The sequence below is a fragment of the Tasmannia lanceolata genome, unplaced genomic scaffold, assembly GCF_043159265.1.
Source record: "Tasmannia lanceolata isolate RefF3 unplaced genomic scaffold, GAP_Taslan_0.1 ptg000019l, whole genome shotgun sequence".
Classification (NCBI taxonomy): Eukaryota; Viridiplantae; Streptophyta; class Magnoliopsida; order Canellales; family Winteraceae; genus Tasmannia; species Tasmannia lanceolata.
This window is the reverse complement of record NW_027518696.1, coordinates 3,055,776-3,114,990: the sequence shown is the minus strand read 5'-3', so window position 1 is coordinate 3,114,990 and position 59,215 is coordinate 3,055,776. Positions and strand designations below refer to the sequence as shown.

Here is a 59,215-nt window from a genome sequence, read left to right as displayed (position 1 = left end):
ATGGATCTTTTCTGTTATACTCCACAATTGCACACTTGACGTGTTGACAGGAGTCTTGATCTAGTTCGAAATTCTGACGTCGATAATACAGCTGATGAGGACTGATCTCTACCATTTATCATTCTAGTACTTCAGATGTAACTTGATCTCTACCATTAATCATTTCTAGTACTACAGAGGTACCATTTCCAATCATTTTACGCTCTCTCAAAAAAAAAAAAAATCAATTGAAATTTGATTTTTGGACAGAAGTGAAATTAAAGTATCACCTTTTGGGTTTGAGACAGATCGGCCCCCCATAGCCCCCACGCGAGGTTTGTGAATAAGTGATTGTCTGATAATGAGCAAGGACAATCCATCTTTCCACTAAACAGGATTGCTTTGACGGAGAGTCAGAGACCCATTTAATGCTCTTCTACATCCAATGGTGACACTTTATTTTCTTTATTCTTTCTCTGGTTTTTGGATTTGGCGTATCCAGCAAATGCTAAAAAATCACATGCTGACTATTGGGCCCATAAAAAATCAATGGATGGAGTAAAATATTGATCCAACATTTCAAAATGGATTGAATTCACCTCTTTTGTTTTAGACAAATTGAGCTATGTATGTATAGCCATCCAATGAGGTAATGCCATGTGGGATTCAGGCTTCCAAGAAACACTAATGGCATTTATTTCACACAGGCATAGGTGTACTGGGCGGCTACCCATTTTCTATGCAAAAGTTGAAAACCCATTTTTCTAAGAAAAAGTTAGCTGCAATTAAACTTTTAAGGTTGGATAATCCAAACCGTTGGATGATCCCTTATTATATCTATTTTACCTAGTTTGATCATCCAAGCCGTCCATTTGATAGGAGACACCGTCAGTAGGTTTTGCTCAAAAATTCATTTCAATACTTATAACTTTATGTGGTGTAAAACTTTTGGATGATCCCTTTTCGATGCAACTATGTTTATAATTTTATATGGTGTATTTTTTTCATGGATTATGCCATAGGATGAATCAAACCGTCCATTTGGTGGGCCACAATGTAAATAGGTTGTGCCAAAAAATCATTATCGTAAGATGATCCTAATCCTCTGATACATTGACAACTGCATATTTGTCAAATGTAATGTATTAATTTTGGAAAATGATATTTGTGCCAAAGTGTTTTGATAAACATTAGGGCTGCAACTCGGGTCGGGCGGTCGGATTTTGGAGAACCCAACCCTACCCGAGAAATATCTCTGGTAGGGTCGGGTCGGGTTTTTTTTCCGGAAAACCCACGATTCCCAAACCCGGCCCTACCCATGATAAATCTCGGGTTGGGTCGGGTCGGGTCGGGTTTTTTCACGTTGACGCAATTTTTTAAGGAAAATTCTTGTTTGGCAAGGCAACTCAACTCATAGAAGCAGAAATTACACTCACATTACACTTGAATCAAACAATGATGTAATTACACTCACATTACACTTGAATCAAACAATGCCGTAATCAAACAATGTTGTAATTACAATCAAACAATGTTGAATCAACGCTGGAATCAACTCAACTCATAGAAGCAGAAATTACACTCACATACAATAACAGTGGGTGCGTGGGTTTTCACTTTTAACTTTTAACTAACAATAGAAAAAAAATGTACATACTATAACTTATGTAACTCGGGTCGGGTCGGGTCGACCCGAGATTCATGCGGGCTTTTGAATGCTCAACCCGGCTCGACCCGAAACCCATGAAACTTGAACCCAACCCAGGTTATTTTCAGGTCAGGTCGATGCGGGTCGGGTAAAACCCGGCTCGAGTTGCAGCCCTAATAAACATGTGCTCTGTCGTGTAGTATTTAAAGGGCTTTAAGAGCTTTTTGAGAACCCTAATATCCACTGACATCTCTTTAAATATTACACAACAGACAAATGGAGCGCATGTTTATCAAAACACTTTGGCGCTGATATCATTTCCCTTAATTTTTTTCATAGAATAATATGATCCATTTCACTAATGATTTAGTTACTAATGATACTTTAATACTTATTTTTACATTATTTCTATTTTTTTGAATTTTTTTATTTATTTTTATAAAACTTACGGCTTACGTGGCCGCGTCAACCGCGTTCGCGCCGAGTATACAAGGATTTTCTTCGGCGCGTTCCGCGTCGAAACCGCATTTTTTAAACACTGAGCGTGTTAGTCAATAGGTATTCGGAAGGTATTCAGATTGTTCTGATTACTTGATCTTTCTGGTCTTGTTTGTATTCTGAAGACAAGATTTCCGTCCCACTTTATAAAGATGGAATTGTTTGGTGTGAAGGAATGGTGTTAAGGCACTGGACTGAAGGAGAAGAGGTCAATCGATCTAATGAGCATCGTGCATGAAATGTGATGTTGCTTCATGTTTTCAAAAAAAGTGTCCTTGATGTTTCCGAAGAAAGTATCATTAATATCCCTTTGCATCCAACACAGATGAACCCCAATCTCCACCAACTATGTCAAAGAGGCCACCAAATTGTAGTTTCAATCTCCAAATGGATTGATTGAATCTCTTATTATTGAATGGTGTTTATATTAGTATTCCAAAACGTAGATTCAGGTCAAAATGCGGCCAAAGCAAATCCTAGGCGGCTCGACACGACGTTCGATTAATGCGGCCAAGTTCTCGATTGACACAACAAAGTACTTGGTTAGTGCGGTCATAATTCGAGTGGCAAATGAGTTTTAATTGATTTTGCAGGGCAAAATACGGACTCAAAGAAGAATGCAGCTATGGTAAAAGGCAGTCGACTCGGGTGAGCCGACGATGGCGGGCGACTTTTGTAACTATGGTTCATATGCCTTTACATTTCGACGTCATCCAAGTTTTGCCCCTTTATATTAAAAAATTCTAGTCTCCAAGACACTATTTCTTGAAGATCTTTAAACAATTCATGCAAACACGATGCAACCAGAGTAGTCTTCGGGTGTTTCCAATTAAGAACTTTCTACTTACTGGGTTGGGGTTAGGTTTACCTGCAACTAGAAATTTTTATTCTTCAAACTCCACATTAACTCTTATATGAAGTCCTTATTTGGGACTTGGGAGCTTACATTTCTTATCCGTCACATCCTCTCAACCACCATGTTTAACGACCCTCAAACTATCTTAACTACGTGGATTTATGGGAGTAATCTCTCTAAGACTTCGTTTGTTCTGAATTTTGAGAACAAGTCAAAAACTGATTATTGGACTTAAATTTGTGTTTAATTTTGAGTCGAATAATCAGTTTTGGACTCACCTGTTCTCAAAATCCAAAACAAACAAAGCTTAAATCTCTCAACCACCGAATAACCACCCTCATTAATTAATCCTGTTCAACTGATGGCCTAAATCAACATCTTCCTTCGTGCAAAAATATACTTCAAAATTTTTGTGATGTAATTCTGCAATAACAATAAAAATATAATTACAAAATTACCTGATGTAATTATATACTGTCTGACTTTTTGTTTGTATTTTAAGAAAAGGTCATATTATAATAATAAATTATTAGCGTGTCGCCTTTTGGCTACTGAGAGCTTTTTAACTGGTTAAATAATAAAAGGCAAGGTGAATTCACTCCCTTATTACAACATGGTAGTGCGAATATTAGTAACATTAGATACTCCTAAAAATTAGGGGTACAACTTGGGTCGGGCTCGCGTTGGGTTGGCATTTTCTCGAGTTGGGTTGGGTTAGGGTTGATGCCTCGGCAACCCGACCCAAACCCGGACCCGACCTCCATCCTCTAAATTTATCATGATTCTCTTCGGATTATGTTTTTTCTTCTATTTTTCTATTTTGCCCTAGATGAACTGAACCCAACCCGATTCAACCCAAACCCAACGCGACTCAACCCGACCCAATTTGGGTTAGGGTTGGGTTAGGGTTGTCCATCCTCAACCTGAGGTTTGGGTTGGGTTAGGTTAGAGTTGAGGGAATGCCATCTTGGGTTGGGTTAGGGTTGGCCTCAACCCAACCCGAGTTGCACCCCTACTAAAAATCCGATAAGGGAAGATCTTCACCCCTGCTTATTAACATTACATTGTCCAATCTTTGCAATTTTCTGACAATTTTATAGGATGAGCCCTTTCAATTTTGTAGGGCCGGCTGGATGAGTCCGCGTGCCATGCATATATGGGACCCTACCCCCAATGGGTCATACAGATACATGTTTTTTTGGGTGTGTTGGCATCATTCTTTCATCTCTCAGAGTTTCCTACCTCCTTCCTTATATATTTCTTTCGAAATTGTAAATGAAACTTAATAATGAGACATACAAACTCAAGCTGGTGAATTTAGCATTTGCTTAGAAAGACAAAAGCGCCGAGTTGGGGTAGGAGGTGCAGTTTGCTTGCCTTTGAAAATTTTAATTATTCATTATACTGGCGTCATCTCTTCTTATTATTCCATGCCTTCTCAACTAATTTGTCGGTTTACTTAACTTTTTTAAAGGTTCATGATTACTGTACTATCTTGCTTTCAAGGTGTTCCACCTATATTGAGCCCTATTAGGCCTCAGTTAAAGTTCCTTTGTTTTATTCCTTATTTGATACGTGTGTGTGTGAGAGAGAGATAGATGTTTTAATGATGTCTGAGGTTGATTTTCAACCCTTCTGTGGTACCCCTGTGAGCCCATTTTTGTTATTTTATGATGAGGTTGATTTTCACCCCTTTTGTGGTACCCCTGTTAGCCGGCCCCGTCATTTAGATCTTAAAATGTGGTAAAATGGCTGTAATATGTGTTTTACACTATCTTATGTTATGCCCAATTACACTGAAATTTTTTTAGCAAAAAACAATTCTCGATCAAACCTCATTTTTACCCCGAGAGTCATAAATGACTTACGGCCAAAATGAGGGTAATGATTTCCATGTAAAATGATCTTTCCCATCTCTCCTCTCCTCTCCACCGAACCAACACCCTTGTTTGTCATCGGTATTGATTGAACTCATCTAGCGTGGCCAACATTACTGCTCCTCCATCTCTTGCTGGGAAAGTTGCCTTATTTCCCATGATTTTACTGGGAACTAAGAATAGAAAGACTTTTTTAGGTTTTGTAAAACCTAGAATATAAAATGGCAAGAGAGATGTTTTTGCTTTTGTTAGGAGGCTCTTTGTGTGGCGGCCACAAAGAGGAGACAAGAGAGAGAAGAAGGGTGAAAGAGAGATAGAAATGTGCTTTTTCTTGAATTTTTGTCTTGGAGTTATTTCAGGTTTCTCTAATGTACGGTCTTGATTGAGAAGACAAGGGGAAAAGGTTGCAGCTTGCGGGTTTGCAGGTTAGTCCATTATAATCATTGTAATTTCATTTTCTCATACTAGAAGATCCTGCTCTTGCCTAGGGACGTTGGAATTTTGGTTGAACCATGTAAAATCTCGATACTCATCCTGTGGCTTTTTCTGCGAAGGAGGCTATGGGCATGAACAGTGGCACCAATTTGTCGACTATGGATCTGTCGTGCATACTTTGGAATCAGTTTGATGTAATTTTGTATGTAGAAGAGGGAGAGCGAGGTTACCTAAGAACCGGCTGACATGGCAAGATAAGAAAACATGATGGCTTTGGTAGATAAGAGGGTTGATCCGAACCGTTCATTTGATAGCCTTACTTTGGGTCTCCTTCCGAGGTACATTTGATATCATGCCTGCTACTTTCTAAATGACCGGAAAGCAGAGAAAAACTTCTAATATCCTGGAAGAGACAAATCTATTTGAAGTGAATAGACAGTTAGAACGGAGCTCTAGGGAATTATGGAAGTATCATTCAATATTTAAAAAATGCAGCATAACTCTTCTTAGTCACAATCCTTTTATAAAATTTGTAAAATGAAGCATCAAATAGAAAGATTTTATCGATTACTATAGAAAAGGGAGATTATTTTTTCACCCCCCACGCCCTGTGGGATTATATGCACCCTCTCTCTCAAGGGGGCGCATAATCCTACAGGGTGGTGGAAAAATCATGTCATTTTAAAAAATTTACCTGTTTATATGTTGATGTTATGTATCATCCTTAGCTCGATCAACTTTCACTTTCTGGTTTCTTTCCGATCTATTACTTCTAACCCGTGCGCACGGTTGGCCCAACTGAGTAGACATATAGTACAATGAACTTATCCTCGTTGAACAAGGTAGGCCCCACTCGAAATCCCGCGTGGGTCCTGTCACTGTCAGCTTTTAAGATAAGTTAAGACTGCTATCCGAATTTCAAAAGGCCTCAATCAGCCAAGAGAGAAAGATAACCGCTCCCATCTAAAATTATCAAAAAGCCCCTATCCAGCATCTTACAAAAACACTTCTCTCTCGTTCTCTTCCAAGGGCTTTCAGGTCATTTCATTGTACAAACAAGCCCTTCAGGCTTTAGCCGAGCCATTTTGAACTGAATGCTTATGCTTAAAGCAGAGGCAAAAATACAGGGAGTAGCGGGTACAACTGCTCATCAAAACACAACCAACTCTCTCTCCCTCTCTCTATTTCTTTCTTTCTCTGTTCCCACCAGAAAAAGAAGAAAAGGAAAGAGAAAAACCCTAACCATAACTGCAATTTCTAGGGTTTTCGTTCCTCAATTCAATTGAAGGTGAAGTTATTTGTCTTTAGAAATTAAATTCCAATTCCGAAACGTCAGACTCGTCTTACTGAATTCTCTCCCTCTCTTAAATTTGGTCTCTTTCTAGTATTTTTCCCTGACCTAGGGTTCTTCGTCTCCCTTAAGCAAGAAAAAAGTTTTTTATATCGTTTTAAGGTTCCTTTTCTCGTCGTTTTTGTCTTTTATTCGATCTTTAGTTTTTTGTCTGTTGTTGTTGAACGACTTTGAGTTTGAAACTATTGTTGTTTCTGTTGATTTCGTAATCTACGGTCAAATTTAGTTGAAATTAGAGTTCAATTGCTCAGATTTGTCATCGAATTTTGGCATTTCATGTGTAATTCGGTCGATCATTTGTGAATTGTCAGTGATTTTACCAGTTCGATTAGTGTAAGAGAGTTCTTCTTCTGCACGAATTGAGTTTTAAATTAGGGTTTTTTCTGTTGATTTCGTAATCTACGGTCAGATTTAGTTGAAATTAGAGTTTAATTGCTCGGATTTGCCTCTGAATTTTGGCATTTTAAGTGTAATTCGGTCGATCATTTGTGAATTGTCAGTGATTTTACCAGTTTGATTAGTGTAAGAGAGTTCTTCTTCTGAATTGACTTCATTTTGAAATTAGGGTTTTTTTTATGTTGATTTCGTTAACGACGGTCAAATTGAGTTGAAATTATAGTTCAACTGCTCGGTTTTTCCATTGAATTTCGGCTTTTCAACTGTAATTTGGTCGTCCATCTGTGAATTGTTAGTGAATTTACTTCAATTATAGGGTTTGGACAGTTCGATTAATGTAAAGGCTCTTCTTCTTCTTCTTCTTCTTCTTCTTCCTCTCTCTCTCTCTCTCTCTCTCTCTCTCTCTCTCTCTCTCTCTCTCTCTCTCTACTGACTTATGTTCTCTTGCTTTATGTATTTGAAGGTTGAGAGATTTGCTATTTTGTGGATTTCGTGTATATTTTGAGGCTAAGTATATTAGTTTTGGGCTTTCACGCAAAGAACCATGAGTCCAGAGCTTTTGGAAATTCAACCTCGTGAACTCAAGTTTACACGTAAGTTCACAATGATTAGATCTTTCTAATTTGTTTATTTGATATGTTTGACCATTTTATAGTGATCTATTGTGTGGTGATTTCATTAAGTGTGGTAGGATTTTGAGCCTTGAATATTTGTATAATTTAACCGCCCTTCTAAGTCATGCTGTATTCAGCTTGAAGTCATGTCCTTCTTTGTCTTACTTTGCAAGTTCCTATTGAGACTGACCGTTACATTCCATTGATGCTAAAGTCTCCTCACAAAACTAGGGCACATTGTTTGAAACAGTTGGTCTCAAGTCTCAACCAACCTCTTCTCTACTAGGGAAGATTAGGGAAGAGCGCAGTTCCCAGAAGCAAGATCATTCTTCTTGGATGTTTTGCTTATGAATAAACAGTAGAAGCCGGGAAAAAAAGTCAAAATCGAGCGATTATTGTTGATCTAGTTGGAATGAAAAAATGATTTATTCACCTAGGAGTCTTGGTCAAATAGCTTAACTTAGCTTGAGGCTTGGATAATGCATCCAAGATCCTCCCCAGATTAAAAGGCATGGATAATACATCCAAGAACGTAGAAAGTACTCTTAGAATTTTTTTTCCTCGAATATAGATAGTTCTGATAGGTGGTTTAGGTCCATCAGATCACAGGAGGAGAAATGTTAGGAAGGTTTTATAATGTAATCAGTGCTTAAAAACTCACCTATTCAGTCATTGACTCAGTTGATTCAACCAAGTTTTGGCCCAATCCATTGTTGCCAGATCATGAAGTGAATTCAATATGGAAAGTGAAAGGCAGAAGCGAGGGCCCTGAAAAAGGTAAATGTGAGAAGCAGAAATAACTAAGGAAGCAACCTAGGAAATGAATAGGGAACGTGCGGGATGCATCATAGGAAACAAACATGAAGTGTTATTGGAAGTGAAAAAAAAATGTATAGGAGGAGACGGGTTAGGGAGGGAGGGAAAGGTCACATTTACAAGTTAAGGACTTCATGGCTGATTAGGATTACAAGTTCTGGGGATTATAGTTTCACAATTACTTTTTAATACTGTAGATTTAATTTTTTAATAGTATTCCAACATTACTCTTAGGAGTTAGGATATGTTTTTGAAGAAAAACTGATTTGAAACTTAAAATGAGTCTTTGAAGTCTTAAATATTTAACGTATGAGCATTTCAAGTTTTAAATACATTCATTTGGCATTACCAAAAGGACAAAAAAAAAACCCTTTAAAAGAAAATAATCACCTAAATAGGAAACTTATTCTTGATCAAGAGGGTGCTTCTACTAATTTTTGTACTCACGAAGAATTTAGCTTCCAAGGAGAGCTCCCCAAACTATGGCCCATCCCAATCATAAATAACTCAAAAAAATTGGCCTATTCAATGAAGATCTAAGTTGTGTTTTCCAAGTAAATTGTTGGCTTGGTGAGGCAACCCTTCCTCAAATACATTGTCTAGAATCCATGGGAAGCCCTCTCGTTAGCTTATCCACTTGACCACGTTGAGAGAATCTAAGAAGCACGGGTACTCTTCGGAGGCCCACGTACCCGTGTCGGGTGCATATCGAGTGCGGGTGCTCTTGGGTACTCTTTGGGTGCGTACCCGGCACGCACTCAAGTTTGTGTACGTATCGGGTGAGCACCCAGTTCAAATTAAATTGAAAATTACAGATTTACAATAGAGGGCCTTCTCAATTAACAAAAGGGCGGTTGCATATATCAAAATATCTATAATATATATCCAATAATTAAAAACCTAACAACTTAGAAGTAATATTAGATTTTGGTGAAGTAATATTAGATTTTGATGATGTTATTGTTATTTGATTGTTCTCCAATTAAATTGTTTGAATTCTTTAACAAAATATTTTATTTTTTATTTTTATAAATATATAATAAAATATAAAAATATATTATATTCAGCGTACCCCCAACGTACCCGTATCCTTCTTCTTCTTCTTTTTTAAATCACGTATCTACGTACCCGTATCGTGTCGTACCTGCACCCCGTACCCGTATTCGTGCTTCATTGGAGAGAATCTGCCTAAATAAATGCCTGGCCATCTAAACTGGGCATAAGCAAATTTATCCTATGTCTAAGGACCAAAGACTGCCTTTTCTGACCCCTTACCTCCAACTGTACCAGAGAATGTAACACTCACTGCACTTTCCCAATCTCTAATGATGCCCCCATATACTCACTGCACTTTTCCGATCCCTTATTTGTGTCGGCCTTGCACATAATTTGAAGGAGATTACACCTAATTTTCAGGATACTTGCCAATCATCTTAAGGAAGCCAATTATAGAAGAAAAAAGTTGATGAAACCAATAGGTAGATGCTTTGCCAACTACTTATTCAACCAGATTTTTCAGGTCTTGATGGTCTTGAAGGTGTAAACCCTGGTTTAAGTAGTGGGTAAGCTGAACACTTGGACACTCCATGTGATAGAGCAAATTGATTACTTTGTGGCAAGTCCATGAAGCTGTACAGAATTTTATTTTCCATTGCATGGATGCCTAATAGAGGCCACACATGTCTTTGTATTTTGTTTCAAAGAAACAAGATATGCTGTGCACTAGGTCATGCAGTAACCATTTCTCATGGTGATATTTCTGAAAGGAACTTTTGTAGATTAAGAATCAACCAAGGTTATTCTCCTGTATGGTAAACTGGATTGTGTGAAGAGGTGGTACGTGGAACACAAATTTATTTTCGGAGCATAATTAATACTAAAATGAGTGCTACGAATCAAGCATCTGTATGTGCATATTTTTAGATACATACAGATGGTATGTAGAACACAAATTTATTTTCGGGGCATAATAAATACTAAAATGAGTGCTACCAATCACGCATCTGTATGTGCATATTTTTAGATACATGTGGCACCGTTTGAGGTGTGGGATTTATTAAATGCAAAGGTTTTGCAAAAAAAAAAAAAAAATTTAAATTATGTGCGAAGTAGCGGTGCCAGTTGCCATGGTGCACTGCCCCCACTAAACATGATCGGCCACATGAACACTCTTCTTTTACATATGGGTGATACTACAACAGTGAAACTAAGGTCATCAATTTTACAATGATGATAGGGAAGTTACACTGATTTCACTACTGAACAAACTGCTCTTAAACATATTTAATTTATGTCTTGACCATTCTGACAATTTCCATAAAGGGTAATATGCATATCTATCTTCTTTCATGGTACTTATCCCTTTTCCTCTCCTCTAATCATATTGACAATTTCCATAAAGGGTAATATATGTCAACTTGAATGTTGCTTTCCCATTGTACAATAATTTGTTTTTTTATCTAATATCTCTTCTTCTCTATAATTTTCTTCATCTTAACCAGACTTTGGTATGATGATAATGGTCGTATTTTGCATCTCTTTTTGTCTCATGATTTGACGAGTCTGACATATTATCTTTCTTCTCAGTTGAATTGAAGAAGCAAAGTTCATGCTCTGTTCAACTTGTCAATAAATCCGACCAATATGTTGCTTTCAAGGTAGAACTCTTCCGCTATCTGTGTGGCCTATATATCAAATTATTATGGTGTACCACATGTTTCAAGAATAACAGAAGTTGTTATAAATGGTTTATGCTGCCTAATTTTTGCCATGAAGTTCTTCCTTTTCCTTTCTCATCAGTAACTCTGTTTTATGAGTAAAATGTAGAATTCAAAACTGTAATTAATATAGCTATAAGATTTCTAACTGGATAAACAGTTCTTTCAGCTATGACAACCATATCTTTATGCTAGCCTTTTTGTGGCTTAAACTCGTTTAGTTGTTAGTTGTCACAAATCTCTTTCTTGGTCCTTAAGTTGTTCAGAATGAAAATGTGTTGTCTGTAAATGCTGCTTGATGACAGTCAATGTGACTCTGAACATCATATTGGCAGGTTAAAACTACATGCCCAAAGAGGTATTCTGTGCGTCCAAACACAGACGTTATTTTACCAAAGTCAACTTGTAATTTTACAGGTAAATGTTCCTCTTTATTGTGTTATCCATCAAAAGTTGTACCTTATGATTTTGTTGCATATATATCCACCACATTGAACCAGCTTCTAATTCCCAACTACTGGGATAGTATTCATCCAAATTAATTTGGATGATCATGGCCCACTGTAAAAGTAGCAGTGTAGCACACATTGAATGATTAGAAACATTGATCTGATGGCCCAGCACTAGGCAGTAACATTGGTCTCAGTATTATGCTGATGGGGGATACCATCCATTAGATAAAGTGCTGCAAAAGTCAGAGATAAACTCTTCTTGGCAAGTGCTCCCTTTGGATCAAGAGTCTAGGATCATCCGATCATGAGATGGTTGTGCTCGATTTCTCTGAGATTGAAATGGACACTATTGTTAAACATCAAGACATGCATATCATTTAGCATCTTCATCCCTCCCTAAGTCCTGCTGCTGAGTTTATTTATTGAGTGATGCTATGGCATCCGACAATGTGACCGAGTGAAGAACCCATCAAATCTCCGCTCACCACATGGCTTAGAGAGCAAGGGTGGGTGGGGGCTGTCTTGAACCCACAAGGCACGGAGTGGGCACCACAGAGAATACACCCAGTAGTGTTGATTGTCTTGCATTTACATTGCATGCTGTATTTTGCATTCATATGTGTTTCTTGTAATTGATTTCTCACACTTCTTCCTTCAATCTCAATGCAGTTACTATGCAAGCCCAGAAGACAGCTCCACCTGATAAGCAACTCAAGGATAAGTTCCTAATTCAATGCACGGTTGTTCCTTTTGGGTCTACCATGGAGGACGTCACATCTAACCTCGTAAGTATTTGTCGCTGCAGCTGGGCTGATTTATTTTCAAGGCTCTTCTGATGTTTTTGTTCGACAGTTCACCAAAGAAAACGGCAGATATATCGAAGAGAACAAGTTGAGGGTGGTTCTCGTAAGCCCACCTCATTCTCCAGTATTGTTGCCCATCAATGGAGCTATGAAGCAGGAGCCTGCTTACGAGACTGCAATTTTGAGAGACCAACTATCGGCTGGGGTTGAAGACCTTCCACCATCTAACCATGTAAGAGAAACTGTTCTCATGTTTCATTTTAATCAGTTGTATGCATATCTACTCCAATTTTATTATATGAATGGTCCTTTCGGGATACATATGGTGGGTTTGCATGTTACTGTACAAATACACTTTCCAGTAATTAATCTAGACCATCATCCACTTGTTGCCCCCGTATGTATGGTGGGATGCACTAAATCGCTAGGATCATTCCTCTTTCATATATTTCTTTGGCTTCAAGTGACAATTTTCTTTCTGTTATAGATTTGCTAACTGAATTTAGTGATTTACTAGGATTATGAGACAAAATCCCAAGGGAAGAATATGTGAAATTTCTTCTCAGCACATTTTTTGTTTTATCATACTGCATTGAGCGTATCAAATGGTTTCCATCATGTAAAATGAAGAAAAATTTCCTTCAAAACTTATGTTTGTCGAAGTTAAATTAATGAAGAATCACCGCCAACTAAGCAATCCCTCTGAAGTCAGGTGGCAATATGGCATGAAGATACATAGCATTCTTCATTTATTTGGTACACTTATAAAATCTTAGAAATTTGGGTCATTCAATAGAACTAACATTTACAGTTGACCAGACAGTAGATGTTAGTAGAATGATACGGCATTCTTCCTTTTCTTGTGACAGGTAGTTAAGGATGCTGAGGACTTGAATTCAAAGCTTAATGAATTGGAATTAAAGCTAAGTGAAATGGGATCAAATCTAAATGAGGTTAGTCAATTTCGTTAGTAAAGCTTCAACTTATTAGCATGATGACCTGAAATGACCGTGATGTGGCTTGCTCTTAGTCAATGAATCCAAGAGAGAGAACTTGATGATTATCATGGCCCACTGAAAAAAGAATGGCCAAAACCTGAAATTAGAAAGTCAACTCTTACTTAGATTAGCAGTTTTGTTTCTGTTATAACTCCTTTATTTCTATTAGTAGATAGGTTGCAAGTTGCAAGGCAATTCTTACTCTGATTAGTAGTTTTTTTTATGGGTGCTTGATTAGTAGTTTTGTTTCTGTTATAACTCCTTATTTCTATTAGTATATAGGTTGTTTTATACTAGTTAGATTGTTTTAACAAGTTTTAGCTGTATTAGAAGTCTAGAAGATTTAGGAGATCTAGTAGGTAGAGTTTTTTCTAAAAAGGAAGGATAAAAAAGCGGCGAGGGAGCTTTTTCTTTTGAAATAGAATTTACACAGATTTTTGGAGGTTCACTTTCTCCTCCTCTTCTGTTCGTGCCCTAGGGATTGACACCCCTAAGGTTGTTTTATTGCTTGAATTTGTATCTGCTTTTCTCTCCCACTATGATCTGCTTGAATTTATTTGCTTTCTTCAATGATATGTTCTCCGACCTAATCTGGAAGCAAGGACCTCCACATCCTTGATGAGATGTCATAGTTGGGATGTCTTTGAAGTCCTAAACCAGAATAACAGGAGTTCTATTGAATACATGGAGCTCTAGTGACTGTAGTTGCTTCCAGTATCACAGTACTTCTTTCGTTCTTTTTCTTTAATTTGGTTTTGATGAAAGCCAAGTTGTGTAAGGGAAGAACTAAACTTAATCATGATAATAATAAACCTAGTATACACATTACATTTGGTAGTGAATCAGCTAATAGACAAGCTTACTTGTATGTCAACTACCAATCGCTAGAATTTGTATGTCCTTGTGGAACAATCAAATTGTTTCATATAATCATGTTTACACAGCTAGCTAGGTCACCGGGCCTCATGCCATAATGTTCATGTTATAACAATAGCTGTAATAGATTTAAGAGATACGGAGTTCTTTTGCAGGCTGAAAAGACTATTACCGAGCTGAGAGAGGAGAGGATCACCGCTATTCAAGAGAGGGATGCATTACAAAAAGAACTAGTAAGCATCTTTCTTTAATACCAATCTTTTTATCTCTTACTCCAATCCCACTGACTTATTAAATCAGTGTTCCATTCCCCAATTTTACGCGAGTTCATTATTTATTTTTTTCCTTGAAATCATCTTCCACCACCACCTTTTGCTGCCATTTGGAACCGGTTATGGTAAATGTGTTAATTTTTAATTCATAGAGCCGGTCAGACTTGGAGGGTGTTGATGTCCAACTCCATTATGTTACAGATACACGTTGCTCGATCTTAGTTCTTTCATTTGGTTTTTCTGTTTTGGGTCACTAAATACCTCAGAGGCCCTGATTTTATTGTCACTGGAAAACTATTAAGCATACTGGATGGATATTATCAATTTTGGGTTCTGATTATCACTGGCATTCCTACTCCCAAGTTGATTTCTGATTCGATTGATCTAGAACAAACCCACTACTTTTGAGTTACATCTGGTACTTTTAAGTCATGTTTGGCAACCATGAAAAATTGCCCCATGGAATATGCAGGGGGGCAATTGTGTTAGAGGGGGTGGAGAAGGAGTTAAGAGGGAGAGAATTGAGTTGGCATGAGTAGAGATAGCGTAAAAAAATCCCTAAAAACTAGTGAAAAAATTACCTATTTAAAATTGGATTTTTGTTTTCCTGGTTTTTAGGAGCTTTTCATGCTCCTTCCCGCTCAAGCCTCTCCCTCTCCCACCCATCTCTCACAATTGGCCCATTTAGATTCCATGGAATATTTTTTCAGGTTTTGTTTTTCAAAATAACATTTTATCAAATCAAGAAAGAAAGATACAACAAAACATGGGGACAAGATGTCCCAAACAGCAATACAAAAATCACAATCTCAGTCCTAAGCTCTACATTTCTTCCCCATCTAGCTCTTCACTAAACCCAACAATCTCCACTCCATCCTTTGCTAATTTATCTACCTTATCATTTGCCGATCCAAACATATGCCAAAATTTGGGATTAATTATCCGTGCCAGATCTTTAATTTCAGATATAATCCCCGATTTCCGAGGGCCATTTGCTTTGTTTGATGCCAATGCCAAGCCATTTGATGGGTCACTTTCAATAATTAATGGGCCTCGCCCTTCCTTCATGCACCATTTTTTCATGGTTGCCAAACATGGCCTTAAATGTGGTGCTCAGGTGATCATTTGCCGGATAATTACTTCCCTTGTTAAGGTTTTGGATTGGAATTGATAATTTTTTGTCCTTGCAGGCATTGATGAGAAGAAAGAGAAATGTAAAAGTTCAGGTTGGTTTTCCCTTTCTGTTTGTCTGTTTCATCGCCCTTGTCAGCATGATTCTGGGATACATGCTAGGCGCATAAGACCTATCTCGGCACCAGGCGGACATAACTGTTTCAGAAATTGGATAACTAGATAACAGAAGAGTGTAATTAGAAGTAACAGCCCCTCTCTTAAAGTTAGATAAAATACAAGGGATTTGATTTTCTGTTTATTTTGGTGATAACATGCTGGACTCCAATAGGATGTATATGAAGGGTGTTTTGGTGCTACTCTCCTTAAATAAAGAAGAAATGGAGGATGTTTCCTTCCTCTTGCAAACTTTAGATTTATTAGAGGCTGTCTGTAGACATTTATACGGGGTAAAATTTATTCCAGGGTAAGAGTCACCTTATCTTCAAAAAATGAGGATAAGTGTGAGTCCAATCGAAAGGCTGGTGTGTACTTATTTTTTTACTTTCGAAGATGAAGTATTCTTTAGGGATAGAAATGATATGGTGTAGATAAGAGCAATCTATCTTTAAATATGTGGCAACCTTCTATATAGTCTTATCCATAAAAGCCTAACAAGGTTGCCAGGCATGCCCTTAAAGTCCCTGCGTTTTTTACTCGAATGACAGTGGCTGCATATAGCCTCTTTCATTCATACTCAAACCAGTTCAAAAGCAGATAGGATTTCAGTGAGGGGCTAAGATTAATTGATGATTTGATATGTGCACAGGATCGGATGGAGGGTGAATTATCACTCAAAGAGAGTAATCGAGGCCCTCATCCTCTGGCAGTCCCAATTGACTTGGAAAGGAAAAAAAATTTGTAGAGGGACCTTCAATTTACGATGATATTCCTCTAAATTAACCATAATCATATTATTTCCCCCTAAATGATGGGAAGGAAAAAATTTCCCAGAGATAAAATATTCCATCAGAAATATTTTTCTTGCAATCCAAACTGGGCCTAGCTTTTTTATGTTGTCCAGAATACCCTCCACTTGATTGTCAATTTCCCATAAAAATTTCACCAATTCTTTTGAAAATATTAAGGGTAATTAGGTCATTTCAGGTGATGTCCATTCTGTTAATCTAGTTGAAACCAGAAAGGCAACAGCTTGTTAGGAATTCCCTCCAACATTGACAGGAGAAAAATTGAGAGAGAAAGGAGGAGGCAATTGAAGAAAAATTTTCCAATCATGAGCATCTCAGTTTTAGAACCCATCACAAACCCTCCTGTTTTTCTTCCTAGATCCAAAGACCAACAATACATCTCCCTCTTACTGCATCAAAATCCCCATCTCAAACTCCAAAATCTCAAACAAATCCAAGCACAACTCTTTCACAGATCCCTCCATCAAGACAACATCCTCATCACAAAGCTCATATCCATCTGCGCAGTCTCGGGCACGATGGACTATGGGACCCGTCTCTTCGATTTCATCCAAGAACCTGATCTTATTCTCTGTAATTCCATGCTCAAGGGCTACACCCAGAATGGTCTATTCAAACAAGCCATTATTTTCTATCTTCAAATGCTCTGTAGGGGCTTCTTTCCAGATAATTTCACCCTCCCTCACATTCTCAAGGCCTGCACTGGCCTCCTTGATCCAAAATTGGGACAACAAATACATGCTAGTCTTGTTAAAAGTAATGGGCTTTCTGAAAATGTGTTTGTGCTGAACTCACTTGTTGATATGTACTTCAAATGCAGTCTGATTGAACCTGCGGTGCGGGTTTTTAGAGAAATTGATGAACCCAATTCAACATCTTGGAATATAATGATTTCGGGTTTGTTGAATTCGGGTGATTTGGGCTTAGCTAGGAAAGTGTTTGATGAAATGCCTGAAAGAGACACAGTTTCTTGGAATACTTTGATTAGTGCTCATATGAAGGCAGGGGAGTTAGAAAATGCTAGAAAACTGTTCGATGAAATGCCCGAAAGAAATTTGGTCTCATGGAATGCTTTGATTGCTGGATTCTCTCAGAATGGACAAAAGAATGAGGCTCTGTTAATTTTCACCCAGATGCTGAAATCTGGCATTAAACCGGATAACACTACGCTGGTAACAGTCATTTCCGCTGTTGGTGGGTCCCGCTTGCGAGACTGCAGTGCAGTTGATTGTATAGTCAGGTTTGCTAGGTCGGCCAATTCAGTTTCCGTTTTAACCGCAGTCTTGAATCTTTATGCCAAGTATGGGAGAATAGATGAGGCTCGCAAAGTGTTTGATGAAATACCTGAGAAAGACCTGGTGACATGGAATGCAATGATTGGAGGGTATTTTCAGAATCAGAGGCCGGTTGAGGCAATTGAATTGTTCCGGCAAATGCAATCAGAATGCAGGTCAAATGTTAAACCTGATGGTGTAACCATGGTTAGTCTAATTGCTTCATGCTCTCAAATGGGTGCTTTGGGTTTGGGCGAGTGGGTGCACACTTACATTGAGAAAAATGGGATAGAGTTGGATGTTTTCTTGGTTACTGCTCTTGTTGATATGTATGCAAGCTGTGGAGATTTGGATCGTTCACGTCGGTTGTTTTGGGGAATGTCTGAAAATGATTTAGCTTCTTGGAATGCAATGATTAAAGGGTTAGCTATTCATGGGCAAGGAAATGAGGCTCTTGAAATCTTTTCTCTGATGGAAAGAAATGGGGTGATGCCTAATGACATAACCTTTGTGGCCTTGCTCAATGCATGTAGCCATGGCGGTTTGGTGGATAAGGGCTTGGAGCTATTCAATTTGATGCAAACCAAATACAGTATTGTCCCACGGATCGAGCATTATGGTTGTGTCGTTGACCTGCTTGGACGAGCTGGAAAGTTAACCAAAGCATATGAGTTTGTCAAATGCATGCCGATCGAGCCAGATACTATTGTTTGGGGAGCACTGCTTGGGGCTTGTTGGTACCATCAAAATGTTGAATTGGCTGAAGAAGCGGCTCATAGGGTTGTTGATTTGGAACCCAACCATGATGGGAATTATGTTCTACTATCAAACGTCTATGCAACTGCAGGGAAGTGGGATGATGTTGCAAAGGTGAGGGCACGAATGAAGACAAGCAGTGTGAAAAAGACGCCCGGGTGTAGTGCTGTCGAATTGGGGGGTGTTGTACATGAATTTACTGCTGGGGATAGGTCACATGCTAGGTCAGAGGAGATCTATGCCGCTTGGGATGGGCTTGTAGAGCGGCTGAAGCCGATGGGTTATAAGCCAGATTCTAGGGCCTTGTTGAAGAACTTGGATGAGGAGGATAAGGAGGAAGCTTTGTATCGTCATAGTGAGAAGTTAGCTCTATCATTTGCTCTCATTAGTTCTGTTGCAGGGTCGCCAATTAGGATCGTGAAAAATTTGCGAATATGCAGTGATTGCCACAGAACCATGGAGCTGGTTTCCAAGCTTGAGGCGAGAGAGATAATTGTTAGGGATAGGAACAGGTTCCATCATTTCAATTTAGGGCAATGTTCTTGTGGGGGTTATTGGTGAGATGGTATCAGGGGTTCTTGGATGCATTGAGTGTTGCTATTTTCTTGATGAAAAGGGTATCAGGAGGACTACGACTAGCATGCTAAATTTGTCTATTGATGGGAAAACTTTGATAGGTATTTCGACGGGAGGGATAAGACAAGGCCTGTAATAGGGTTACTTGGTCAAGTCTATGGATTGGGAGGCTCATTTTCTATGGATTTTTTGTCCGGCTTCAAAGAAAAAAAACTGTGGCTGGTGGGAGGAGCTGAGTAATGAAAGAATTTCGAGGGAGATTTGGTTATGGATGAGGAAGACGAAGTTTGGGTACTACGGGATGAGATTCTTAGATGGCAGCGAAAATCGAATGCCTTCTGACTTAAAGGAGTTAAAAATGTAGTGTCTTTTCATGGAGTAGTTAATGCGAGAAGACGCTCTAATATCATCAAATGCTTGATGGTTAATGTGTTGCTAGTAAAAGATTAAAAGGGGGGGGGGAGAAGATACTGGTTTAGTTTTAGTTTTTTAAGGGACTTGAGGGATATTTATATTAGGTTCAAGCTTGATGGGGTTTCTCTCTGTTCTGTCTCGAAGGTAGAAAAGTTTTGAGGAAGGAGAGATTTAGAGAGGCGTGTTCTCAATAATATGGATAAAATGTTGGGGCAGGATGGCTTTTTTTCAATTAAGAACGACACTTGAGAAGCATCAAAGGATATTTTTCGAGATGGTAAGGTAGGTATGGAATGTAGTGCCACCTTTGTAACTGTGGCTCCAAATAAGGGTTGAATAAGATATAAGATTTTAGACCCGTTAGCCTGGTGGGTAGCATCTATAGAATCAAAGTAAACTAAAATGTAATTTCTTCATGCTTTTCATGGCACCAATGGTTTGGAGGATTCACTCTGTCAAGAAGGGTGTTTGTATTGTTGATTTGTATGTGAGGTAGAAGAAGAGTTAGGTTAAGAAAAAGATCGAGTGCATCAGTTAGTTTTTATTATTAGAGAATTTTCCTTCTTTTACAAAATATAGTGGGGGGAAGAAGAAATGCAGGAAGGAGAAGGCACTTGATTTTGAGTAGATCTTTCAGTGGGTCTTATTCTTTTATACCTCTATAGGTTAGTTTTTGCTGAGGGTCTTATTCTCTATTATTGTTATGCATCCATGAGTGAGTCTCTTTGGTTAGGTTTCTATTTTTTAAACCTTAAAGAGGAGTTTTGAATGCTTGCGTGAGTTTCTTTGACACACCTTGAGGATGTGTATGTAAGTTTTGAAGTAACAAAGGCTGGTCAGGGGTATGCCGTAACCCCTACTCTCCCACGAAAAAGGGAAGTGAGATATTCACCCCCTTTTTCCCCAGGTCACCCCCTAGTGTATTTATAGGCTACTCCTTTTACACTACAATATGGTGGCTCGGGGAAGAAAAGTGGGCAAAGATATCATTTTCCCCAAAAAAGTGCCTCCGGCCAAGTTAGCTGTCTTTCCGGTTAAATCTCTTCGGTTGCCTCTTTATGGAGCTAGCCAACCTTTTATCTTGAATTCTCTGTGTAAAAGTCCTCCCCTATTTAAGATTGAACGCTTTTAAGCTGGTATTTGATGATGGAACTACTGATTCCTCGAGACTTATAGGAAACAAAACGTGGAAAGTCTTTTAAGAAATCAAAATAAGAGAGAGTAGAATAGAATCCGGCTTAACATTACCAATTCATAGTAATTATTTAAAGCATTTTGATCAATTCAACATAAGTATTAAGGTAATTTCCTTTCAAATTAGGATGATGTGACCAGGGATGCAAGTACCAACTCACTTAAGGTGCAGATAGCATTCCAACACACATTACAACATCTATGACAGAGAGACTCCACACACACACATAAAAAGGCGACTGAACCCTTCTTATTCACACAACTACACACACTCTAAACTCCACACACAGAAAACAGACACTATAAATTGAAAGGAAACTAGAGATTTATATGGGTAGTTTCAAATACCACAAGCAGTGATACAAGAGATGGGGATGTCTTATCTTGGTCTCTGTCACTCCTCTCCAGACTCCGCACTCTGGAGCCATTCAATGAATGGCTTCACGTTCTTCCAAATCTGAGCATTCTTGCTGCTCCCAGCAACCCCTTCCTTGTACCACTCTACTATGTCCTCTTCCTACAGCACGTCTCCATCATAAAGGGCTTTCAGAACCAGGGCCATCTCCTTCACTGAATTGGAGCTCGACTTCCCACAGAACGCCTCTATTGCTCGAAGCAAAATCATCTGTGATCCCTCTTCCTGTGTGGCAGCAACGAGATAGTTCTTTTTCTTGGTCACCTCCTTTGCGAGTCCTTTTTCGACACCCTCAAAGAGTGCTTCAAACAGGGCGTTCATAACCTCTTGTCGTGACCCAACCAACGATCCCAGAAAATATTGCATTTGTTTCGGGGAGTAACCCTTTTTCAGACTACCTTTTATCTCTGAAACTAGGGTTTCCTGTGCGCCACCAACTTTCCCATTTTCACCTCCAGAATGGTTGGATTTCTCTTCAGGTTCTGCAGTTCCATTTTTTATCCCTGATTTCTTTGCCTGCTTTGACTTCTCTTCTTCCTCGTTCGTTGAGAGCATTACCATCTCCGCAGTCACGGCACTGAGCTGTTCCTGGATGCGTTGGCGGGCCGCCTCCAATGAGGTGTCAGTTTGCCATTGGACATCATCATCATCGTCGTCGTCCACCACTTCATTCTCATCAGCCTGGCTTTCAGTAGGAGAAGAGTGATCCTCATCAGAGCCAGTAGGCTTTTTCTTTGCACTCGAAACCTTCAAAGAGACAACACCCTTCTTTACCTCTTTCTTAAGCTTCCTTCTTTCCTCATCAGCCGCCTCTCCTTCTTTCAGCTGCTCCTACTCAGCCCTCCTCAACGCCTTTTTGTCTTTAGATCCTTTCTTCTGCTCAGGAGTGTTCTTCAGAATGAATGTCGTCAACTTATCCCTCATATCTACATCCGAGACAAAGCCGCAAGCAGCACGTTTCAAGGTTATCATCTGCGTCTTAGTTATGATAATTTCAGTCTCAGGGTTACCACACCCATAGCACTGAACATATTTCTTGATGAAGTTCTCAAGAAGCCCAGCTAGCTTAGCAGTGTCATGAGCCCCATTGACAAGTGAGGTACCAGTTTTCTCATCAAATTTAGATTGAGCCCCAAGCTCGCACCCAAAGTACTTTGTGGTGTAAGTAGCGGGCCTTGCATGCCTTTGCAATATCTACCATGTTAACGACATTAGTCTTGATGCCATTCCCACGACCTTCTATTTTGGTTATCATCCTGGGCATCTTATACCTATAAAAGGCATCATCACTATTCCCAGCACCTATGTTCTGTAATGCCATCTTTACTATAGCAATACTAAAATGACAGTATCAGAGGTAACAAATACTTGCAAAAAATGCAGAGGGAGCAGACTCAGGTAGCGAGTAGCTTCCTTCCTGGATACCAGATGGGCCTCTTATCAAAGGAAAAGGTTGCATCCAGCTACAACCACGAAAATCTGCAAAATCCCAAAAAGGCCCGAGATGCATGCAGTGCCTATATTTTGTTCTTGGCGTAGGGCAATACTCTCCAAGCAACCCAATTGCACCCAAATACAGTGAGGCACGTTCAGACATAAAAGAAGTTTCAAACTTGACACCCTCCACTTGGCAATGTGTAGGATTACAGAAAAAACTGCCGAGTGCCTGAAGAGAAAAGAACCAATTGTTAGCACTTTAAAGCAATTGTCTAGTATGATAGAACTGAGCAACACTCTGATTTGGAATAATGTATGTGGATAACTGGGAAATCAAAATTGCAGAAACCATGGAAGTATGCAGCCATCTTACAATGCAAGCAGGTTAAAGTAGACATTAGACAAGATATCATAACAAACTTGTTTATTCCCCACACTAATATTAGTTTCCCTAAATGAGTTTATAGAACAACAATGCACACATTAGTCTATGACTATTCATCACCATATCCTCCATGAAATTTTACCCCATGTGCAAAATGGTTTAATGTCGATGTGCAATCCAATTCCACCAACCTCAAGAATCACAAAGGCCTTTGAACACACTTCAGGCGTGTATCATCTTAATTTGTGGGAGCAGTTCATACTTCATAGAACCCCATGACATGTAAACTGTACTGAGAAGTAATATATGTAAGCTTTGCTCATATAACCGATAAACTTTTGAATGGTGATGCATTAAAAAAATTCCTTAGGATCTGCACTCTTCAGTAAGAACTGAAAGCTTCATACAATATCCCATTAAACTTCACAGTTCACACCATGTTCAGTTGAAAACTCAAGATACAGAATATGGCTATAAGTTGGAAAAAAAAAATTTAACAGCTTCGCAGTTTATAGTACTCCTAAACTTTTAGTCCCTACAATATCGTGTGACGGCTTTATTTGATATCACTAAAATTAATTGCATAGAGCTTTTAAGTTCTTTACCCATGCCACACATTCAAACATGAGCATACTATGAAATTTAAGCATGAAACCATACAATCCAAATCTACATCAACTAGCACATCATATTACTTACTACAAACAAATCCAAATTCTTTTTAACATCATGACTACTGAAAAAGTGAATGCATTGGTTAAACTAGCACATCATATTGCTCATTACGAACAAATTCCAAATTCTTTAACACCATGACTACTGGAAAAGTTGATGTATTGGTTACTAACATAGAATGTGATAGAGAGTATAAGGTCAAAGACTGAATCATGGTTTTAAATTTCGACCAAAATCCGAAATTTCAGACCAAAATTTCGGATTTCGGTGGGGACCGAACTGAAATTTCATTTTTCGCCAGTTACCGAATTTCGGACCGAAATTTACCTTAATTTCGGTCCGAATTTCGATTAAATGCCATTATTTATTAAAAAAAAAAGTGTTACAAAATTTCGTCCAAAATTTCGAAAATTCGGTGCGGAATTTCGAACCAAATTACCAAATTTCGGTTTTCGGTGGGGTCCGAAACGGTTACCGAAACCGAAATTTTAAACCATGGACTGAATAACCTATGCGGGATTGATAATGCACATATAAAATAAAAAAAGGTATAACCATGTATGACACCAACCACAGAAGTGGTAGTAAAAAAAACAAAGGAAACACTAAAATTGTTCCCTATTACTTATTACATTTTCAAGGTACTTGTCGTGCTAACTTATGCTGAGAATAGCATACAAAACTACTGCAATTATGTTGACATTGAATGATTTTGCTCAATGTTATGGTAACAGAATCTTACATGTGTATTTAATTTTAAATTAGATAGAAAAATTAATCACAGCAAAAACAGGTACCTAGGGTCATAGATCCAAAAAGCATCCCATAATATCAATTTCCAAATCCACATGAATTCATATTGTATCAAACAAATATATGAATTTCTTAAATTCAGATCCATTAAAAGAAAACACAAGCTGATCTACATCGATTGAAATAGTATATAAAAAAGCAAAATCTACGATCAGAAAGAGAGAGAAAAACACACAAAACGTATCTTAAAAATCTGAAATTCAAGCAGCAAATGAACAAAGATAAGCAAAAATCATCAGATCTATAGCTTCAATTCGACTTCTATTTAGATTAAATCGCAAAATATTATGCCTCTATAAAAAAAAATTATTATTTACGGACGAAACAATTACAAATTCCAGCAGGAGATAATCGAAAACCCTAAAAAAGCGAATTATCGGAACATAATCCATACGTGTTAGAAGATAATAAAGCAAAAGAGGAGCCAAAGGAATGAACTAGGGTTTTACCTGAAAGAAGCAGAAAAAGGAATTCAGGTGATAGGAAAAGGGCTGGATGGAAACCCTAATATGCTAGCTTGAATGAATTATCACCGTTAGATTAATCTTAATAGCAGCCGTTGATTTGAGGAGATTCTCGTCTTTTGTAGAATATAGATAAGTTTGGTTACTGCGCGCCGCATTATTTGGAATAGTCTAGATAACAAATTTGAGTGGAAGGGATATACAAAGGATGGGTGTCAACGGACCCAAACGGATCCAGTGGATCCGAACCTTAATAGACAGTATTTTGGTGTGCATTGGATCCATAAACTAAGGTACGAAGTTATTTCATTCATGCAGTAGATGTACCCACAAAATTTGATGGATCATTTTAGAACCTAAAGGAAGGCTTAAATGTATGAAAATACTCGATAATTCCGCCCCATTTGATTACTTGGGACACCCAGCAGCAGTGTATCAATGACTTCAGAGCGCATTCTTCATGTCAGAAGGATTTAATCTGCCGAGGGGCTGATGTACTCCACGTCAGAAGGATTCAATAGGCCTGATTGCCACGTACACTGCTGCTGGGTGTCTCAAGTAATCGAAAGGGGCGGATTTATCATTTCCCTTATATTTTTGTTTATTTATGTCTATACAGGTTGGATGGATATTTTTATAATATTTATAGACACCAGTCAGAGAGACAAGTAAGATTTTGTTTTTCAAAAGCCTCACTATGGGATCCCTGATTGAAAGAGAGGAAAGAAAATTCGCGACGTAGAAGAGGCATTACCTACAAAGGCAATATAAAACCTTTAAAGGAATTTCATTTGGGAAGGAGGAGACTCCACCAGAAAGTTGAAGCATCGCATGTGATGGGATAAGGTGTGTAGATCGAAGAAAAATGCAGCCCTTGGAATTGTTAGAATTAGGCTGAGAAATAAAGCCCTTCCGGGTAAATAGTTGTGGAGGTATGGGGAGGAGAAGAGGACAGTTATGGCATAGAGTGATTGAGGATAAGTATAGGGGAGCTGGTGGATTTGGAGTGTAGGAACCCAGTTTTAGGAAAAGATTTAGAGCATGGGAGCCCACATGTGTGTCTTATATGAGCCTTTGTTAGGTTTAGAGTTGGAAGGGGATGATACTCACATTCTTAGTAGATTCCTTGTTATGTCATACTTTCCCGGACGTGCTTTTTAGTTTTTAGTGACTGACAGGGGGGAAAGTATGTGATTATTTGGAAAGAGAGGAAAATGAGGGATGCAGGGGTTTCGGTTGTTAGGTTTTGGAAAAACCTTAAGGGCAATGAGATTGGTAGCCTTTCCTTGCTTCCCAATACTGTTCACCCTCTCGCTTGATCTTCTTGTGTGGCCCCTGATTTTATTGGTTCCTTTTCTTTTCGTTCTTTATTTTACAGGTTGATCGGAGACAATAGCGTTACCTCCAAATAAATTAGAGCTGCAACTTGGGTCAGGTCAGGTCGAGCTTTTGCTAAAAAAATAATAGGAATAAAACCGAACCCGACTTTCCCGACTTTCATGGTAAATGCTCAACAAGAATTCTGAAAAATCAACCCGAGTTGCACCCCCTAGAATAAATAAAATTATGACGATCGACAGCAACCCCAAGGGTGGTCACATTTGCTTGAGCAGTGTCATAAATGAAAATTAATACATGTGATGGTCTCAAAAGGAGGAGCTCCACTTTGTCATTTGGTGTATCTTATGCAAGAAGGAAGATGAGTCCTTGGATCATATTGTATTGTATTACGCCATTACCTATTTAAGTCTTCTAAAGATATATAAAAAAGAGATCATGTTGCGTTGCAGCAGGGGACCTTTTGAGAAAGTGGGCATACTATTTTGGCATTTACTTCATTTTGCTACAATAGGCACATTTTGAAAGAAATGAACAACCACATCCTTGAGGAGAAAAGGAGGTGGGTGGGTTGGGAGGACTGCCATACATATCAAAGTGGAGCTTGTTTCTTGGGAAAACAATGAGAAAACTTTGTCTTTCTATATAGCATGGGAGACATCCCAAGGGATTGAAAAACGATTACTTCTGGAAAAAAAAAGGCTACGAGGTTAATACTTTTTTAAGGCAAGTCAGCCAGACCTTCAGCCCTTGATTTACAGTTACCTTTTGAAGGTCCTTGTAATAGGGGTGTAAATGGATATTCGGAAATTCGATTACCGTCCGCATTCGAATCCGTTTAAAGCGAATATTATCTGAATCCATCTCAAGCGGATATTATTCAAATCCGTTTATGAGATATCCGGCTCTTAGTGGATGTGAATCTGGTAAATGGTATATCCGATCCGTTTAACATCCGAATCCGAGAAGTAAATTCTTTTTATTTATTATTAATAATATCATTAATATTTATTTTTAGTAATGACACACTATCTTTTGTTTCTAAAAGAAAAGTGAATTTTCATTTTAGAAAAAAAAACAAAAACAAAAATGGCCCAAACCCATTCCATCAAAATAGCCCAAACCCATTCCATCATATACAAAAAAAAAAAAAAAAAGGAAAAACCCAAAAACCACTACCAACACCATCATTCATCCCCACCGCCTCCCTCTCTCTATCTGCCTTTGTTTTAAAAGGAAGAAGAGGATCTCATATATTTTAGGGTTTGAGAGTTAATTTTGTGAAGAGAATGTAGAGGTCTAGTTTTAGGGTTTGAAAAATTCATTTGAGTAAGAAGGATACGCAATAAAATGTTCGAATTTACCGAATAAACGGATACGGATAATATCCGAATTCGAACAATATCCGGCGGATACGAATTCAGTAATAGATATTAAATATCCGTCGAATCCGAATCCGGATATTGTATATTGTAATCAAATTCGGATATAGCCATATCCGCTCCGAATTCGATCCGTTTACACCCCTACTTGTATATCAGCCATACTGGACTCCTCCAATATCGTTGTTACCTCCTTGGTCAACAGAAGTCGGCTCTGTTCAGCTCTTGGTCTCACCCTCTCTGCTCGGTATTAGACATGGACCCACTAGGTACTTATGATGGCCCATCAAAACAACGGGCCCTATCACCAAGTATTAATGACATGTGCACTGAGTCATTATTTTCATTTATCAACATGAGATCTGCTTGCTAGTAGATCTCATAGTATTAAATAAGAGTAGCCACTTTTACACTCCTACACTTGGGCCCTGTTCGTTTGAGATTATGAATCCAATAATCGGTTTTGGAGCTCATCATCGGTTGTCATAATCTCAAACGAACAGGGCCCCACTAAATGAGCCAGTAAATTTGAAATGTGATTTTAGCGGGGCCCACTTTGACAAATAAATTAGTCTGTTTTTCTTTAAAAAAAACTTTTGATAGGTAAGCTGGGAATGAACCTCTGGCCTCCGACCACTGAGCTAGAGGCTCATTCCCAAATTGTTTAATGTTAAAAGACTTTCAGGTGCAAATTACAATTTAATAAGGAGACTGATAGCTGCACTACCATGGTTTAATAATGGGACGAACTAATATTGTTTTAACTAGCTGCCAAAGGCTATTATAATTCAAAAAAGGCTCTCAGCAGCCAATTGGAGAATTGTAAAAGAGAGGGAGCGGTCCCATTATCAAAACATAGTGGGGCAGATATGAGTGGGTTGAAATAAAGGGGTTTTTACACGAATGCTGGTCTTGCGTGTAACCACAACTACACATCTGGAATTCTCCCCCATCAAACTATCCTAACAGACTGATTTGTGGGCTTTAGATGTACAGCTTAATGATAACAAAACAGCAATCAACATTCATCAAAAAGACCTACACACAAAACGATGGGTCAAGATAAGCAAACAGGGAAGTATCCTGGTGCTAGTTCCATCCATATCAAGGCCTAGCATCATGTAAATGGTTTGGATGATTGAAGGCCCAACTGTTTTTCCCAGAGATGTTCATGTCTCTAATCCATATTATACCCTTGTATGAAGTGTTCATTTGGTGAGCATGCCATAGTCCAAAGTCCACTAGTTGAACAGTCTTAAAGATGTAAACTGAGTCAACAATAGTAGTAGCAACAGTTCACATCCACTGTGAAAAATGGTTCAACTAATGTGTTTTTTGTTTTTTTTTTGGTGATTTCACTTTAGCGCCATTTCTCTGAAGATGATAAAATAACAAAGTACATAAGCAGTAAGCATAAACGAGACCAGACTCTACAGAAAGAACTCAACTCACGATTCTTAAATGCAAATAGGTCTAGTCAACGAAACAAACATATACCAATCTATGATAAGTTATCCATTTATTCGACAGCAGGCTTAGTTAATATAATACTAAACAAAACTTGCAGACCACTCTTACCAGTTTTCTAAAAGGAACGCAAAACAAACACAGTCGCAGACATTCGAAAGGAAACTAGGATATAGATATGGATTGTTTGTTACCACAAAAGCCATGAGTGTGGGCCTGCTGTTGTCTCCACCCTGTCACTCCTCTTCGGTTTCAGACTCCGCACTCTGGAGCCACTCAATGAAGGGCTTCACGTTCTTCCAAATTTGGGACTTGTTGCTGGCCCCAGCAACTCCTTCCTTGTACCACTCTACTATGTCCTCTTCCTCCAGCGCGTCACCATCATAAAGGACTTTCAGAACAAGGGCCACCTCCTTCACTATATCAGAGCTCGACTTCCCACAGAATGCTTCTATTGCTCGAAGCAGAATTATCTGTGACCCCTCTTCCTGCGTAACCGCAACAAGGTAATTCTTTTTCTTGGTCACCTCCTTTGCAAATCCTTTTTCGATGCCCTCAAAGAGTGCTTCAAACAGGGCATTCATAACCTCTTGCGATGACCCAACCAATGATCCCAGAAAAGACTGCAGTTGTTTTGGGGAGGAACCCTTCTCCAGATTACCTTTAATCAGTGAAACTAGTGTTTCTTGTGCGCCTCCGATTTTCCCATCTTCACCTACGGAATGGTTGGATTTCTCTTCGGGTTCTGCAATTCCATTTTGGAGTGCTGATGTCTTTGCCTGCTTTGCCTTCTCTTCTTCCTCAATATTGGAGAGCATTACCATCTCAGCAGTCGCGGCACTTAGTTGTTCTTGGATTCGTTGGCGGGCCGCCTCCAATGAGGTGTCAGTCTGCCATTGGACATCGTCATCATCATCAGCCACATCATTCTCATCCGCTTGACTCCCAACAGGAGACGAATGATCTTCATCAGAGCCACTCGCCTTTTTCTTTGCACTCGCAACCTTTGGAGCTGCTTCCTTGGAAGGGACACCACTTTTCTTCTTTACCTCTTTCTTTACCTTCTTCAGTTCCTCGTCGGCAGCTTCCCCTTCCTTGACCCGCTCCTTCTCCGCCCTCCTCATTGCCTTCTTATCTTTAGATCCCTTTTTCTGCTCAGGGGGGTTCTTCAGAATGAACGTTGTCAGCTTGTCCCTCATATCCACATCTGACAAAAAACCACAAGCCGCACATTTCATGGTTATCATCTGTGTCTTGGTGATGATAATTTCAGTTTCAGGGTTGCCGCACCCATAGCACTGAACATATTTCTTGATGAAGTTCTCAAGAAGCCCAGCTAGCTTAGCTGTCTCATGGGCCCCATTCACAAGTGAAACGCCCGTCCTCTCATCGAATTTCGACTGAGCCCCAAGTTCGCAACCGAAGTATTTTGTGGTGTAAGAGGCGGGCCTGGCCAACGCCTTTGCGATATCTACCATGTTAACGACATTAGTTTTGATACCATTCCCACGCCCTTCTATTTTGGTTATCATCCTGGGCATCTTATACCTATAGAAGGCATCATCACTGTTTGCAGCACCTATGTTCTGTAAAGCCATCTTTCTCAAGTTGCACTCGGTACAGAAATGCTAAACTGAAGCAAAACTGTCTAACAAGAAGCTTTCTTCCTGAACAATAGACTGACCTCTTAAGATCAAAGAAGGTTGCATAAAGCTGCAACCACGAAAATCTGTAAAATCTTGAAGTGGCCCTAGATGCATACAGCCCACTTTCTCCACAGGACACCGATACTTTATTCTTGATGCAGGACAGTACTCTCCAAGCAACCCAATTGATCCCAAACAGAGAGTGGCCCGTTCAGACATAAAAGAATTTGCAGACTTGAAACCCTCCACTTTGACAATTTGCAGGATTGCAAATAAACCAGAGAACTTCCTATTAGAAAAGAGTGAAAATTCAGACGAGTATAATAGGAAATTGAACAACCACATAAGTCTAAGAGTGAAAATAAGAAGTCAGAATAAATTAGAAAATTCTCTCACTCAAAACTCATTTATTTCGTACGCTAATATTAGTTTCCCATCGTGGAATGAGCTTTAATAGGACAGAGAAAATATTGAAAAAAAAAACTAGTAATTCATTATTAATATGTACTGTATCATCCATCATGGAAATGTTAGTCTTAAAAACTGGTTGCAATCAATATTCCATTTCATTCTAGAAACCAAAATAATCATTAAGGTCTTTCATCGCCACTCCTTACCGGACAAGGAGGCAGAACATGCATTCCCCAATTTGAGGTTCAACAACCCCAACTAGTACACCATCATCCTTACGGCACAAACATAGGCAAGGAGGAGCAAGAAAAATAGTCATACAAACATATTGCAGTCAATATTCAATTTCATTCCAGAAACCTAAACAATCATTAAGGTTTTTCATCACCTCTCCTTACCGGACAAGGAGGCAAAACAAGCATTCCCTAATTTGTGGTTCAACAACCTCAACTAGGACACCATTCATCCTCACGACACAAACAAAAGCGGGGAGGAGCAGCTGATCTTACCTTTGTTGCCTTGGGCTGTGGGAATGAGGCATACTGCACTCACTCCCCATGATGAAGTTAAATAGAATTTCAATACGTGACACAAACATCATTTTTTGACCTCCAAATAAAGTGTATCAAAATTTGGAGAGTTCATTAGAGAAACATGCTAATATAATATTAATATAGCAGAATAGATTGAATATATCGGAACTGGTAAAATACTTTTTATTTTTTAAATGGTAATGGAAATTTCATTAAAAGAAACCGAGAACGAGAGGGTCCCAAAGACTACGAGAGAGAAGGGCCGATCAACACAAGAATTAAAGGAAGTTAAGAATAGCTAAGGGGGAAGAAAGTCGAAAAGCTCAACTCTCTCCCTAGATACTCCTTCTCTAGCCAATTTGTCGGCATCTCCATTCGCTGAACGCCTTGCATGATTGAAGGAAATTGAAGAAAAGCCAATTCTATCTTGAATTTCATCAATAAAAGCGGCAAACCTCTAAGGGACCGTACATGGGCCTCTTAGCCATCTTATAACATTGAGAGAATTCCCTTCTACCACCACCACGGTGACTGGAAAAATACTTTTGAACACAGAAACTTGGTTTAACATCATGTGGCAGAAAGCAGAAAACCTAAAAGTTTGGTGGATGTGTCCTTGAAAAATCTGGGCTGTGACAGACTTTCTAGTTCCATTTACTTCAAGATAGTAGAAACTAGTATGGATGACCAAACAACACGCACCTGAGCAGACTGAAGAATGAGCCCTAATCTACTTCTAATATTTGAGCATTGTGTGCAATTACATATATGAAAATTGAATATCATACGGTGAACCACTTCCAAGCAATTAAAACCATGCTCTTGATATTCATTATTCAATAAAATTTAATCAATATCACGGTATTAGAGCTTTTTTATAATAGTTAACGAAGTCATTGGTTAACAGATTAATAATAGGAAAAGACAAGTAATCATTCAAAAAAAAAAAAAAAAGGGGAAAAGACAAGTTATGATCCATTCGAACTAAGAAATTACCATGAGATCAATTCCATCTAGCCTAATAGATTAATCGAAGGTAAAAACAAGTCAACCTAGATCCATTACTTTTCATTGACCTTCCGAGCCTTAAAAAATCAATCAGAAATCAGAAAATAATCACGAATGATAAATTTCCAAATCTACATGTCCTCCAACTAACATAATGAAATTATATACTCTAAACAAGATCAATTCACATAAAACTAACCTAAACTGAAACAATCTTCCAATCACAGCTCCACCTAAAACACTAACTAATTTACACAGATTGAAACAGCTAGCAGGAAGCCAAATCTACAATCAGAAAAAGAAAATCCACACCGATCATGAAGAACTAAAAGCTAATCAGACGATAAAAAAACACAATCGAACATAAGTAACTTAAATAAGAGTCTGATACAGCAAAACAAAATATCGATGATGATAAAACCTATGAAATTTGAAAATATTTCAACAAATCTAGAGGAGAAAAAATAAATCAGATCTACAGCTCCTATTCGAGACTTTTGATTCCACAAAAAGATTGCTTAAAAAAAAAATTTAATTCCACGAACAGATGCTTAAAAAACAAACGATTTCTACACAGAATTCCAAAGCAAAGCGATTCAACGTAGTTGAATCTATACATGCGAGATGATTAAGAAGAAGAAAACAGGGAAAATAAGCAGAAAAATAAATTCGAAAGGGCTAGGGTTTTACCTGAGAGAGAAATCTAAGGAGAAGAACCCTCACTCGCTTGCTCGGTCTCAATAGGGCAAAAAAAGATAAGAAGAGAGGAGGCGTAGCGAAACCCTTATATAGTTATATGCATGCTTGAACGAATCCTGACCGTTGGATTTCCACTGATCATATCCGTTGATTTGAAGACATACAAGACGATTACACGTCATGTCATCTGTGATTCAAAGTCCAACTGGCAAAAGGAACCAACTTGTGCACGTAACGTTTCAAAAAACAAACGGAAAGCTTACTCAAAATAAATTATTAAAAAAATTAATGATACCATGTCCCGTTTGGATTCATGGATTTTATAATCCAGGAATTTATAACCTGGATTGTACGTTTTTTAGCCTATAAAATCCAGGGTTTTACAATTCCGGATTATAAAATTCATGTATACAGATGGCCCCATCCCAAACCCTAGCCCTTCCTTACTCAAAGGGAAATGTTATCAGCACTGCTGTATTTTGATGAGGGCACTCTCACTTTATTAAAACTATGGTATGGCCCGCACCATAGGATGATCCCCAAAAATCATTTCCACAGGTTGATCCTAACCCTCCGATCTGAATGTTAGAGGGTTGATCCTAATCCTCAATAGATCGGAGGGTTAGGATCAACCTATGGAATTAATTTTTTGGGGCACGCCTATTTAGGCTGTGGGTCATCTAATGGACGGTTCAGATCATCCTATGGTGTGGGTCATACCTGACTTTTAATAAAGTTAGGAGTGCCCTCATCGAAATAGAGCAGTGCTGATAACATTTCCCTACTCAAAATAAAATATTAAAAAAAGAAGGATGATACCAAAAATTGTTTGCTTAGAGCTGCTTTCTTGTGTTCATATTAGATTTGTCCCCCCGTTGATTGTGGAAAATTCCTTATTCTTTTAATTATTTGAGGGCATGTGTTGGCCACCATGAAAAAATATTCAATGGAATATTTGTGGGGTTGGATGTGATAGATGGGTTAGATTTTTTATTTTTATTTTTATTTTTTCTGTTCGCAGCTTTCACACCCAACCATATCAAGTCTCTATCTCACCACCCCATCCATCACAAGTTCACAACTTGCCCCACAAATATTCCATGGAATAATATTATTTTTCATGATACCCAAACATGCGTAAATCTCATACCGTTGATCAGACTTTTTGGATTATTAATCCAGTGTGTTTTTTCTTGATGGGAGATCAAAGATGAGTCTACTTGATCGATGGTTCAGATCCACCGAAGGAGTTACCTGCCTTACGGATACAGATATACCTCATTCTGGTTTCACTGAAATCACTGGACCAAACATTTTGCCAAGCTCCGTTTGGATAGCATCATTTTAAAATCCTGAATTTCTTCAGAATCTAGGATGGAAGAAAGCTTGACAGGAAACGAAGCTCAAAAGCTTTCCTTGGAGAAAGGCAAAGGAAAATAAATTGGTAGTTCAGTAGTCATGGAACCCTTTTGTAAAACTACAATAGGATACAACGAACTCAGGCCACAGCTTTGAAATTCAGTCTTCACATGAAACCAACAGGGCAGCAAAAGCATTTGACTCAATAAGGCTCTAAATATACCATCATCTGATAAGTGGAAATTACATGTGACAAGATTTCATCAGGTACAGCATTGCACATGACAAATAAAATCAAATAATATTACAAACCCATCTTACAAAAAATAATACTGAATTTGTAAGAGAGCCTTTGAAAGTGACTCCAGCATAAAAATTATAAGAAAAAACGAAATCTAACAAGACAAAATAGAATACCACACTAACACCAGCAACGCTAAAGTACTCACAAGCCCATAAGAACACCATGATCAGAGACTGCCATCACACCCAGGATCTTGAAATATGTGAATTTGGGAGAAACATCATTTCATGTGGGAATTCTCTTTTTCATCGCCACAGGTTAGCATTACGTTCAGTTGGTGAGCCGGGTACAAAAGGTGTGAAGCCTCGCCCCCCAAACATGGGGCGCATGAAAGCATCATCAAACTTACGCCAATAATGGTGGACAGTGTGAGAGGGTGTGCTCAGAAGCATTCGGATACTTGTTGGGCGAGGGATAATGGGCCCACTCACTTCAACGTCAGATCCCTGCCCATTCCCGAGAAGTGGTGAGAGGAGGGATTTAGGACTTGATGGTTCCGATACCGCATTTGAAGGCAGTAACAGCCTCACCAGAGGTTTTGTCATGAGGCCAAACACCTGAATAGTAATATCTAGAAGTTCAGTACAGAAAGTTGCAACAAACATAAATTGGGAAAAAATAAGTTGGGAGACAAAGGATTTTTCTGTGAATAATATAAAAGCCTTTTCATTAAAGATATGGTATTCATGCCTACCATGTTTGGGGAGCTAATGCTATTCCTATACATTTTCTTGATAATAAAACTAAATTTGGAAGACATCTAAACAATAGATGGGACCTGCCAAGTGACTCAAAATCAAGAGTTCAAAATCTATTGCATCACAATATTGACATTCTTACTCCACCTGTCAGTTGTATTGGAAAGTGAAATGAACTAAGAAATAAGGAAAAGAAAATGATAGTTCAAAACAAGCAGGAGAAAAAAGTGTAGTGTAATACACAACATTTTGGTAAAACATCAAGAAGACAATTGGGGAAAGACAACAGACTAATGAACCCAAGGTCTCACGGAAAGCTTTTGAGTGGCATGAAATAAAAAAGACATGACAGTGAAATCACTGGGGTATGAATAACTCTGCGACATATATCTGATTTAAATTGGAATAAAAAAATATGTAAAGCTTATCCATTGAGTTCTATCTCTGGTAATCAATGAGCTTACATCAAGAAGGCTGACAATGATTATCAACACCTTCAAGAATCTATGAAGAAATTTAAGTAAACCCTAATGGACAAAACAACCAGACCACCTTGAATTGAAAATGCTAAAAAAACTGCCCTCAAATGATCTTTTCTAAGAACTGGGCATAATTCATGGAATTTGAGCTTTCATAAATATCCCTGAAACATTTCAAAATATACAATACTCCTTTACTTTCTTTGAAAGAAAAGATGTGGTTAAGGAGCCAAAAATTTCCATATGCATATGCGTAGAGTGAACTGAACCAAGACTCATTCCACTCCTAAATGGTTTTGCCACTTACAAATGTTTGGGGGACTATTAAACAACTACATTTCGATATATAATTTCCAAATATATTACTCTAAAAAGATGCAAATGCAGGGGCATGAGGAATCTTACCACGTTGCTGAAAAGAACAACACTGATGGTGCTAGTAATCATGATTGCATTTCCACGCAATTGTGTATGGCCAGACCTCGTAAACTGTAAATGCATCAGAATAAATAGTTTTCATTAGTTTCCACATACACATGAGTTCGTAAACTGCAAATGCTATCGAATCAATAGTTTTCACTAGTTTCCACCACACAAAATAACTAGATCACAACTTATATATATATATGTGTGTGTGTGTCATATATATATATATATATATATATATATATATATATATATATATATATATATATATATATATATTTATTTATTTATTTATTTATTTATTTATTTATTTATTTATATATATATATGTGTGTGTGTGTGTGTGTGTGTGAATATATATACATATTTGAACTACCATGTTTTGATAATTGCACTAACTCACCTTGTCTTTTACTATTTAACCAGATGTCAATGGTTATCACAATTTCCAAAAAAGCAAAGTAAGAAAGAAAAGACAAGGTGGATTAATGCAAATATCAAAACATGGTAATGCCAATATCAGTAGCCAATATATATATATATATATATATATATATATATATATATATATATATATATGAGGAAACTGTTGGTGAGCTTAAGCTCACCAAACTTATGGTGAGCTAGCTTGCCCAATCACATGGGGGCCCACTTTGTTAGGATGATCCAAACCATTCATTTGAAAGTCCCTTACATTGTTTGGGTGATCCAAAGATATCTACACACTAGCTTAAAATACAGTGGGGGCCCACATTGTTTGGGTGATCCAAAGAAACACGTCCATTTTAACTCCACAAATCGTAGGGTTAAGAGGATCCTATGGAGCTGATTTTTTGTGGACACCCTACTATGTGAGGGCCAATCAAATGAATGGTTTGGATCACCCAAACAACATGCCCTCCACTGTATTTTAAGCTAGTGTGCAGATAATTTATCTACACTTGTGTGTAGAAACCATTTTCTATATATATATATATATATAGTGGACTGATATCTGCACAACCATGTTATGAAAATGGGATGAACTCACCTTGTTTTTACATGCTTTAACAGGCTGTAAAAGAGTACTACAATTACCAAAAAATTCTCACCAGCTGGTTAAAGTGTAGGTTTGTCCCATTATCAAAACATGGTCTCCTGTATATCAGTAGCCTATACATGGGAGTTAACATCAACACCTTTTCTTTTTAATTGAGAACACCCCTTCCTTGTCTTTTCCTTAGCCATACACCTTTTGTTAAAAATATAATAATTACCCCAAACAAAAATATGTCAACTCAGAAGAGTAGACACGTACAAAGCACATCCGGTGTAGTTCTTTCCCTTCAAAATGACAAGCATATGAGAGACAAAGAGAGCATTGAAATGACTGGATTTTGTTATGCAAGGAATATCCTCACCCTTCGAGAACACAAAGGATTATCCTTGCCCCTCAAGAACTCAAGATATTTGGATTCACCTCCTTCCAGTTGGATGAAACTAAATTTTGATGGGAGCAGTAAGGTCACTATGATGGAAGTGTTGAGACCCGGAAAGTAGGAATAGCAAGAATCATATCAGATGCTAATGGCTGACTATTGTTGCCATTTGCAAGTCAATATAGGCTAAGGTTATGGTAGCTTGGACGGGGATAAAACGTCTGGAGACTTCCACTACCTCTTGAGTTTGGGTTGAAGGTGACTCTCTTAACACAAATATGTGGCTTAAAGAAGAAAGTAATTCCCTTTGACCGTAGAGAAAATATATTCAAGAAATGAAAGAGTAGTTGTCTGTTTGTTCTGAGTGTTCCTCCTCCCACATCCATCAAGAAGGAAATGCAAGGGCAAACTCATAAGCCAATTTTGCTGCTAGATGTATTGAAATAAGGGTGTACAATAAAAGGGCCGCCCAGTGCACGATGTTCCCACCATTGTGGGGTCTGGGGAGGGCTAGATATACGCGGCCTTACCCCTGCTTTGCAGAGAGGCTGTTTCTGTGACTCAAACCCGTGACCACCAGGTCACAATGGAGCAACCTTACTGTTGCGCCAAGGCTCGCCCAAATTGTAGTTTAATTTAGCTTTTGTTTCATTTTGCTGGATTATCCAGTCTTTTGTATTCTCCTTCCTCTTATTAATGAAGCTTAATTTTTTGAAAAAAAAAAAAAAAATAGGCGGGTGAAGAAGAGGGCAAGTGTTTTTCTTTTCTGTTCTTTTTCTCGTTTTTGCTTTTTATTTTTTTAAAAAACAAATGAAATGTGGAAGATCTTTGGAACTAGCCACTCAGTTCAAAATTTCATACTGGGAAAGCATGCAACACTATTTACTGTTTGAAGGATTCAAACCCTCGGCACAACATTTTAAAATATACCTGATTATAAGCAAGTGCAACTGATACAGCACCTCGCATAAGACCAGCCCACCATATTGTAACCTGCAGAATCAAATTACTGGACTTATTCAGCCTGTTGATTGGCTCACAAGAGATACAAATCACAGGAGCGGAAACACTTACTTGCTGCTTGAATTCAATTCTTTCGTGAGGAGATTTCTTAGTTAAGTTGGATAAAAAGGACAGTGGGAAGACAAATGCTGCTCTTCCAACCAGAACCAACCCTAACAGTATTGAACTCACGCTAATGGATTTTCCAGGGCTGCAAAAGATGAGCAAGAAACAATCAGCTTTCTGAAGTATGAAACATGAAAATATGGCACTCTTCTGTAATCAGTCAGTTTTATATGTGTCTTTTAGATATATGAGATGGTACCCAAAATAACAAGAAATATTACTGCAAAAGAATTTAGTATCCCTCAAACAACAGAGCAGGTTAGAGCTCGTTATTTTCACAATGGCCAGCCTAAAAAATGAGTATGTAAATTTAAAGTAGAACAGAACCCCCCTATCTTTTTCAAGATACATATCTCCAAACCATTTTGTGAGCAAAATGCCCTAATCATTTTAATGTCACTCACATAATTAAGTTGCCACAGCTATTTTTGGGGTTTTGTTTTATTTCTTTTTTCTTATTCTTTTGGGGGATGTGGCATGGGTTGGGGTGCGTGGGTCGGTGGGGTGGGTGGGTGCGTGGGTGGGGGGGGACCGACTGCTTGAAACATTGACAAGTGTGTATGACTTATTGACCCTCTCATTTGACTGTGTGTGTGACCGACGGTTTGTAACATTGAAAAGCAAAACTGAACTTATCACTATTTCTTTGAAGTCATCTGACATACATATTTTTGGGTGGGGCCAGTCCATAGTGGCATCACCGATGAAAAGTATATAACACTAGGCCATGGATCTCACATAGTGCTAAATTGAACCTTGTACTACCAACTTATCGTAAAAAATGCCTCCTGTGGAAAGAAGTGTAAATACCCTTTGAGGGTAGTGGGGAGAAAGAGTCAACTTGGAAGTTGAAGACCATATATGTGATGCAGCACCGTGAAGAAAAATTGAAGAAAGGGGAGAGAAATAAACGAAAGGGGATAGAATTAGAAGAATAGGAGAAGAAGAGACGAAAATAACCTGAAGAATAGACGAATTTAGAGAGAGAAGATAATAAATCAGAAGAGAGAAGAAGAAAACTAGAATTAGAGGGAGAAGAATCTTTATTCAATATCAATAATCATCAAAAGTTACAAAATAAGTTGTAAAGAGGCCCATATATATAGTAAACAACCTAAGAACTAGAATCATACTAAAACATGAACTCTTAAAGAGGCCTACTAAAATAAGAACTCTAAACAGAATAAACTGCCTAAAATGAAAAATAAATTCCTAAAAACTAAATAACATGGAAAATAAATTCCTAGAAAATCTAAAGGGCAAATATGCCTCTTATTTAGGCCTAAAATCTGCATCATTCTCCCCCGGTTGAAAAAGAACTCACTTCGAGTCCACCTGGGTCAAAGATGTAAACAATCCACTGAAGTAGTAGAACGCGTAATCCGGCGGAAGCAATCATAATGTCTAACGCTCGAGACAGTAGGGAGAAGCATCTGCAAGGTCGGCGGAAGAAGAGGGAAGAAAGTGCTCATGTAGACTCATGCGAACAGAATTTGCACTGGAGAAGTAAACTAGCTGGGAAGATCGCAACGTACTCCTCCTGGATCGGCAAAAAAGCTATGGGCAGTATCAATCCATGATCAGCATCAAGATGGTCATCTTGTGCACTGAAATCGGCAGGCTCGACCTCCATAATCATCTCGATCGGGGCATCTACTGGAGAAGCAATGCTATCATTGAGCGCATGTAATGATATGGAATCGGCATCCTCAATGATCAGCTCGTGCTGTGCATGCTCTGGTAGTGCCTCAACAATCTGGTCACTCGGCTCAGACTCAGGCAATGGATCAGCCTCACGTGGATCTGCCACAATATCTGCCTCATAAGAGTGAAGCTTATTCTCTAGATGATCGGCAATCGGTGTGGCAGAAATCTCAAAAGCATCATGCACAACGATGTCGATATCAGCAATCAACTGAGTCTCTAACTCTAGATCGTCCATCTCAGAGTCTGAATCTGATGGAATCAAAGGCTCAACATCAATGATCTCATCAATACTAGCGTTTGGACCCGTAAGAATATCAGCAACGGATAAGACGGATGAAGTAGTGGAGCGGCTCTGCAAATCTAACTCGTGCAAGTGACGCTCTAAATTCCCAGCTTCAATTTTAGCTTCGCGTGCACGATGGGCTGCTGCTTCTTGTTCACAACGAGCTGCTTCTTCTCGTTGATTGGCTTATTCACGCTTCAATCTCCGTAGATAGTGGAGCGTATAAAGAGTCATGAAAAAATCACAAGCATCCTTCCAATGACAGATTGGAGGCTCGCTTCTTCTACGACGGTATGTTTCCATGTGGTCCCATGAGCATCGGGCTTGTCGTCACACAGTTTCTTTAGCCCAGTAGATAATCGCTTGGTGATCATGGCCACTGTACTCATGATATGCGTCTAGAGCATCAACTCCACTGTAAACATGCATCCTCCTAATAGCTGAAGGGAGTGCGTCCATTCCAATAGCTTTCGTCATACCCATCAAAATATGGAATAAATGATGGAGCATAGGGATCGATGTCAAAAACTGAAATCAACTGTTTGATCTGTCTGGCATGTCGAAAGAAGCACAACATCTGTCGCGGATCTAAGATCGAACTCCGGGATAACTTGGATCAATGGTCGGACCAAAACGGATGGACGGCCAAAGTTGGTCGTTGTAGTACTTGCACCCACTGTGGACTGATGAAAGTGGGCTGGATATATTCGAAAAGTTGTTACGAACTTTCGTGTTTATGGTGAAACCCAATTTTGAGCGGAAATGGCTAGGTGAGGAGTGAGAAAATAGAGATGGGGTGAGGAGATAGTGTAGAGAGAGAAAGAGCAGACTTTTTTTCTGATTTTCTTCTTTTTCTGATTTTTTTGTTGTTGGGGTGTGCCTAGGGGAAAAAACTGGGGGTGTCCAAGGGATAAAAGGAGGGTTTGTAAATCTGCTAAGGGGGGTGCCCAAATGAGGAAAGGGGTCTAATAAGCCTTCTAATATATTAAAAGGAGGGGTGTCCAGGGGCAAAAAACGGTGGATAGGAGAACTTTTTTTAACTGTGAAGTGATCACGACTCATGTGATGACACTTCCGTACCACTGATGTTTCCTCTCTTTTTTTTAGCAAGTTACTTGCACATGTAACTTACTTCACAAGCATTCTCTTTTTGTGTATATCTCTTATTATTAGGTAAAAGTCACTTGCTAATAAAAACAAGAAACTGAGAGATGTAAATAACATGTGTGAATAATGCAACTTGCTTTCTTAATTAATACCAAAATGGTACGAGAGATGAGTCTCAAGCACACACGTCTCCTACTTGCCCTTTCACAAAAGACTTTCCAGAAAAGAGACTTTCAGGAAAAGAAAGATTCCCATAAAAGAGTTCCTTCTCCTTACGGAAGCCTGCAGAAGTCTCCTTCCCCACAAGATTAACTTGCCGGAGAAGATGGCGGCGGAGGGACGTTGCCACGATTCAGATGAATGGTGGAGATGGTGGTTAATTGGAAGGGTTTGGGGAGCTTCTAAATCTGTTCTCAAGCTGTGCAAAAGAGGTAGCTGTTGGCAACAGAAAGGTAAAGGATGAGAGGCATGAGAAGGGCTGGGGTGTGAACGAGGGCTCCTAATGGACTGAAATATGATGAGTTTGGGTAGAAAATCTTGGTAGTTTTGGAACTGTTTTTGGTGCCTAGAATATAGGGAAAGGCCTGTGGGTTAGGATCTGCCGATGGCTAGATTTTAGATTAGTGAAGATGGCTGCAAGGGGCTATTTTCAGGGACAGATTCTGAGCGTGAAACAGATGTTACAAGAGGGTTGTTGTGGGCTGAAGGATGGGCAGCAAGGCGGTTTTGGAAGGGCTGATTTGGTGTGGCTTGTACGGTTTGTAGGTTTCAAACGAACCTGAATTTCTGCGATTCGCGGCTTGATCTTCAAAGGCCAATCTTCGGAGACTTGGATATTTGGCTCTGATACCAAATTTGATGCAGCACCGTAAAGAAAAATTGAGGAAATGGGAGAGAAATAGACGAAAGGGGATAGAATTAGAAGAATAGGAAAAGAAGAGACGAAAATAACCTGAAGAAGAGACGAAAATAACCAGAAGAATAGACGAATTTAGGGTGAAAAAAGAAGAAATCAGAAGAGAGAAGAAGAAAACCAAAATTAGAGGGAGAAGAATCTTTATTCAATATCAATAATCATCAAAAGTTCCAAAATAAGCTGTAAAGAGGCCCATATATAGGCAAATAAGCAACCTAAGAACTAGAATCCTACCAAAACATGAACTCATAAAGAAGCCTACTAAAATAAGAAATCTAAACAGAATAAACTACCTAAAATGAAAAATAAAATCCTAAAAACTAAATAACATGGAACATAAATTCCTAGAAAATCTAAAGGGCAACTATGCCTCTTATTTAGGCCTAAAATCTGCATCAATATGTCTTACCCATCTTGTAGGGCATGATTTGAAATGTAAATAGGGTTCTAACAATACCATTCAAAAAAAAAAAAAAAACAATACCATTCAAAACAAAAACAAAATAGGGTTCTAACAATAACTGGCTTCAAAAGAAGTGATGCATATCATTCCATGGTAGTCAAAGAGAAAACAACGGGCCACAATTTTACCTGTATATGTTGATGACATAGTCCTCAATATATACGAGTAAAATTGGTTAAGTTAAAGATATGGTTAAATTACTTGTTGGGAATTGAAGTGGCAGATCTAGCAAAGGTATCTATCTCTTAAAGGTAAGTACATCCTTGATTTGTACAAAAAGATCCAAAAAACATCGCAAGACCCCAGCAATCGTAGTAGTTATAAGACCACTCTCAGCCCCTTTGCTGCTACCAAGGTTTAAAATTTCGGTTTCGGTACCGGTTTCGGACCTTGAAATTTCGGTGAAATATTAAATTAATATTTTAAAAAACAGATTTTTTGTGTCAAATTTCGGAAAAACCGAAATTTCGGCCGAAATAAATGACCATTTCGGTTTTGTGTGGTTTCGGTGTCGGTCTCCACTGAAATCCGAAATTTCGGTCCAAAATTTAAAACCATGGCTGCTACCAACAGAGCCTGGAATGTTTGGAACTTCTCTCGGCTAGGCGGTGTTGACCGTTGTAACCCACATGGCTACACCATCTACCAAAACCAAAAAGTTCAGGTCAAAGGGGCAACGATAGGATCCTTAGTCGAGCTACTATTGCTCCTTGCCCTAGATAGCAGGACCTATCTAGAGATATCGAGTCCCCTATCTTCTTTCCCACCTTCAGGAAGTTTGGTCCACGCTTGCGGCTGTACACCGTATATCTCCCACCATCCATCTATCATCTGTTCCTTTTTCTTTAAATCTCATTCTCCTAGAGATATGAATGCACAACCAGGTTTGGAATACCATAGGTTGATCAAATCCGCCCTGTGAGCGTCTTCTGGGTCAACGATTATGACAGTGAAATCATCCACAATCCCACCACCCTAATCTTCCCTTTTACCCTGCTCGATCTTTCATGCCAAACCTTCAGCATATTCGAGCTCCCAAACCATCTGTCAACCAGTTTACCCAAATAATATATCGGAATTCTGAGATGATGTCCAACGCCACCATCACTTCAGAAGGACTATCAGAAAACATAATAGGCTCTTTTCATAATGACCGGTCCTCTTGTTGTGCTTCCCCTTTCCTGTTGATTTGCTGGCCTAGCCACTTCCTGAGTTAGCCCCTTCTCTAGCACATTCCTGTCCCGCACATTCCTGTCCCTATTCCACAAGATTTTTTTATTTTCCACATCTCTGGCACTCTATTCTCCTGCAGAAGTTATGGTAGTGACATCTTGCACAGATCCAGTCTCCCAGCTTCCTTCGATGTCTCTCCTTTTCCGCTCTCTCCTATCTCCTGGAATCTTTTTCCTTTCAATGTATCCCACCTACCTTCTTCATTTGCGACATTTTGATCGCGAACCTCTCCTCAGCTGGATCGACTTCTCATAGAGCCTGACCACCTTCTCATCCATCCGCCATCTCTCTCTTCTCTTCGGTTTTCTAAGGTTTTAATTCTAAGAATATTCCAAGTACATTCTTTACAAAATATCCGAACTTCTTCTAGAATATTAACAAGCCAAAAAGTATCTACTTACTTCTAGAGTCTTCTACACTTCCATACGCATAGCATTCTCTACATAATTCTAGAGAGCTCTAATGAAATAATAGGTAGTTGTAAGGTCAAGTGAACCTACAGCACAAATTAGAGAGAGTTGGTGGAGCTCCGCTCTTGCAATTGGGTCGTTGCGATTACGGGTTGAAACTATTTTTTTTTTTTCATAACATAACATGAGCCCGAGGAGGGGCTCGCGTCTGATTAGCTAGTTGGTGAGGCAATAGCTTACCAAGGCGATGATCAGTAGCTGGTCCGACGCTTACCTAGCCAACACTTAGATCCGGCAGCGGGTTTTGGTCCCGTTACTCAAAAATTTTAAGTCTGGGACACTATGGTGAGAAATAATAGGTAGTTGTAAGGTCAAGTGAAGAATGATAATACAAGGAATAGCTTTGAAAGATTGCAAGTTCGTTAGGTTGAAGCATTTTCAAGAGACATAGGAATTATCATGAGTATCCTGTGGACATGTCATGCAGTAACCACAGGGCGACATCTCTTCCAATCTGGTTTTCCGCGAGCACCATAAACAGAAAACACATAAAGCTGTGGTCATTTCTTACAAAAGTCACCATTCAAAAAAAAAAAAATTCTAACGAAAGTCAATTTGAAAACAAAGTGTATGAAAGTGATAAACAAGACCACTAAGACTCTATGCATAAATAGTGAGCAACACTTAATAGGGCATCATTACCATTGAAGCTAGAAAAAATAGATCGAAATATATTTTTGAAGCTGGTTATGACCAAAATCCATACATCAATTAGAGAAGTTCTAGGGACACAAGAGCGCGATGTAATTCAGGTATGTATTGTGATTGAAATATTTCGTAGTAATATAAAAATGGTGAGATCAAAGGAAATGATTCTTTTTAAAAGTGAAATTTTGAAAAGAACAAGATTTTCTTATCAATTTTTTTCTTTATTTAATTGATTTTCTTATTAATTGGGAGAGCATGGATCATATACCTTTGATAATCGGATCCTTCAAAAGCCTAGAATATCTGAGAACTGGATAAGGATAATCGGTTTAAGGGATACACAAAGGTTCATATTATCCACACCAGATCCTTTTATTCTCACGGAGAATGTGATACACCATATTCTTATGACTTTAAAAGAATAAAAAACCTTGAGGAATTGCTTTTTTATAGTCTCGCAATGGTTTTGAATACACCATGTTCATAACAAATTATGTTCCACTAGTGGTTTAACAAACAAGCAAATAACTTACCAGTTGGGCTGCAACCACACTTGTTATTAAGACAATCACCACAATCTTTTTTTTCTTTTTAAAGCTAACATAAAGTTTATTAATATGGCCCAAACGAGATACATCATGGGGGACAAGGCATCCCGCTAAAACAGTAAGCATTACACCATATCCCAACCGCAACTTCATGCTTCCCATCCCATACACCCACACCCGCTAACAGAAATCGCCGCATGGTAGATATGGTTTTCCACTGATAATACTTTATACCATTGAAAAGTCATTTATGGTAACCTGTATTACCACCATATCCACTCCATGTTTCACCAATGCATCCGCCGATTCATTTGCCAATCTCCTCCTATGATAAATTTGGGGGGCAGCTATACAAAAGGGATCCCTAATTTCAGCCATGGTTTTAAATTTCGGCCGAAACGTTTCGTTTCGGCCGAAATATTTCGGTTTCGGTGGAAACCGAAACGAAATTCACTGTGAATCGGAAAAGTACCAAACTTCGTCGAAACGTTTCGGAAATTTCGGCTCGGAAATTTCGGTGAAACGTTTCGGAAATTTCAGTGAAACGTTTCGGTGAAGTACAAAATTTCGGTGAAATTTCGGAAATTTCGGTGAAACGTTTCGGAAATTTCCAAATTTTTACAAGATTTCGTCCGAAATTTCGTACCGAAACCGAGATTTAAAACCTTGATTTCAGCAATGATATAAGCCAGCCTCCATGGACCATTAGTCTCCTTAGGTGCCCAAGCTATTACATTCGATGAGTCTCCTTCAATCAATAGTGGCCCAAGGCGAGCATCCATGCACCACTTCAGACCCCTATAATAACGCTTTAGCTTAGGCTTCATTTGAGTTACAAATCCCAGCTGGTCCTGCATTCGACATTAATATCCTGCCGTTTGAATCACGAATGATTCCACCAATCCCCGCTGCACCTGGCTTACCTTTTGAGCTCCCGTCAAAGTTCAATTTGAACCACCCAATCGGAGGTGGCTGTATTCCCACCAAGTACCACAATTTTTGTAAGCATATAAATAAAAATTAAAATAATAAAAGAACAAATTAATTTATTTGTCTCACTATTTAGATCATAGACTAGTACAGTACTATTGCTCATGACAAATTTGCTTTTATTAATTTTTTGTCATTTTCTACTATAATTTGATAAATTGAACCTTGAAAGTGGAAATGACAAAATCTTATGCTAATTTAGAGCTAGAAATATATCTCCGTAACCTAGGCTTTTAAAAATCCTTACCCATATGAAAAAAAAAAGAATATCAGATCATTGTGATACCTATATTAAGAATTTGTGCTTAATGGGAATTCCGTACCCAATTGGTTACTGTATTGAGTACTTGTAACCATAACAAGGTGACAAAACCATACACCATGAAAACAAAGAATCATTAACATACATACAATTTGGAGAACATTTGCAATACATTCCAGACACATATTTAGTAAGTAAAGGTCAAACCAAGGTACTTCCTGTTTTTCGAAAACAAAAGATGAATGAGAGTGATAATAATGAGCACGATTTTCACCATACCTGGTTCTAACAAATTTCCACTTTTCAATGTCCAATGCATCCATCCCAACATAAAGGAAGATAAATATCTCAGCAATGAATGACAATGTCGCAAAAGCGTGCCTGCAATGACAAATGAACTGAGTTACTAAAAAAATGTGTCAACTAGATGCTAGCAATAGGAAATCCAATAAACTGAACTACTAAAGCAACACTGAAACAAAAACGAAATAAAGAAACAAAATGGGTTCCAATGGTTTGGGATAGTTGTTCCAGACATTTAACATACTTGGTAGTAATTCTTGAGCTCTCAGTCACATTATGCCAGGTGTAGTGGGACATTACGATCCCGCAAAAGAATACTGTGAGAATAGCACTTAAATAGAACAACTGCAATATAAAATAAAGTATCAAAGTTATGCATATGTGAATGACCACCAAGCATTCAATTTATTGGAATCTCTGAAACCAAAAAAGGCACCAAAATAAAATATCAGATAATTTTAGAGAAAATATTACCTCGGCCAGCATATATGAAAGGTAAGCCATGAGTATCATAAGTGCGACTTCACGATCGGTGGAATGCCTGAAATGTAATTTAAAGAGTTCAAATTATGGAAATAGAGGTTCTAGAATTCAATCCTGTCATATATGCTCTCATCTTGCATTATCCGAAGACAATAAGAATTGAACTTTACAAAGTTCACAAAGAAAATTAACAAAAAATATCATAGATAAACCGAATGGCAAACCAAAATGACCGCACACCACTCACAACCATGGTTTTAAATTTCGTCTGAAATCTGAAATTTCAGATTTCGGTTGGGACCGAAACCTAAATTTTGGCGAAATCCCAAATTTCGGCCGAAATCTAAAATATACTTTTTTTAATAACGGATTTCGGCCGAAATTTCGGTTTCGGCCAAGGGCGAAACCGAAACTGAAATTGAAATTTAAATCCATGCTCACAACTAATAAGAATGACATGCAGAGAAATATTCAGTAGAACTTGGTACTAGGTTGAAGCAAAAAAAAAAGGAAATTTCCAACACAACAATATACACCAAAAGATCTGTACTGAAGGTACCAAAAGACTGTAATGAAGGCAGTAATGAAGGAACAAAGTGTAAAAAGTTTTGTCAGGGACAAACCTCCCAAAATACAGTTTTTTTATAACATAAGCACTAAGCAGTCCAGCCTGCAACAAAGAAAAAACAAATGTCATCCAACAGTACAACCCACCTTGTGCAAAAGACACAAATAAGAGAGAGAGAGAGAGAGAGAGAGAGGCGTTGAGTGGATTCTTCTAAACAGGCAAAGCACCCATCTCGGACTTGTCAGATTTTGACAGATTCGAGTGTGACACTTCAAGATTTCCTTTTCCATTTTTATTTTTATTTGAAGTTACTAGCATATCGAGTTCTCCCACATCCCAGTTGTAAGCCTTTTACATGAAATTAACATAAATTAAATTTCCTTCTCCATTTATCTTAAACAACTAACTTAAATTAAATTTCTAAAATTAATTTAAAAGCTACCCCACATCTAAAAATCTCAATTTTTTGGGGTTTGATGAGTTCAATACTTCATAGTTGTATCTAGCGACAAATACTTGTACCTATCCAACATATAAGCAAACATACATATAGGTAGGGGTGTGAATACTCCATCAAATAAATGGCATAAAGAGGAATAAACTTACAAATACTCCCAGCATGGTACTCGTAACAAATAAATACAAGAAGTTTCCAACAAGTTGCAATACAGTGGTGGAGCTGATGTGACTGAGATCAAAGCTCTGGATTGCATTAAAGAGTACCACTGATGTAGCATCATTGACAACCCCTTCGCCAAAGACAAGGCTATAAAGTAGAGGTGTCTCATCCTGATTAAGCACCTGCATTAAATTAAATAAATTTTAGTTAGAATATGCCATTAAATTTAACAGCTGAAAAAGTAGCACAGGTTCTCAGGATTTCAAAACCTGCAAGGTGCAGACAGAATCTGTTGCCGAAAAGATTGCTCCAATTGCTGCAAGTAGTCAAGTGCAATACAAATGAGAGCAAAATAAATAAAAAATGTTACATAGCATAGTATAGCATAAATAATAAAGAGATAGAGTGACACAAAGAACTTACCAAGATAATCTCCAATCTCCAGTGGAGGGATATCCAACTTCTTAAATAATTGCATAGCACCTGGGTATGATCCAATAGTTACAAAAGTGGGACAAACATGAACATCAAATAGTTCCCAATATTTTTTACCCATTCTAAACAACCCAAACATTGCAGGGAATGATATTAAGAAACACCACCGACACCATATGAAATTTACATGAAGCAATTTAACAGAAGATAAAGTTGTTGAAGATATTACATTAAGTTTTTTTCACATATTGCCATTCAAAAAAAAAAAGTTTTTTTCATATATAACAATCTTTGTCCCTTTTCCCTTTTAGAAGGGTAATGATGTAATTTCCCATCTTAAGAAAGTGTTTAATAAAAGGAGGATTCCCTAATTGGAAATTACTCTCAAGACCTCTCTCCCTCTCATCTTCTTCTCTCCCTCTCTCGTCTTCATCTCTCCCTCTGCCTATTTCTCTCAATTTTGTTCTTCTCTTAGTCCTATTTTCTTCTACTTTATTCTCGATTGTTTTAGATGGTATTAGGGTAGGGTTTTAGGGTGTAGATCGAACTTCAAGAATAGATTTGATCCAACCCTAATCAAAGCACAAGAAGTGAAGAAAATTTAAAACGTTGACAAAGGGGAGAACCTTGTTTTTCTACCATATGGCCTGCTTGATCAGTTGTACGGCACCACGTCCATCTACAACAGATCTTCGACTAGAAGCTATGGACAGATGAAGGCTATTTTGGAGGTATTTGTAACAATTTCTCTTGCATTTTTTTATTGGTTTTTTGGGGTTTATGTGGAGATCTTCAGTTTCTAGTTTTTTTAAATCCCAAAGATCGAATATGAACCAATTTTTATTGAAAGTATCCTATGGAAAATCTATACTCTTTCCATCTTTTTTTCCTTTTTGGTGGCAAAATGATGGGAATGATCAGACTTATTTCAGAAAATGCAAGTTGTATCTCACCCTCTTATATCTATATTTGTATCTGGGAATTGTAGCTTCCAGATCGGGAGTCCAAAATGACCATCTCATTTATCGACCTATATCAACATGAAGCACAAGATCAAAGATTCCAATAGCTATACTCGTGTGCCACATATGCAATAGACATGATCAAAGACTCCAATAGCTATACATGTGTTCCATATATGCAAACACGGATGGATGGGATGGTGGGAAATGTCATATTTTTTTTTATTTTTTTTCCTTCATTGGCACTTTTTAAGGGCACACAAGAAAATGTAATAAAAAACACAATGAAAACTTGAAGAACATACCAATTGAAATGAGGACAAAAGATATCAATGTGCCAATTGCACCAAACAACATGATTGTCATGAAGTTGCGGAAAAATTGCTTCTTTTTTACCTGGAACCTGGCAAAAATAATTGGATGAAAACTATTAAGCTCGCACATAGAAATTTAGGTTCCTTCACCAAAATTTAAACATTTGACTAGTCTCTATAACTAGAAAATCAAACATCGACAAAATTAAGGTATAAGGCTATCATTATAAGCAAACCTGTTTTGGGACATCAATGACCCACATGCAGACTCCAAGAAATAAGGAAGAGAAGAGAGATGTCAAGCAGGACATTTCATTCATTAAAAGTATGTGACTTGTGTAGGCCCTATAATTGCATGTGTTTTGAATTATGTTTAGGCTGTTGTTAAGGCATACACTTCTTTTAAGTTAGGTTTTATATTGGTTTTTAGAATAGGAGTAGTATAGGTGTTATAAAAGTTCTACTTATGTTGTTTTAAGTGGATTTCTGTGGGTCCTATCATTGTAAAGCGTGAATAATATTTGGATTTTTAGGATATCTGTGAAATGAGTTGAGGATATCTTCACAACATTTTGATATTGAATGAGAACTCTTCTTTTTTTAGTGTGATACTCAAGATATGGGTGTGGTGTGAAGCTACGATCATTGTGGAATAATTCAACAAGATTAGAACTACGTGACGTTCATTCCCTCTTTCCAATAGGAAATCTTTAAACACGGGATATAGAACTCGACCCCTCCTATTACCTGTGAAGTTCAAGAAAAGGCAATGACATCAAATTGCATGCATAATAATAGTACTAAGATAAATGAATGAGAGGAACATATATGTTGCTCCATTTGCCACTATTTTCCCACCATTTATATCTAATGACAACATGAGAGAAGATTAAATTGCATACAATGTATCAAGAACGGAAATAGGCTGGGTTGAGGAAAAAATGAAGAATGAGAAGGTAAGGTGGTTGGAAAGGGGGTTTCAACAACTAAACCAACGAGGGAGTTAGAAAAAATAACCTAGAGGGTGTGGTTGGAAAGGGGTTTTTTGGTGAACGAAGTTGGAAAAGTGATCTTCGGAACGAAAAGGACAAGCGCCCGAACAACATGGGTTCCCAATGGTGTTTTGCCAAGAATCTAGGGAAATCATTAAACATGAAGCTCTTCAATGAATTTCATGAAACGATAATGCATCAACAAAGAAGGTGATACTGACCTTTATCATGCTCATACCAAAGAATGAAGGAGTGCTAAAGTGAAAAAAAATTGGCCAAAAAGTGTGGTCCATGGCTTGAAAAAGATCATAACAAGGTTCTTACAATGAGGGTCAAGTAGGAGTTCTTGTCTTCTTGAAGGTGATCTCTCCAATTCAAAGCGATTTGTAGAGGATAAACAAATCCTTGATGGAGGACTAATTGCTAATTAATCCAATTATACTAGAAATTGGGAAGAGAGAGAGCACTTGTCCTTGGCAAAAGTGGACGCGAGGGAGTACGATCAAGTGTAATAATACACACTAAGAAGAATCACTTTAAGGGAAATTTGACGGAAATGGATCAATGCATGCATTTCATCAACTAGCTTCTCGATTCTCATTTATGGTAGCCTAATAGGTTTCTTTCAAAATTCAATGGGGGTTAGACAGGGTGACACACTTTCTTCATTTCTGTTCATTATGGTGGGCAAAGCGTTACTTTCTTATAAGTAGAGAAGAATATAGAGGCCTAATCATAGGACTTCTGAAAATACAAGAGTGAGGAGCATGGAGTTTGTGCTAGAATTTGCACCAAACAGATCATTCAGTTCCCATAGAACCAATCACTAAAAGATTTTCCTTTCTATTTCATTTCCATTTGCCACATCATTTCCAGTCAAATGAAGCGACTGAACGGAGCTAAATCATTCAAGGATATTAGCATTGCCAACAATGTCTCTAATTTGGTCGGTCATTGGTTCTGGCGGAATGACCACAAATATGCCAAAAAAGAGACTTGCTTGTGTTTGAAAATTATTATTTTCTTCTGTCCCTTTGATTATTTGGTTAGAACGTAACAATCATATTTTTGATAGAAAATAGTGTAATCCTAGATCTATTATAAGCACAATCATTGTGGAAGTGGTTGAAAAGGCCTCTAATATTAGAAGCAGTCTCCAAAGATCCACAATATAGCAAGCAATACAAAGAAAGATTGAAAAAGAATCACAAGAAAAGTATCCACAAAGAACAAACAAATATCAGAAATTTTAGATTTCCAATAATTTTAGATCGCATGAAAAACTCATATCCAGTACAATGTGAACAAGAAAGCAATTACAAAACCACATCTAACAAATATATGTACTGGGAAAGCTAACACTTTGATTCTGATAATATAAGAAGCAGAGAGCATAAGGAGACTCAAAGGGATGAGTAAAATTAAATGACTAAAAAACCCAACTTACCCAGCATTAAAAATGATAGGTGGAAGAAGATATATAAAGAAAAGATCTTCACTGAAGACTAAAATATGAGAACTTTTTCCAGTAGTCAGTAGAATAATAACTCCAGTACAAAGGCCCTGAATCAAACACAGAGAAGATCAACACTATCTACCAACAACCCATTACAATCACCACAACAACAAAGATAAAGAACAACAACTCACAATTGCTAGGGCTGTAATCGATTCATTCATCCATCGATGTTCCTCCAGTAAATGACCAAGTACAATACAAGCACAAAGGAGTGTCACAAACAAATTAATTGATACAACAGAAGCATGATCAGATGTTGAAAGCATCCCCAACCTCGTCAACACTGAACCCAACTCAAAACCCATTGTTGCCCAACCTTTGATCAAATAACCAAAAGCAAACAACTCAAAAGGATAAACAAAGCAAAGCTATTGCCACATTCAATTGAAGGATATATCTGAATTCCTTTTTTAGGTTTAACTCCTCCTTTGAACAGAACCTATGTCTCAGAAAAGTCCATCTCAGATAAGATTTTAACTTTTAAGCCATAACCTAAGAAATGATCTCCGTAAAATTAAACCTAACAAATGATCTCCGTACAATTAAGCAAAATCTACCGAAAGAAGTAGGAATTTACAGTACTAAAAAAAATCCTTTAAAAGTAGACGGTTGGAATTCTGAATGGATTGCACACGAACGTGATTCGATTCTTATATTTTTTCTGTACCGGAAAAGACAAACCTAATTCAGATCGTCATTCCAAGGCGTGAAATCGTGGAAAAATTATTACTGGTTGAGATTTTTATGGGATAATCACGTTGAATCTGAAGAAAAACGCAAAGTAGAGACGAATAAGGTGTAGGAAGGTCGATTGCGGCTCTTTTTTACTCAGAGATTATCGGAAAGAGATGAGAGCGAAACTCCGAAAAAAAAGCTACAGAAATTAGGGTTTCAAGCTTGCCTTGAGAATTCTGGAGCGAAAACAGGAGAGAGAGAGAGAGAGACTATGATTGTGTTCGGAAAATGAATGTGTGTTAGAAATTAGAATTACCTCTCCTTCCTTTGCTTTTAATAGAAAATTGTGTGAGATGACGATAATGGCCACGTCTGGCATTCCTCGTGTAAGAAATTTGGGCCCCAGATGCGCTTTAGAAATACCCTTCCTTTCCTTTTAAACTATTTCGACTGCCATTCCTCTTCGCTTTTTAAGGGAAGTGATGTATTCGCCCCGTTTTATAGTATTAAATTTTGGCAGAAATTTTTGTATTTCGGTTGAGACCGAAACCGAAATTTGGCCAAATCCGAAATGTCAGGTTTTACCAAATTTCGGACATTTCGGGGAAATTTCGAGAAATTGATTTTTTTTTAATTATATATAGAAATATTCGGAAATTTTGGTAATTTCAGCCGAAACTTGGTACATTATTAAATTACAACTTTTTAGAGGAAAAGGATTGTACTATGAGTGCCCCAATCGCATGGGTCCCACATTTTTGTGGTGATCCAAAGCATTTATTTGCAAGACTATCATAGATAAGGTGTGTACCAAAAATCAGCTCCATTGAATCATCCTAATCCTTCCAAAAGTGGAGGGCAAAAATGGGCAGATTTGTGGTCTATCCATTTTGCCCTCTACAAATGGATGAGTTAAGATGATCCTATGGAGCTGCTTTTTGGTACACACCTTATCTATATAAGGGCCCTTCAAATGAATGTCAATTCTGCCCTCTACAAATGGATGGGTTAAGATGATCCTATAGAGCTGCTTTTTGGTACACACATAATCTATGTAAGGGCCTTTCAAACAAATGCTTTGGATCATTCTAACAAAGTGGGCCCACATGTGATTGGGCACTCGAGCATACCATAAGCTTGGTACGCTTGAGCGTACAGTCCTTTTCCTCAACCTTTTATCATTACTAAATATCAGACCGAAATTTGGATTTCGGCAAAAACAGAAACCGAAATTTAAAACCATGGTTATAAATACGCTAGAGGGCGCTGTCCCAGGTAAGAACATGGGGCGAATATATCACTTCCCTTCTTTTAGAGGTGAAATCGTGTGAAATTACGATAAAACCCTCATTTTGCATTCCACATGTAAGAAATTTGAACTTGAAACAAAAGTCACTAGCCTCAGCAAATCAGCAAATGTCCTCCCGTGCTATTGCCTGCGTCTGTAGTTAGCTCATCTCTAAAAACATTTCTCAATTTTAATTCGTGTGGGGCCACTTTGTTAAGTAATATGAGTAAGGTAATGAGGCCCCTCTATTGTATGACTTCTCTTTTAAACTACAGGGGTGGCCCGGGGAAGAAGAGTGGCAATATATCATTTACACCGGCGAGTACGAGGAAGCAAACTTTACGCACAGCCACTCGAAAGAGCAAGACAGACAAAAGATGGCCCATTAAAATTTTCCGAGATTTGATAATCCGTCTTTCTAGCCCAAACGTGACCCCTACGTCATAACCCTTGATTTTTTTTTTATTATGACACATTTTTTATTCAAATGTAAATGTACTTTTCTAGGGATTTGCTAGGGTCCATCTCAAAAGACATTTCGCGGCTGGTATGCTGCATGTTAGACCAGCCACCTCGTGAATGAAGACAACAACTTCTGTCTCCATTCATGAGATGGCTGGTCTGAAATGCGACGGACCAACCGCGAAATGCCTGTCGAGTCTGATACAATCCCAAACGCTATGAACCTTAAAACATAAAATTATAAAATAAAAAAGAGGGAGTGTAAATATCATTATCCTTTTCTTTCCCATTGTCCCAAACAGCCATCCTAATTTTGCCAAATGTACTAAATTAGGGGCATCTTTGTTAAATCATCAAAAAGTAGGGGTATTTCTGTTATTAAAATATTATTATTAGAAAACAATACATTCGTGAACGGTGATGGCAAGTTGGCAACTATCAATTCTGGGGTCCCACACGGGAGTATGTGTGTGCAATCAAGACCGTTGATCTTGTAGAAAACTGTGTCTTCAAAATAGAGGAGATGAAATCTTGGCCGACCATCAATAGTGTCTCACCCATGCATAGATATTTTATTGACTTGAGTATCAAAAAAATTAGGAATTTTGTCTTCTAGTGAAATCTAGATTCTGTCACTTTCCTTATTGGCACAAATTCAAATCTGGTTGCTTAAAAGGAAGAAGGATAAGCATAAGATTCCAACCATCTTTAATGGGGAAAAAACAATTCTCCAGACTCATTTTTTCCCACAGCCCAAGCTCTGTCGGCTTTGAAGATAAAGGACTACGTGGGTAGAGCTTATTAAGCCTTACAAGATCAACCGTGTTGATTGCACATACATATGTGGAGCTCTAAAGTAGTTACCTGGTAAAGTAGTGGTGTAAGTATTGGGTTTTGATAGTGGAGGAAGAAGGAGATGATTTTTATGGAAGGGCCTAATACCAAACTCAAATCTTGCGAGTGGAATGATGTACGGATTATCCTAAAAGCTTGATAATTTAAAAAGATTTATACCAAACTTGAATGCTTTAAAAAGAGTCCAATGGGTGTTTAAATAAAACACTCAAATAATTAACCTGAAAATAGATTAAAATAAGAAAGGAAATCTAATCTAGTTACCTTATAAGCCTACCTACCTCAATTTACCATCAGTCAAATCAAATCTAATATATTAATTTATTTAGGTTGAGAAAATCTGTCGGGCAATCCGATCCGATCGTGCACAAATATAACGGAAAAGTAAAATAAACAAACCACAAGATGAACACCAAGATTTTACGTGGTTCGGCAAAGCCTACTCTACGGGCGAGAAACACGATCTTCCACTATGAGAAAACAATATACAAGGATTACAATGGATTAAACCCAAAACCCTTTTCTCACCGCTCAAACCCAAGATCGTACCCAAGAGGTAACCCGAGAAAAATCCAAGAGAAAATATTTTCTGATAGGACACAAATACGGCATCGTTCTCAGAAATCGCCACGTGTCGCCCATGCACGAGGAGAACCCAGCCATCATGAAGAAAGACGTTGGACAATGATAAAGACCATGCAGACATAACACGCGTCGCCACCCCCAGGCCTCATCATCACAAACTATGGAAGGAGACGGCCGGCGAAGCCACGCGCGCCGGCAAGGCAGGGGACGGCCCAATCCTTCAAAGGAAGGCTTTCTCTCCATAATGATGAAAGGGGCTGCGCGCCTCCCTTTAAAAGGGAGGAAAAGGAAGAAGAACAGATCCCACTTTTTCTAAAAAAGGGACTTCCCCCATTCTCAGCTCCGCCAGGACAACCGGAAAAAGAGGTGAGGCAACAACAGAGGAGGCTAGGAACTCAATCCTATTCTCCCTGCTAGTCCCCTCCGACCCACTCATTCACACACCCAGAAAAGAGCCCACGCGCTGGCCCTGGTAACCCTGATCGAAACCCCTTCCCCCTCTCGCTGTTCTTTATATTGACTGTCAAAGGATCTGACTTGGGTGTCGAAGTGGTCGTCCGGGACCCACCCCGGACCCCCTGACCCCCTTTGTTTGTGATTGCAGACCCCGCGGAGGCCCTCTACCGACCGCGCGATCGCAGACCCGGATCCAGACGCCATCACTTTCTTCTTCCTCTCTTTCTCTCTCTTCCCTTCTCTCTTTTTCTTCTCACTCTAGGGCAGCCGACACACCCTTTTGCTCTCTTGTTTTGCCGCACCGTGTTTTGCAGTCCAAAAAGAGGTTTAATACCTCTAGGTTTTCCCCAAAACCTAACGAGGCAATTTCTATTTATGTCTCATGCCTTCCCACCGAAGCAATAGAAGGTGATGGGAATAAGGCAACTTTCCATAATTTAGCATGTCCCTTCTAAAGTACTTTCCTAATCTACTACCAAGATGATCCAATGGTTAGATCTTAACTCAGTCCAATAGTGAGATCTCACATATTCTAACAAAGCTCTGATATCATTAAGACACTACGGCATTTTTGTGTTCAGGTAATTCACAGTAAGTAGTGCAAGGAGGAGAGACTTGTAGTCACCTCGTTGAATAATGGTAAGCAGTGTTAGTTCTCAACCTCATATAGTAGCGGCAGGGGTGTC

The 59,215-nt window shown here is 38.4% G+C and overlaps 3 protein-coding genes and 2 pseudogenes across 7 annotated transcripts; 2 read left to right on the top strand and 3 right to left on the bottom strand.

Moving 5' to 3' along the window:
* Positions 1-6,373: 6,373 nt before the first annotated feature.
* Positions 6,374-16,127, top strand: LOC143852578 (vesicle-associated protein 3-1-like). 2 transcript variants are annotated; one of them, XM_077362019.1, is made up of 9 exons: positions 6,376-6,581; positions 7,504-7,633; positions 11,057-11,127; positions 11,523-11,604; positions 12,309-12,424; positions 12,492-12,674; positions 13,312-13,395; positions 14,472-14,549; positions 15,779-16,127. In XM_077362019.1, exons 2-9 carry the CDS (start codon positions 7,585-7,587, stop codon positions 15,887-15,889), a joined length of 774 nt encoding a protein of 257 aa, XP_077218134.1. In that variant the 5' UTR covers positions 6,376-6,581; positions 7,504-7,584; the 3' UTR covers positions 15,890-16,127. The 2 variants fall into 2 exon arrangements, with proteins under 2 accessions (XP_077218135.1, XP_077218134.1); XM_077362020.1 differs by lacking the exon at positions 13,312-13,395 and having other exon boundaries at positions 6,374-6,581.
* A 590-nt stretch (positions 16,128-16,717) lies between these two features.
* On the top strand, positions 16,718-20,169 carry LOC143852577 (pentatricopeptide repeat-containing protein At1g08070, chloroplastic pseudogene; annotated as a pseudogene).
* A 760-nt stretch (positions 20,170-20,929) lies between these two features.
* LOC143852793 (eukaryotic translation initiation factor 5-like) lies at positions 20,930-25,210 on the bottom strand (annotated as a pseudogene). Its single transcript, XR_013236861.1, has 2 exons — positions 25,076-25,210; positions 20,930-22,982 (listed from the first exon to the last, which is right to left on the bottom strand). The product of XR_013236861.1 is annotated as a eukaryotic translation initiation factor 5-like (transcript).
* Positions 25,211-29,241: 4,031 nt separating this feature from the next.
* On the bottom strand, positions 29,242-33,693 carry LOC143852588 (eukaryotic translation initiation factor 5-like). Of its 2 annotated transcripts, none has more exons than XM_077362039.1 (2): positions 33,566-33,693; positions 29,242-31,212 (listed from the first exon to the last, which is right to left on the bottom strand). In XM_077362039.1, the coding sequence occupies exon 2, from the start codon at positions 30,873-30,875 to the stop codon at positions 29,514-29,516; it is 1,362 nt and encodes a 453-aa protein (XP_077218154.1). In that variant the 5' UTR covers positions 30,876-31,212; positions 33,566-33,693; the 3' UTR covers positions 29,242-29,513. The 2 variants fall into 2 exon arrangements, with proteins under 2 accessions (XP_077218154.1, XP_077218155.1); XM_077362040.1 differs by having other exon boundaries at positions 29,242-31,208; positions 33,566-33,629.
* Positions 33,694-35,129: 1,436 nt separating this feature from the next.
* On the bottom strand, positions 35,130-55,156 carry LOC143853443 (sodium/hydrogen exchanger 1-like). Of its 2 annotated transcripts, XM_077363207.1 has the most exons (15): positions 55,110-55,156; positions 54,340-54,524; positions 54,137-54,252; positions 51,689-51,786; positions 50,410-50,469; positions 50,256-50,302; positions 49,974-50,168; positions 49,423-49,469; positions 48,791-48,857; positions 48,561-48,661; positions 48,293-48,394; positions 39,333-39,471; positions 39,189-39,251; positions 36,820-36,903; positions 35,130-35,794 (listed from the first exon to the last, which is right to left on the bottom strand). In XM_077363207.1, exons 2-15 carry the CDS (start codon positions 54,511-54,513, stop codon positions 35,483-35,485), a joined length of 1,605 nt encoding a protein of 534 aa, XP_077219322.1. In that variant the 5' UTR covers positions 54,514-54,524; positions 55,110-55,156; the 3' UTR covers positions 35,130-35,482. The 2 variants fall into 2 exon arrangements, with proteins under 2 accessions (XP_077219322.1, XP_077219323.1); XM_077363208.1 differs by lacking the exons at positions 51,689-51,786; positions 54,137-54,252; positions 54,340-54,524; positions 55,110-55,156 and adding an exon at positions 51,375-51,394.
* Between the last annotated feature and the right edge of the window lie 4,059 nt (positions 55,157-59,215).

Excerpts from the sequence above, each read along its gene's own strand:
- LOC143853443 (XM_077363207.1), bottom strand. The coding sequence starts at position 54,513 with ATGGGTTTTGAGTTGGGTTCAGTGTTGACGAGGTTGGGGATGCTTTCA. Across the intron at positions 50,169-50,255 it reads ATTCTGTCTGCACCTTGCAG|GTGCTTAATCAGGATGAGAC; the intron begins GTTTTGAAATCC and ends AATTTAATGCAG. Across the intron at positions 39,252-39,332 it reads GAATTGAATTCAAGCAGCAA|GTTACAATATGGTGGGCTGG; the intron begins GTAAGTGTTTCC and ends TTGATTCTGCAG.
- LOC143852588 (XM_077362039.1), bottom strand. The coding sequence starts at position 30,875 with ATGGCTTTACAGAACATAGGTGCTGCAAACAGTGATGATGCCTTCTAT.
- LOC143852578 (XM_077362019.1), top strand. The coding sequence starts at position 7,585 with ATGAGTCCAGAGCTTTTGGAAATTCAACCTCGTGAACTCAAGTTTACA. Across the intron at positions 11,128-11,522 it reads ACCAATATGTTGCTTTCAAG|GTTAAAACTACATGCCCAAA; the intron begins GTAGAACTCTTC and ends TCATATTGGCAG. Across the intron at positions 12,425-12,491 it reads AGGACGTCACATCTAACCTC|TTCACCAAAGAAAACGGCAG; the intron begins GTAAGTATTTGT and ends TTTGTTCGACAG.